Source organism: Mytilus trossulus, unplaced genomic scaffold (assembly GCF_036588685.1).
Source record: "Mytilus trossulus isolate FHL-02 unplaced genomic scaffold, PNRI_Mtr1.1.1.hap1 h1tg000981l__unscaffolded, whole genome shotgun sequence".
NCBI lineage: Eukaryota > Metazoa > Mollusca > Bivalvia > Mytilida > Mytilidae > Mytilus > Mytilus trossulus.
The window spans coordinates 1-63,607 of NW_026963583.1; the positions used below are offsets into that span (position 1 = coordinate 1).

At 34.6% G+C, this 63,607-nt stretch overlaps 1 protein-coding gene across 1 annotated transcript; it reads right to left on the reverse strand.

Annotated features, from left to right (window-relative positions):
• Positions 1–14,372: 14,372 nt before the first annotated feature.
• On the reverse strand, positions 14,373–40,060 carry LOC134703347 (midasin-like). The gene is made up of 16 exons (XM_063563467.1): positions 39,974–40,060; positions 39,154–39,279; positions 37,492–37,603; positions 34,831–35,031; positions 32,279–32,527; positions 30,998–31,246; positions 30,320–30,436; positions 29,847–29,906; positions 29,668–29,724; positions 29,111–29,200; positions 18,700–18,722; positions 18,062–18,116; positions 16,664–16,701; positions 16,313–16,408; positions 15,250–15,289; positions 14,373–14,716 (listed from the first exon to the last, which is right to left on the reverse strand). The coding sequence occupies exons 1-16, from the start codon at positions 40,058–40,060 to the stop codon at positions 14,373–14,375; spliced, it is 1,944 nt and encodes a 647-aa protein (XP_063419537.1).
• Positions 40,061–63,607: the final 23,547 nt, after the last annotated feature.

A 63,607-nucleotide genomic window follows, 5' to 3' on the forward strand; every position in this document is an offset into this window, starting at 1 on the left:
GGTTAGGGTCAAGATTGGGACATGGTAGTATACTTTGACGAGGGTTAGTGAGGTGCCCTTTCTCACTTCTGCGCATGTCTGCCCTTTTTTGTGACTGCGCATGCGTCAAAAATTTCAAAAAATATTTCTAAGTACAGAGTATGAAAAGTACCTTTGACTTCAATCTTCAAACAGATGTAGAATGGATTTGAAAAGAGATATTTTTATAAAGTTAACTGTTCCTAAAAGATGGAAAAGCAATCTAAAGGATGGAAACGTATTTGTATCACTAAAATGTACGGCCGCACTTTCCGACCTCAGTGAAGAAACGTTTGTGGGAGAGAAAAGCCTAACCCCGAGTTAACCCCAACTCCTAAACTACAACAGATAAAGACTTGCGGTCTTCACTACAAGCTTAATTGTCCAAAAGTACTACCCCTAACGGGACCGATTTTTTAACGGCAAGCCGATCGGAGCAAAGGATCATGTTGAAATATTAAAAAGATCGACTATGAAAAGTACCAAAAACCATAACCCGACCCCCCATCCCTCCAAAATTGTGATTTTTGAGAAGTTTGTGAAAAAACTTAATACGAAAATCCAATCGGTTACCCTCCTAGACATACCCTTTCCGAGATGGAGTGAGGCCTTCAAAACAACAATTTTAACACATTTGGGGTTTGGGTTAGGGTTAGTGTTTGGGTTAGGGTCAGTGTTAAGGTTAGGGTTAAGGTTAGGGTTAGGGTTAGGGTTAGGGTCAAGATTGGGACATGGTAGTATACTTTGACGAGGGTTAGTGAGGTGCCCTTTCTCACTTCTGCGCATGTCTGCCCTTTTTTGTGACTGCGCATGCGTCAAAAATTTCAAAAAATATTTCTAAGTACAGAGTATGAAAAGTACCTTTGACTTCAATCTTCAAACAGATGTAGAATGGATTTGAAAAGAGATATTTTTATAAAGTTAACTGTTCCTAAAAGATGGAAAAGCAATCTAAAGGATGGAAACGTATTTGTATCACTAAAATGTACGGCCGCACTTTCCGACCTCAGTGAAGAAACGTTTGTGGGAGAGAAAAGCCTAACCCCGAGTTAACCCCAACTCCTAAACTACAACAGATAAAGACTTGCGGTCTTCACTACAAGCTTAATTGTCCAAAAGTACTACCCTTATCGGGACCGATTTTTTAACGGCAAGCCGATCGGAGCAAAGGATCATGTTGAAATATTAAAAAGATCGACTATGAAAAGTACCAAAAACCATAACCCGACCCCCCATCCCTCCAAAATTGTGATTTTTGAGAAGTTTGTGAAAAAACTTAATACGAAAATCCAATCGGTTACCCTCCTAGACATACCCTTTCCGAGATGGAGTGAGGCCTTCAAAACAACAATTTTAACACATTTGGGGTTTGGGTTAGGGTTAGTGTTTGGGTTAGGGTCAGTGTTAAGGTTAGGGTTAAGGTTAGGGTTAGGGTTAGGGTTAGGGTCAAGATTGGGACATGGTAGTATACTTTGACGAGGGTTAGTGAGGTGCCCTTTCTCACTTCTGCGCATGTCTGCCCTTTTTTGTGACTGCGCATGCGTCAAAAATTTCAAAAAATATTTCTAAGTACAGAGTATGAAAAGTACCTTTGACTTCAATCTTCAAACAGATGTAGAATGGATTTGAAAAGAGATATTTTTATAAAGTTAACTGTTCCTAAAAGATGGAAAAGCAATCTAAAGGATGGAAACGTATTTGTATCACTAAAATGTACGGCCGCACTTTCCGACCTCAGTGAAGAAACGTTTGTGGGAGAGAAAAGCCTAACCCCGAGTTAACCCCAACTCCTAAACTACAACAGATAAAGACTTGCGGTCTTCACTACAAGCTTAATTGTCCAAAAGTACTACCCCTAACGGGACCGATTTTTTAACGGCAAGCCGATCGGAGCAAAGGATCATGTTGAAATATTAAAAAGATCGACTATGAAAAGTACCAAAAACCATAACCCGACCCCCCATCCCTCCAAAATTGTGATTTTTGAGAAGTTTGTGAAAAAACTTAATACGAAAATCCAATCGGTTACCCTCCTAGACATACCCTTTCCGAGATGGAGTGAGGCCTTCAAAACAACAATTTTAACACATTTGGGGTTTGGGTTAGGGTTAGTGTTTGGGTTAGGGTCAGTGTTAAGGTTAGGGTTAAGGTTAGGGTTAGGGTTAGGGTTAGGGTCAAGATTGGGACATGGTAGTATACTTTGACGAGGGTTAGTGAGGTGCCCTTTCTCACTTCTGCGCATGTCTGCCCTTTTTTGTGACTGCGCATGCGTCAAAAATTTCAAAAAATATTTCTAAGTACAGAGTATGAAAAGTACCTTTGACTTCAATCTTCAAACAGATGTAGAATGGATTTGAAAAGAGATATTTTTATAAAGTTAACTGTTCCTAAAAGATGGAAAAGCAATCTAAAGGATGGAAACGTATTTGTATCACTAAAATGTACGGCCGCACTTTCCGACCTCAGTGAAGAAACGTTTGTGGGAGAGAAAAGCCTAACCCCGAGTTAACCCCAACTCCTAAACTACAACAGATAAAGACTTGCGGTCTTCACTACAAGCTTAATTGTCCAAAAGTACTACCCCTAACGGGACCGATTTTTTAACGGCAAGCCGATCGGAGCAAAGGATCATGTTGAAATATTAAAAAGATCGACTATGAAAAGTACCAAAAACCATAACCCGACCCCCCATCCCTCCAAAATTGTGATTTTTGAGAAGTTTGTGAAAAAACTTAATACGAAAATCCAATCGGTTACCCTCCTAGACATACCCTTTCCGAGATGGAGTGAGGCCTTCAAAACAACAATTTTAACACATTTGGGGTTTGGGTTAGGGTTAGTGTTTGGGTTAGGGTCAGTGTTAAGGTTAGGGTTAAGGTTAGGGTTAGGGTTAGGGTTAGGGTCAAGATTGGGACATGGTAGTATACTTTGACGAGGGTTAGTGAGGTGCCCTTTCTCACTTCTGCGCATGTCTGCCCTTTTTTGTGACTGCGCATGCGTCAAAAATTTCAAAAAATATTTCTAAGTACAGAGTATGAAAAGTACCTTTGACTTCAATCTTCAAACAGATGTAGAATGGATTTGAAAAGAGATATTTTTATAAAGTTAACTGTTCCTAAAAGATGGAAAAGCAATCTAAAGGATGGAAACGTATTTGTATCACTAAAATGTACGGCCGCACTTTCCGACCTCAGTGAAGAAACGTTTGTGGGAGAGAAAAGCCTAACCCCGAGTTAACCCCAACTCCTAAACTACAACAGATAAAGACTTGCGGTCTTCACTACAAGCTTAATTGTCCAAAAGTACTACCCTTAACGGGACCGATTTTTTAACGGCAAGCCGATCGGAGCAAAGGATCATGTTGAAATATTAAAAAGATCGACTATGAAAAGTACCAAAAACCATAACCCGACCCCCCATCCCTCCAAAATTGTGATTTTTGAGAAGTTTGTGAAAAAACTTAATACGAAAATCCAATCGGTTACCCTCCTAGACATACCCTTTCCGAGATGGAGTGAGGCCTTCAAAACAACAATTTTAACACATTTGGGGTTTGGGTTAGGGTTAGTGTTTGGGTTAGGGTCAGTGTTAAGGTTAGGGTTAAGGTTAGGGTTAGGGTTAGGGTTAGGGTCAAGATTGGGACATGGTAGTATACTTTGACGAGGGTTAGTGAGGTGCCCTTTCTCACTTCTGCGCATGTCTGCCCTTTTTTGTGACTGCGCATGCGTCAAAAATTTCAAAAAATATTTCTAAGTACAGAGTATGAAAAGTACCTTTGACTTCAATCTTCAAACAGATGTAGAATGGATTTGAAAAGAGATATTTTTATAAAGTTAACTGTTCCTAAAAGATGGAAAAGCAATCTAAAGGATGGAAACGTATTTGTATCACTAAAATGTACGGCCGCACTTTCCGACCTCAGTGAAGAAACGTTTGTGGGAGAGAAAAGCCTAACCCCGAGTTAACCCCAACTCCTAAACTACAACAGATAAAGACTTGCGGTCTTCACTACAAGCTTAATTGTCCAAAAGTACTACCCCTAACGGGACCGATTTTTTAACGGCAAGCCGATCGGAGCAAAGGATCATGTTGAAATATTAAAAAGATCGACTATGAAAAGTACCAAAAACCATAACCCGACCCCCCATCCCTCCAAAATTGTGATTTTTGAGAAGTTTGTGAAAAAACTTAATACGAAAATCCAATCGGTTACCCTCCTAGACATACCCTTTCCGAGATGGAGTGAGGCCTTCAAAACAACAATTTTAACACATTTGGGGTTTGGGTTAGGGTTAGTGTTTGGGTTAGGGTCAGTGTTAAGGTTAGGGTTAAGGTTAGGGTTAGGGTTAGGGTTAGGGTCAAGATTGGGACATGGTAGTATACTTTGACGAGGGTTAGTGAGGTGCCCTTTCTCACTTCTGCGCATGTCTGCCCTTTTTTGTGACTGCGCATGCGTCAAAAATTTCAAAAAATATTTCTAAGTACAGAGTATGAAAAGTACCTTTGACTTCAATCTTCAAACAGATGTAGAATGGATTTGAAAAGAGATATTTTTATAAAGTTAACTGTTCCTAAAAGATGGAAAAGCAATCTAAAGGATGGAAACGTATTTGTATCACTAAAATGTACGGCCGCACTTTCCGACCTCAGTGAAGAAACGTTTGTGGGAGAGAAAAGCCTAACCCCGAGTTAACCCCAACTCCTAAACTACAACAGATAAAGACTTGCGGTCTTCACTACAAGCTTAATTGTCCAAAAGTACTACCCCTAACGGGACCGATTTTTTAACGGCAAGCCGATCGGAGCAAAGGATCATGTTGAAATATTAAAAAGATCGACTATGAAAAGTACCAAAAACCATAACCCGACCCCCCATCCCTCCAAAATTGTGATTTTTGAGAAGTTTGTGAAAAAACTTAATACGAAAATCCAATCGGTTACCCTCCTAGACATACCCTTTCCGAGATGGAGTGAGGCCTTCAAAACAACAATTTTAACACATTTGGGGTTTGGGTTAGGGTTAGTGTTTGGGTTAGGGTCAGTGTTAAGGTTAGGGTTAAGGTTAGGGTTAGGGTTAGGGTTAGGGTCAAGATTGGGACATGGTAGTATACTTTGACGAGGGTTAGTGAGGTGCCCTTTCTCACTTCTGCGCATGTCTGCCCTTTTTTGTGACTGCGCATGCGTCAAAAATTTCAAAAAATATTTCTAAGTACAGAGTATGAAAAGTACCTTTGACTTCAATCTTCAAACAGATGTAGAATGGATTTGAAAAGAGATATTTTTATAAAGTTAACTGTTCCTAAAAGATGGAAAAGCAATCTAAAGGATGGAAACGTATTTGTATCACTAAAATGTACGGCCGCACTTTCCGACCTCAGTGAAGAAACGTTTGTGGGAGAGAAAAGCCTAACCCCGAGTTAACCCCAACTCCTAAACTACAACAGATAAAGACTTGCGGTCTTCACTACAAGCTTAATTGTCCAAAAGTACTACCCCTAACGGGACCGATTTTTTAACGGCAAGCCGATCGGAGCAAAGGATCATGTTGAAATATTAAAAAGATCGACTATGAAAAGTACCAAAAACCATAACCCGACCCCCCATCCCTCCAAAATTGTGATTTTTGAGAAGTTTGTGAAAAAACTTAATACGAAAATCCAATCGGTTACCCTCCTAGACATACCCTTTCCGAGATGGAGTGAGGCCTTCAAAACAACAATTTTAACACATTTGGGGTTTGGGTTAGGGTTAGTGTTTGGGTTAGGGTCAGTGTTAAGGTTAGGGTTAAGGTTAGGGTTAGGGTTAGGGTTAGGGTCAAGATTGGGACATGGTAGTATACTTTGACGAGGGTTAGTGAGGTGCCCTTTCTCACTTCTGCGCATGTCTGCCCTTTTTTGTGACTGCGCATGCGTCAAAAATTTCAAAAAATATTTCTAAGTACAGAGTATGAAAAGTACCTTTGACTTCAATCTTCAAACAGATGTAGAATGGATTTGAAAAGAGATATTTTTATAAAGTTAACTGTTCCTAAAAGATGGAAAAGCAATCTAAAGGATGGAAACGTATTTGTATCACTAAAATGTACGGCCGCACTTTCCGACCTCAGTGAAGAAACGTTTGTGGGAGAGAAAAGCCTAACCCCGAGTTAACCCCAACTCCTAAACTACAACAGATAAAGACTTGCGGTCTTCACTACAAGCTTAATTGTCCAAAAGTACTACCCCTAACGGGACCGATTTTTTAACGGCAAGCCGATCGGAGCAAAGGATCATGTTGAAATATTAAAAAGATCGACTATGAAAAGTACCAAAAACCATAACCCGACCCCCCATCCCTCCAAAATTGTGATTTTTGAGAAGTTTGTGAAAAAACTTAATACGAAAATCCAATCGGTTACCCTCCTAGACATACCCTTTCCGAGATGGAGTGAGGCCTTCAAAACAACAATTTTAACACATTTGGGGTTTGGGTTAGGGTTAGTGTTTGGGTTAGGGTCAGTGTTAAGGTTAGGGTTAAGGTTAGGGTTAGGGTTAGGGTTAGGGTCAAGATTGGGACATGGTAGTATACTTTGACGAGGGTTAGTGAGGTGCCCTTTCTCACTTCTGCGCATGTCTGCCCTTTTTTGTGACTGCGCATGCGTCAAAAATTTCAAAAAATATTTCTAAGTACAGAGTATGAAAAGTACCTTTGACTTCAATCTTCAAACAGATGTAGAATGGATTTGAAAAGAGATATTTTTATAAAGTTAACTGTTCCTAAAAGATGGAAAAGCAATCTAAAGGATGGAAACGTATTTGTATCACTAAAATGTACGGCCGCACTTTCCGACCTCAGTGAAGAAACGTTTGTGGGAGAGAAAAGCCTAACCCCGAGTTAACCCCAACTCCTAAACTACAACAGATAAAGACTTGCGGTCTTCACTACAAGCTTAATTGTCCAAAAGTACTACCCCTAACGGGACCGATTTTTTAACGGCAAGCCGATCGGAGCAAAGGATCATGTTGAAATATTAAAAAGATCGACTATGAAAAGTACCAAAAACCATAACCCGACCCCCCATCCCTCCAAAATTGTGATTTTTGAGAAGTTTGTGAAAAAACTTAATACGAAAATCCAATCGGTTACCCTCCTAGACATACCCTTTCCGAGATGGAGTGAGGCCTTCAAAACAACAATTTTAACACATTTGGGGTTTGGGTTAGGGTTAGTGTTTGGGTTAGGGTCAGTGTTAAGGTTAGGGTTAAGGTTAGGGTTAGGGTTAGGGTTAGGGTCAAGATTGGGACATGGTAGTATACTTTGACGAGGGTTAGTGAGGTGCCCTTTCTCACTTCTGCGCATGTCTGCCCTTTTTTGTGACTGCGCATGCGTCAAAAATTTCAAAAAATATTTCTAAGTACAGAGTATGAAAAGTACCTTTGACTTCAATCTTCAAACAGATGTAGAATGGATTTGAAAAGAGATATTTTTATAAAGTTAACTGTTCCTAAAAGATGGAAAAGCAATCTAAAGGATGGAAACGTATTTGTATCACTAAAATGTACGGCCGCACTTTCCGACCTCACTGATATTGGAAAGATTTTTTTTTTTTTTTTTTTTTTTTAACTATTTTGATTTCCTCTTTGCAAGTAAGCCACACATTTTAAATTTCACACACCTAATTCTGAGAGTGAGAAACGATGAAAAATTCTTTTGGACCATGTGAAATAGCCGGCGTATTTCGTCTTTCGTCGATTTTGTTCAAACACGTTTCATGTTGTTACTCAAAAACCCTACTAGTTATACAAGTTTTATATGCGCCAAAATTTTTCGCATTTTTTCAGCTTTCAAATGAAATATAGTTCCAGGCTCTAGGTAGTAAAATGACAAAGATTTCGTTATTCTTGTGAAAAATTTGGAAATCTTTCTAAAAAAAATGCACATTTTGGAAGCCAACTTTTTTGTTTCAAAAAGTAAGTCTCTGATCTGAGACTATCTTAAAAGAACTAGAAAAAACGAGTCTAAATTACTCAGATGTTTTTCCGATTGCATTAGAAATGGTAAAGATACGAGCCTGAGAAAATGACAAAATTGCTACTTTCCAAATAGACAGCAAAAACGGAAATTTCATATGACAGACCACGCATAATATTCATCGCATATCAGCTTTTCAGGGCTTTCCAAAACGTCAAAGATCTTTCAAATCGGTTAAAAAATGCCATAGTTTCACTGTTCAAAGTAGGAATGCAATTTATCAATGAGAGGGGTTGGGTTTTGGGTTTGACTTTGGGGTTTGGGTTAGGTTTGACGTTAGGGATTGGGTTTGAGGTTGAGTTACGGTAAGGTTTAGGTTTGGGTTTGGGTTAGGGCTTGGGGTTTTCGTTGGGGGTTGATTTTGGGTCAGGGTTAGATTTAGGGTCTAGGTTAGGGTAAAGGTATGGGTATGAGTTTGATTTAGAGTTATTGAAGTTGACTTTTGCCAGGGTTTACCAAATGATATGCACATCAATTCTGTACATAAGTGCCCTTTTCTGTGACTGCGCATGTGTGAAAATTTCTAAAAAAATATTTTTGAAGTTCAATTGTATAATTGATTCGATATAACCAATCGTTAAAAATTGTGCTATATATGACAATAACTTGAGTAGTTTCTGTATTTTATGCTGATTAAGAACATTCATGGTCATCGTATTTTTAATGAATAGATGGAGCACGTGGTTGTGTTGTACCATGGCTTAGAAAGATAAAACTAATGGTTGGCTTCCTCCACATTAAAACATAGAGCCACTCATGTACTGTTTTATGCACAGGTAGGAATTAGACATTTGGTTCAAACTGGAGATATCAGAGGCGATAGTTTTCTTGAATTGTTTAAGGAGATCAATTTTTATTATTGGAAGCTCAAAAGATCTTTGCTCCAAGCTGTAAATTGATGCGTAGTGTTGAATCTCTTTTTTGTCATACTGTCGGCCAAAAATACAACAAGCTGTCAGGTAATACGTGTTATCTTAAGATTAAATAATGGCAGTCTCCTGTTACATACACTTAATAGTTCGTGCTGTCCCTATAGTAACTAGACATTTAGGTGAGAGAAACATACAATAAGTTCTCCTTCTGGTTGTGTAATATTGATATTCGTGTTTTTTAAGATTTTTACTAATTTACTGCTGATTTAGTTTGGTATGTTTGTTGTAGAATTTTTCCCCCTTTTAACAGCAAGTGCCGTATCTATAAATACATTATAAAAGGTTTTGATTTACAATTCTATTTGACAAAACATATTCCTACTGTGTATTGAAGAGCTCTTTCAAAAATAACATACTTCTCATTTATTAACAGTTGAAACTGGACGCTACCAAAACAGTGAGGTGTCCCGTCGTATATGTACAATTTGCCGTCAGTGTATTGAAGACGAATTCCATTTCATTTTAGTGTGTCCGAAACATAAGGAACTTAGAGTAAAATTTATAAAGAAATACTACTAGTCCAGACCAAGTGTGTTTAAATTTATTGAACTTTTAAGTTTAAAGAACCTCATACAGTTAACCAATTTAGAAAAATAGATTTGTTATGCATTTAAAATCAGAGACATTATTACATGAACATTCTCTGTCTGTTTCAAAGAGACAACAACTCGACCATAAAAAAACAACAGCAGCGACACCAACAGGTCTTAAATGTTACGAGAAAATCCCGCACCCGGACGCGTCCTTCAGCTGGCCCCTTAACAAAAATGTTATTTTTTTTACTACGAAAATTTGTATTTACACCGATGAACTGTAAAGTTCAAGGTAATAAAGAATTTGAATAGATAAAATACACATGATAATAGAGTGCACCCCAATCTGTTAGTAAAGACGCGCCTAACAAAATAACAGATGACCTAATTACAATGACATACAATGGTATGTGTATATAGAAATTAACCCTTAGAAATTAGAATAGAAAGTACAATTATGCGTTTACTTTTCTACATTGGTTAGAGGTATAGGGATAGGGTTGAGATCTCACAAACATGTTTAACCCCGCAGCATTTTTGCGCCTGTCCCAAGTCAGGAGCCTCTGGCCTTTGTTAGTCTTGTATTATTTTAATTTTAGTTTCTTGTGTTCAATTTGGAAATTAGTATGGCGTTCATTATCACTGAACTAGTATATATTTGTTTAGGGGCCAGCTGAAGGACGCTTCCGGGTGCGGGAATTTTTCGCTACATTGAAGACCTGTTAATGACCTTCTGCTGTTGTTTTTTTATTTGGTTGGGTTGTTGTCTCTTTGACACATTCCCCATTTCCATTCTCAATTTTAAGGTTAACCAATCATTTACAGCATAACACTATCTTACTTATATACAACATAGTATTACTATATACAACGTATGCAGACATAAGACGAGATAATAATTATTACCAATCCACGATTGCATAAAAACTATTGCATTTTGTTTTTAGTATAAATTGAATTAAGAAAGTAGCTTTACATCAAGCTTTTAAAATAAAAAAAAACATGGTGTTGTGTTTAAAGTGTATGTGCTATTTCATGAGATATAAGTGAGAGAAAAACGTGTATAAAATATAACTTGAAAATGCTATGGTAGGTTTAAAATTTTATAAATTTCAGGAACATGAATAAACAGCCTGAAAAGTAAAAACACGATCCATTCCATTAAGTGGACATGACACGGTTCAGTTTTCTCTTAAAACTTTCAAAACTTCTGTCCGGTACTTTCCTATCACGACATAAATTGCAGTATATTTCAAAAAGTTCTTTCAACGTATTTTGTCTGTATTTCTTCATTTTGAAAACATGCAAAATTTCTAGTTCAGGGGCCGTCCAAAAAGTTTGTACAGCCATAGGAAGATGCGTTGTTTGTGTGTTTTCTACATCTTGACATTGCGTGTCCTCTTTACAATCCTCAACGACATCTTGTATATGGTTAACATCTTCACTTTCTTCAATTGGCTTTGGATTTTCCACTTCTGGTTTTTCTGCAGTTGTAGCTATAGCGGTATCCTTTGGCAACTGGAAAGGTATGCTTTTATGTAGGCGGCGAATTTTGAGTGTCCCAACGAAAGACAAATTTATTTTTCCAAGTATGTCTAACATTTGCATTGTAAATTGATTTACAGGAAGTGTCGCCAGCATTGGTTCTATATTTTGAAAGTTTACAAACCACTGCTGCTGAATCAATGCTACGCAAGAAATAAATGTCAGTGTGTCAAGAAGTTGTCTAGCATTTAGTTTTTTCTTCCTTTTGTTAAGCTTATCCCTTACAGGTATAATCCAAGGGAATGATGTTCCTCTCAAATAGATGAATTTTCGAGCATATACCAGTTGTCGCATCTCAAGTTGTTGTATATTGGCCGTGGTTAACCTTTCTGCTTCATCTTTATCGCTGCCATCAGGTGAACACAGCTCAACAAATTTATTCGGGATTAACTTGAAAGTCTTGTTACCAGCTGTATCCCAGGTTTGAATAACCGGAAAACGCACTAGCTGGTTTTCAATAATACCTGGAAGTTAAATGATATGAGTTTAATAAATGTCAATGCACAAGTGATAGTGTGAAATTTGAGATAATATAAAGTAAATTTAGTAGACAAATAACGATCGTTTTATAATTACGTCTATTCGATTTTGATCAAGAATTATTAAATGTTTAAGGTAGAAAATGTTTAAAGTCCAGCAAACAGACTATACAAAGACTATTCTAGTATAACCGACACACAAATGTCTATATGTACACATGTTTCAATGATGAAATTTGCCCTGCGTCTACCATATCATACACTAATGTATGTCCCTCGCTGCCTTCTTGTTTAAAATAAAAAGGTATATACTTTGATTCTAAAACTTTTTGTGGCACACGGTATCAAGACATACCATTTACATATTGTGTCTCCAAAAAAATAGAAAGATTTGTTTGAAAATGTCTAATGTTTCTTTTTTGTCTATTGGCAAGTTATTCGGTTTTAGCGTTGGCCATTTAAATGAATAATTAGTACCCGAATATATAGAGAGAACTATGTCTCCAAAAAAAATTGTGTAAAGACAAGTGCAATAAATAATTAATTTATACATACCTGATAGTAGGACATCTTGTAGCTGTAGGTCTGCTAGGATCAGAAACTCTATCATGCGAGTACACACTTTGGAAGCTCGTGGTGAAACCATTGCCATAAGACTCATGGCTACATCTTCCCGGGACATTTTTCCTATGCTAACTCCTTTGTAGGGTGAATTAGGTTGACCTTGTAGATGATGCAAAAAGTCAACACAGCTACCAGGAAGTACACTCTGACTGATAAACGAATCTTCAAGAAACCTTTTTATAAACTGTTTTCCCAGCAGTTCACCCGTACTGTCAAGAAAATTGTGAATACCGTAGAAAGTTTCTACTTTCGAAATTGCTGTACTGGACTTGAACCAAATTTTAAGTAGTGGTGGCCTGGCTCTGTAAATCCAAGGCTCCAATGCAAGAAATCCAAATTGTCCTGTTCTGCAGTTCATAAGACGTACCGCACCTGGACCTATTTCCACTGCCAATTTGCTCGATACAGGTGAGGCAGGTTTTCCCCATAACATCTTCTCAAGACATAGCTCTGAAAAGAAATATAAACTTTTACATTTTCCACTCAGCCCTTCTGACATTAACATACATTGATTGAGACTCAATGAAGCAGCATTTCTCAAGTATTGACCTCTTACACTATTGTTATTATGTAAGACTGTTTTCATGATATACACAACTTCAATCGAAAAATATGTCATTTTGTTAGTGCGAAACATCCCTGAGTGTTTTCACATACAACTTGTCATCTTACCTGTATACAACATCAGACATGATCTGAAGAAATATTATAAATAATAGAGTGATCCATATAAGACAAACAAAGATGAGTATCCATTATGAATTCTGTTATGGATTGATGCAAACAATTCTTATTAGTTGTCTTGTGTCTTGTTCGACCGTTTAAATGGAGATAGAGTTCTGTTTGTATATTTTAATTTGGACATATACTTTTTTTTCATTACAAAAACAAAAATAATTTACACAGGTGTAAATTCAACTATAAATTTGGTGCATTGAATAAGAACTGGACAATATAAATAGAAACATGGTACCTACACTTGCCATTCGATTATATTTTTGGTAGATGAATCCAGGTCTTGAGTCATACATATTATCATTTCGCAGATCCTAATGAATCTATTGTAGTATGTGCCAATAGAGTTATACATAGTATCTTAAACGCATTTCATATCACAACCAAGTTTCATTTCTTTGAAGACATTGGTGTCTTTTACATCAGATAATATACACATAATGATAATATTATACCTACCTAAAGAATATGCTTCCCATGTAGCAGTACTATCTCCTGTCAATCGATATTCATCATACAAATTACGAAGTCTTTCTATCATTTGTGTGCCAACTGATCTCAAAGAAGACAAAATCGAGTCATCAGCATTTACATATGGTACCAATAAATCGTATTTTTGTAACAGTCTTTCTATATTTGGTAACGAAACGTACATATGTGGAGTTATAACATGGGGTACTGGAGGCACTTCAACTACAAACTCCATCCTACATCGAAGATCTCGAAGGAGATTAACATTTTGGTCGAAAGAGAAGATGTACGGTTCAATCGCCCTCTCGAGAGCCTCACGTGTTGCTTTGTTGATAACATCTCCACATACAATTATTCCAGACACAGGATGGTAGACATTGAGGTGTGGACGACGATGTGGAATATCCCCATAAAACTGAACAAACTGAACCTGATTGGGGATTGTGCATACGTTAAGCACATCAGCCGAAACGTCAATGTTTCTGCCGTCAATATTAGACTGGAAATTCATGATGTTTGAAAATGAGCAGCAGGAATACAATGTACCTCTGTCTCCAGTCACTTGCTGAAGTCCATGCCTGGCCCACAATAACTGCAAATCATTACTTGAAATTGTTACACCAACATGTACTGTCGTCTTTCTTATCATATTGAAACCGGTAAGAGAAATATCATGTTTTGTTCGTTCACCAAATCTGAATGCAAATATTATGGGAATGAGACCATCTGGTAATGTTACCTCGTCAACTGCAACCTGTAGCAACTTCAGAACATCCATACATTCGTCCGGCATAATTGTCCAATGCTTTACACTGTGCAAATCAACCTTAATACAAGTGTTTCGAGCCCTACCAGCCAGTGCAGCACCAGCTGCTTTACATTTCAGAGTTGTTCCGACTGATTTAATATAATCGAAAGTCACTTTTGTCATATTTAAAAATCGTATTTGTTGAAAAACTGTGCCGGGGAGCGGTACAACACCCAGCCATATATGCCACGGGCCTTCAATAGATATTTCTGTGCCCTTACACTGTGCTAAGACACTCAGTGTTTTTTTCGGAATAGTGACGAAGATCTAAATGTTTCTTCAACTTTGGATAAATATTTTCCAAACTATTAAAATCATTTCTTAGTATTGAGATATGTGTCAACGGAAATGTTATTCCTGCAAAGCTTGTTAACTCGACTACTATTCCATCGATATCTGGCTGGAAATTCATTGAAGGAATGTCGCACTGGGGCAGTTTTGTCGCTCTTACAACTATTTCGGCGTTTCTATTCAATAAATGTGACACCTCCTGATTCGCTTTTTGCCATTCCGACATGAAGTTGTCAGTATTTTCCACGGCACACTGATATAAGATTGACTCTACAAGGAAAAAAAGTATAAGCTGTTATTAATAAAAAAAAACGCCAACCAAACTGTCCTTTTTCTATAACCAATGAAAACACCTGCACTTTTACTTGCAGAACACAGAGATAATTCAAGTGACCACTAAAATACAACTTGTGAATTATGTCATGTGAAATAATGCAGGAAAAGTCTGGCTAAATACAGATTGTTGTTATAATATTAAAGTGCAATTTTGAATGATCACCATTTCAAAAGAAACATTTCAATACTATTAAATCATTAAGGAGGTGACAGGAGGATCTATTAAAACCTGTGTAACTTGTGAATCTAAGCAGGTAAAATTTAAGATGGAAGTGCACCGATGTGTTATACCAATCTATACATCAGCTCGCAAATCTCTAGTAAAAGTTGTAGAATGGACTTCTGTTATCAGTACCATAATTATCATCGAAATATTTTGTTTGTCTCCGATTTATTTGAACAGGATGAAATATTGAAATCAACGATTTTACTAAAAAGAAGTTTTACTGCAATAATCATAAGTTTACCTGTATTACTGGGCTCATTTTCATCTGGTTCATCTGGTGTCTGAAAATCAAGAAAAAAAGTTGAATAATTTCTGTTATTTAGACGTTTGTTCAGATGACGAGGAAACACTCTATACGAGGTTTTTGACAACATTATCTCTACACACACGGACACTACTTTGTCCTTTGCGAGTGAATACAGTTACTGTGACTAGTTGTGTAGATTAACAACTTGCATACATGATTAACAAGTCTCATACATTATTATTCTCGCGTAGAGATTTACAAATGAGGATGCTTCGATTTGAGCGAATTATACAGTTTTTTAATGCCAGTACAATTGTACACAATGTATTTGATACAACACCGTGACGGGTCAGTTAAAAACACGAGAAGAAACATTAACACGTGTTACTATAATGCTATGGATACATGCAAAAAGCTAAATCACAAAAATACTGAACTCCGAGGAAAATTTAAAACTAAAAGTGCCTGATCAAATGGCAAAATGAAACGACAAAAACACATCAAACGAAAGGACAACAACTGGCATACTCCTGACTTTGTACAGGCATTTCCAAATGTAGAAAATGGTTGAATGAACCAGGTTTTATAGCGCTTAAACTTTCACTTGTATGACAGTTGCATAAAATTCCCTTATTCTTACATCCATGCGTGAACAAAATAGACATAATTGGTTAAATAGTCAAAATATGGTCACAGCACTGTGTTACAATCTCAAAACAAACAATCATTTACAAAAAAGCACAAACAGCATCTATAAAAAAAAAACACATTCATGTTTTCGCGTGTTTTGCGTCAAAAAATGAAACGGCACATAGGAAGAAATTTTGTCGTTCAATGCATGTTCAAAACAATTATAGTTCCGGATAGGGAATTGTGGTACGCAGAGATAAACAATCCAAAATGATGTTTGAATTAATTTCAGAAACATACCGAGTTTATAAATTATCTAGAAGTTATTTTAAGCGGTAGCCATATTTATCGCCCCGATATAGCCGTCTTGTACGAATGTGACGTTCAGAAACCATCAATCAGAAACATAAACAAAAATCATGTTTACCTCTACTATCCTCTGTTCTTCTACTTCTGGCTCATGTTCATCTTCGGACATGTTATCAATCAATTTTACGACTAAAGTTGATATCATGTCTTTAACCTATGAATGTAAAGTATGCATAACTTTATATGTGTGTGAAATTGTTAACCAGGTATGTATTTAGATAAGGAATATTAATTATTGCTTTCAGTTCATTGCTAATGTTTGCCTATTCGTTTATTTCACCTTGTATAATTGTCCAAAATGGTAAACTACAGAGTCTAAAATGAAGTAAACGAAGTACTTTTCTGTGGAATAACAGTATTAAATGAATATTTGCTATATAGATTTAACCAAGAAGACTTTTCTACTTACATGTCCATGTATCCTTCTCATCTTATCAATTTCTAGTTCTAAAACAAAGTTCAATTGATTTTAGGGATATCTTTGCTTTCTGTTGATTATATGTATTTTATGTTTAATTTATCAAAGAAACAACAACCCAACATCAATGTGCGCAACAACCCAAGTCAACAAAATACAAATATATATATATATTATTTAGCATTCGTCTTTACATGTTTGCCACATGATCACCCACCAAATGTAAAGTCAAGGTAATTAAATACCTTGACCGCATGTAGTAGTCAGCACCTCTGGCAATGCAAAGTAGGCGCATGGTCATAACAAAAGTTGTAAGTCATGTCTATGACTTAAACATCACATTTGTTTTGTCAACATTCAATCTATCTAGGCCTGGATAAGTTTTTTAATAAACTAAGTCAGTCAGAAAATTCAAATTATACGAGTGTCTATGAATACAACTTTAACACGCTAATTAATACTTTAAAATAGTTCCAGCATCCGATTCCAAGTGGATAGATGCACACGACCGATGAAGTTAGGTTGACGACAAGCGAAATATTAGGTATATCTATTTAAAATTAAATAGAACTTTTTAGATGAAAATTGATGAATTAAATTGCTGACAAATAAACATAAATTGATAATAAACAATAATATAACATCGTCAAATGCTTAAAACATATTTATGATGTCCATTTTCAGATTCGCCTTCGGTATTTTTAGATAGTTGATGTGATCTAGTAGTCCAGGGAGCTGATCATGATGCTTACCAATGGAGTACCTGGTGTATCAATGGTGTCAGTTCAAATCCCGTTGAAGAACCCTGTTGGGATTAATTTTTTGACCTATATATACAACTTCCAAAAACATTGAAACTAGCGTAATATACTTTATTTTTCCATATTTTGTTTTCATGTATACACAATACAGTATTAAACTGTATACAAAGAGAATAAAATAGTCGTATATACATGCAGGAGGTTTGACATGCTTTACACCCGATTGAACACATAATTTTTCTCCAAAATGTCTTGCACCAAGTCAGGAGTATGACTGTTGTTATCAGACGTTTTGACACTATGTATGTTGCCGTTTGCACATCTGGTAGTTTAGTGTTGCTGTTGGTCCATTGATTTCATCTTGTAATTGATTTGTTTCCATCGTTTTTATTTGTTTACCCGAATTTGTGTTCGCTTAATCGAATTGTGACCTTTGAACATCGGTGTACAAATGTTGGTTTTATTAACATTTCCTTATTTTAAATATTGGAATAATTGTTTTCAATAAAAAGGGAATATATAAAAAAGAAGATGTGGTATGATTGCCAATGAGACAACTATCCACAAAAGACCAAAATGACACAGATGTCTACATGCAGAAAAAAATTTCGTTTCATATCTTTCTTACCTCCATTCAGCATACTGGCATATAATGGTGAAATCATTTGTATTTTTTTCAACAGCTGAAAAATAAAGAGGTGCATCACTTTGTTTTCATCGATTATTTTTTGTCATTTTGTATTTGTTTTTATAACGTAAGTATTTCTGGATTATGCATGTATTTATATATGATGTTCACAACTTTTATGTCCACATTGATGATGTGAGTGATGAATATTTCTTTTGCAATTATTACATTAATTTTACATGTTATGACATATATTACATATTTAAAACCATAACACATTTATTTCATCAGGTATATGATAACTGTTCAAAATTGCAATATTCCCAAATCAAATAATAGCGCTAGAATACCTTATCAATTCTTTGCTTTTTTTTCTGAAAGAGTTAATTAAAAAATGAATAAGAAATGTCAGTGTATGTCCATAATTCGATATATTTTACTCAACATTATTTCAAAATGTCTGTAATTCTATTTTCATCATTTCAAATAGAGAGTTATTAAAGAAAAGAAAGTCATATCATCATGTGAAACATTTTTATTCACGATGCATAGGTTCGATATATCAAGATGCAATGTAGAATTATTAGGTTTGTATTAAGTTTAAGCCATCTCTTTGATTATAAAGATATGAAACTTACTTCCTGTGACGTTTCCATTGACACTGAAAATATAAACGATGAAATACAACACAAATCAAGTATAGAAAATGTAATATAAAGTAAAAAAAAAACCACAATTATAATTTAAATAGAAAAGTCTGCTTCAAATGGAAATGCAATAAATGTGCTTCGCCGAGCACATCTGGATAAGACCGCAGAGTTCATTCTGAACAATTGGGACACAAATTAACACAATATTCAAGCGCGATACAGGTCTGAATTTGGATTGTTATTATATATTTGACACATAATAAGTTTTTGACACAGAGTAAATGTAGTAAATAACTTGGAATGTGATATTTGATCTGAATTTATAGTCAATTGAAGTTGTTGTGCAATACACTGTCTTGTTGCGCAATACCTAGTAAATCTGTGTTCAGACATATAGTTATTACAAAGAATTAGCAAAATGAATTGTGGCTTCCATTTGTTTTTTAAATTGATAATTATTAAATCTTGATGAAACAAAACTCCCCGAAAAATTACTTGAAGATTGCTCTTTTTGTACAATGTGGTATAATTTAAGAGACATCCATTCACTTTTGTTTGAAAACTAGTAAAATGCTTGTTTTTGGCCCCTAATTTCTGATCAGTTTTGGAAATTATCTACCTAAAAACCCTCTTCTTGTGGAATGGAACCTTGCAATACAACTTCAGAGCAATCAAAATACTTATACACGAGTTATTGTCATGAAACTAGAAGACAGATTTATCATGCCAATTATTGGCCCCTTATTCGTAAATAGTTAGGACATTTATCAAAAACCAATCCCAACCTTCCTTTCGTTGTAATGCACAGTTTGTTTTAATTTCATAGAGATCAATACAATTTAACTGAAGTTAATGTCCGGGAACCAAATGTCCTGTGACGACGACGATGATGACGTCATAGAAATATGCCAGCTCAATTATGTTGCGGTCGTATAAAAACTCAACCACATTAAACAAAAGAAAACAGATGTGGTATGCTTGACTTGGTACCGGCGTTGCCTTGTGGGTAAAATGGTGGATTAAACCTTGTTGTAAAGCTAGCTAACACTCTCCCTCATACGGCAATCAAACATAATTTCTCTATTTGACACAAAAGTGTGAGCAAAAGAACAGAAACATTCATGTTTAGTGAGTTTATAATTCGCGGCCGAAAGAAGCTTTGATAGGCGTTTCAGAATTTGTCTGATGAAAGTGAATGAGCAGAACAAAAGGTGTTAATTATTAAAGTAACAATGAAATTCTGCATGGATAACAGAAACTTGGCGTCAGTAGAACTTCGAGATCTTGATTTTTTTTTCTATTATCTTTTAGGGCAAACCAGTAATTCATAGTTGAATGATTTAAAATAAACTCGATTGGACTTGATATGTTTCAAAATCTATGGAATTCCAAATATTTGTGTCCTAGAAATCAAAGTCCTACTGAAACTGACTGTCCATGTCCTTGACCTAATACACACAAGCACAATTGCTATGGTAAGGCGTAAAATAAATACCTTCTTTTTGCTGTCCTATTACCAGTTGATACACCTCTTCCATCTAAAGAAAACAATTCGATAATATTTATTGAACTGCATAAAAAATGACACATGTATAGACACACTTTTTAAAATGGGTGCTAAATAAACGACTGTTAACACTTATGCAGTAGGGTTTATTTTGATGAAAAGACTTTATACTGTGTTTTCAAAGTGAAATAAGACCTGCCTATCATAACAAAATTATTATTAATTACTATTATATACGGTGTTATCTTCCTTCGCTAATTGCATATCACCCTGATATCACTCCGAAATTCTCATATGACTAACTTGAAACATGAGGAGAACTTATCAGCATGTCTGAGGATAGATTATCAGTGACGTCACAATATGTGAGATGAAATTATCAAGCTTTACATTCGTTGAGCGTGAACACTGCTCAATGGGAAGGGAACGATACCCTACAAATAGTGTGGTAACCAGATGATCGCATGTTCTGCCTTAAATACCAGCCACTCGACAAATTATAATATTCGTTGCTCATTCAATACACTCATCTCCCTTTAATGTTCACATTAGGGTTCATGGTATATATTTCAAGATGTCAATTTGTAGAAAACATGGTAATCTATACTTTAATAGTAAATATTGCAACCAACCTTGTTTCCTATCATATGCACATACGAAGCTTCCCCTGGTTCTATGGTAAAAAAGAAAGAAAAGAATAAATATATAATTCATATAAATATTATACGTCAATCATGTCAATTTATATAAAGTAAATCATCGTATATGTTTAAGTAAAGTGAGTCATTCATTGCTGCATACGATATTAGTTCAGTAACTTGTTTCAAAGATTTTAGCATTTACTTGTCCATTATGCCAAATTGTACCCACTGAAATAATTTTGAGCAGCTTAGTCTCATGCAACCTTCTCAAATGAAAAACCTTTCACACAATGTTTAAATAAACAACACTTATTATTATGTGGGTAAATAGGAAAATCAAGCAATTGAATGGACAAAATCCTTTGACAAGGATTAAAACAAAACACTTGAATAGACGAATGGGTACATATGCATTTACATTGATTCAAGAGTAACGGTTAAATCCAATGCAAACTGGCGCGATTTGTTTAGACGAATACATACCCCACAATTTAATTGCCTCTTCAATCAGGTCCTGTACCTCTTCTACTTACAAAAAAGATCCAATATTTGTTGTCAGGTGATCAATGATTGGGAATGTTAAGATGAATAAAGTGTTATCTAAATTTCATCTTACAGAAAATATTTTACTCGCATTATCCAAGTTTCGTGATAGATCCTTACTTGAATTACTGCTTTTGCTTTAACATTCTATTTCATATTGTCATAAGGACACACTTATTTCTGCAATATCACAGAATATATGCTGAGGGGATTTTGGAATGAAATATTGTCAAGTTCCCCACAAATAACACGCCGTGGTAGTGGTACCACCTGTCATTTTCATTTATATTAATGTTATAAAAAAGAAGATGTGGTATGATTGCCAACGGGACAACTGTTCCCAAGAGACCCAAACAGAAGGTTTTAAATTGTGCATATGCTTTCAGTGCCTTATGTCATCGAATCACTTAAACGAAACATTTTAATATTTGAAGCTGGTACAACTTTGTCCTGTGCAAAAAGTGTGTTGGAAAGATAAAATGGCAAGCCATTGCTAATATAAAAATAGTAGATAGCCTTCCATCAGCGATTACTTTTGGAAATTAAGAAAATAATTGCTGTGTTCTGATACGTTACCTTATAAAATATGATGTTCATTTATTGACAAAACTTGTAGATTCTACATAAGAAAAAAAAGACAAGTAGTATTATTACAGAATATTTATAAATTGACTGCGTGAATTATGTCCAGTATATAAATGGGTTATTGTCTCTGATTTTCATGAGTATTCTGTTATTTTGCAGGGCGCAGCTTTATTCGACCGCAGAGGTCGAACCGTGAACAGTTAGGCAAGTATGGACACAACATTCAAGCTTGATACAGCTCTAAATTTAGATTGCGATTAAATAGTTGACACATCAATGGTTTCTGACACAGAACAAATGTGGTCTAATGAACATATTTTTTTTCGCTTTTGAGCAATACACCTTGCTGTTTAATATTATTCCCGTTAGAAAGAGTTTGCAACAACAACTACCGGGTACTCATTTTAATACATCATAGAATATTGAAAAATGAAATGACATACAGTCATGCTTAAAATTAATATTAATTAAAAGTAACTTCCCCATTTCCATTATCAATTTTATCTAACATGTCTAAATATAAATTTACAGCTAATCATCTCAAGACAATCATCAATTCTTATTACATTATTTTCGAGCAGTGTAAGTGAGGTAATCAAACATATTTATAACAATATTCTTGAGATGGAATTGCCTTACCTCCGTTACACTGCTTTTACATTATCTAAATTGTCCTTTAACCAAAAAAAAACTTGTTTCCCCCATTTTTGCCCCTAGTACCTACTTGATTTTAAGTCTTAACCTCAAATAACAATCCCTTGGTAGTATGGACACTTGTGGTATAATTTCAGAGAGATTTATACACTAAAACACAAGTTATTGACTGGAAACTACAAACATTTAACAAACCGTTAGGACCATCACCTCAAAAACACCTTCTACCTGTGGTAAAAATGACATGGTTGTAAAATTACGATACAATTGAAATTCTGCTACACTAGTTGATTTCAAGAAAAAAGAAAAAATGCTGGTTTTTGGGCACCTTTTGGACCCCTTATTCCAAAACGGATGGTACCATCATCCCCAAAATAAAATCCCAACCTTCCTTTTGTTGTATTGAACCTTTTATTTAATTTCATAGAGATCCATTCACTTAAACTATAGTTATTGTCTGGACACCAAATGTGTGTTCGGACGAATCAGATGACGACACCTTACCATTATACGATTTTTTTGTTTGCGGGTATATAAAACCCAGACAATATGTATTATTTTCAAAATCAACTTTGCTGTAGTAAAAATTCAGCATGCGTAGTAACAGATCAAAAAGAATAGTTCTATCAGTCAGAAAACAAAACCTGCCCCTCCCAAAAATATCAAACATTTAACAAAGAATTTCCGTTCATGTATAAGACGTAGATACATTTTCAACTATGTAAAAAAAGGAAGTTGCAGTAAATTAGATCTGAACCCTGCGTACACGTTACAACTCAAGATCGCAAAACCCCAAACCAAATATAAAAGCATTAGTTTTCATGTGAAACAAGAACATATTTACGAAAAACTATCCTTGTCGTAAAATGGTTGAATTTAAAAATATCTACAAACAGGAAGTTAGTGCATAATAGATCTAAAATGCTTTATGTAAAATCATGAAATTCGCAAGATTTAAAAACTCTAATCTATTTTTTGAAAGAAAAAAATAATAATAGTAGAAATTCTGTTTTCCATACATTCTTCTGCATAGGCATTTCTGATGTGCATTAGGTAAATTTCTTATGTTGATAATTTCTTTTAACAAAAAGGTAATGACTGTGATAAAACAAAATATATACGTAGAAGGTATATATCACAATGACAACCTCTTTTATTGCAAATTATTTGTGTTTCCCCAAATAAATAAAACATTAATTCAAATAATTCATTATTAAAGTGTTCGATGAAAGCAATTGTAGTCTTAGAGTAGTAAAATTTACTGACCTGATATCAATAAGACTTTGTAACGACTGATTCTCCTCCTACTTTCTATCGTTTTCAATGATCGACCTCCCTACTATTTGTGACGTTTGACACTCTTCCTCCTTCCTTTCATGACGTAACGGGAAGGAAGGAGGAATGTATCCTATCAAGAGGAAGGATAAAGGTGTGTGGTACCAAGAGGGAGGAGGAAGGTCTGCAGAGAGCATCGGAAGGAGGAAAATGTGTTGTGATATGAGGCTGGAGGAAGGTATGTGGTAACAGGAGGAAGATGGAAAAAGGAAGGAGGAAGGTGCGTTTTAATGAAAAGGAAGGAGGAAGGTGCATTTAAATGAAAAGGAAGGAGGAAGGTGCGTTTTAAATGAAAAGAAAGGAGGAAGGTGCGTTTTAAATGAAAAGGAAGGAGGAAGGTGTGTTTAAGAAAAAAAGAAGAGGGAAGGTGTGTTTTAGGGAAAGGAGGGAAGGAGGTTTTCGGTAACAAAAGGAAGGAGGAAGGTATATGTGGATGCATGTTTGTGTGTAGGGTTCCAAGGGAAAGAAGGATGGTGTGCGGAAAGAGGCGGAAGAAGGAAGTTGTGTTTAGATTAGGGGAAAGAGGATGGTATGTGGGATATAACAAGAGGAAGGAGGAAGGTATTCGGTAACAAAAGGGGGTGGTTTGAGTGTGTGTGTGTGGGGGGGGAGGGGTCAGAATATAAACTGCAATACTTCAACATATAAAGACATGCGGTCTTCAACCTAATCATGCTTGTCCAAAAATACTGGTCCGTTGGGTCGATTTTTTAAATTTCAACTGATCGGAGCACAGGATCATGTTGGGATGTGAAAAAAAGATTGACCTTGAAAAGACTGAAGCCCAATCCAGACATTCCCCTCAACTTTCAAACTATAAAAGATAAAGACTTGCGGTCCTCACCACAGGCTTGCTCGTGAAAAGTACAAAACCTAATGGGTTCGATTTTGTAATTTCAAGACTATCAGATCATAGGATCATACTGCGATTTTGAAGAGATCGACTTTGGAAAGTACCAAAAACCCTAATCTGATCATCATCCCTTCAAAACTGTATTTTGTAAGACGTTTGTAAAAACACTTAATACTAAAATACAATCGGTACCCTCTTGACTAACGCATTCAAAGATAAAGAGTATAACGATCTTAACGAATTTGGGGTTTGGAATAGGGTTAAGGTTTGGGTTTGGGTTTAGGTTAGGGTTAGGGTTTGGGTTAGGTCTATAGACACATTTGGGGTATAGACATATATGGACGGATATATTATTGTTGGAGGTTGAGGTTTGGGTTAGGCAGAACTTCTCTTTTCCGGTTAGGGTTAGGGTAAGGGTTAGGGTCCAACATTATGTCTAACCCTAAACCTAACCCTAACCCTAAGTACAGTGCGCCTTTGACTTCAATGTTCAAACAGGTGTAGAATGGATTTAAATAGATATAGTTTCTTACCATCAACTGTTCCGAAAAGCTAAAAAGGTTATCTAGAGGATGGGACTTGTTAAAGTTACTGAAGTGAACAGCCGCTTTTTCCGACCTCACTGAAGAAGCGTTTGCGTGAGAGTGAAACCTAAACCCGACATTTACTCCAACTCCAAAACTGACTCTAATCCTAATCCTAATCTAACCCTATTTCTAACATTACCCCTAACCTTAACCCCAACCCTATTCGTTTGGGAGAACATGTGACAACAATACCAAAACAGGATATGGACGTGCATTACTGCAGAAGTTGTTCTATAGCAGTTCGTTAACAATTTCCTTTCAAAGAAGTCAATAAAACGTTGGCAAAGAATTACCTTGCATGTCATACAACGCAAAATCACCAAACTCATAACGAAATATAAAATAATTCGTTTTCAAGGGAACCAAGAAAATATTTACGTAAAACCTTCCTTGTGGAATTTTAAAATTTCGGCGAACAAGAAGTTGATGCATATCAGATCTTAAAAAAATCGTGTAAAATATGTAAAATCTTCAAATGTGAAAAAGTATTGTCGTGAGGCATTTCTTAAAGACCTTGAAAAATAGAGGGGTAGGCATGTGACTGTATAAACTAACGTTTTGTGTCAACAGGCCAAGGTGTATTAAAAATCGGGTTCGTTTAAAGATATGTCCAAACTAAGCTATAAAAAATGTGTAAAAAACCTGCCGTGGGTAATTTTTATAGACTTTGATAGATATGGGGAAGGCATGCTGGACTTTTAGACATCAGTTTGGACCCCTTATAAAGACTAATCGAGTTAACCCATCTGGATCTTCTTGACCTTTAGGACCTTAGACCTTTACCTATCATTTGCAGCCAGTGTATATTTACATTATAATATGCAATTTATCAGTCATTGCTCTTCATTTTTGAGGAGATATGAAAACAATACCAAAACAAAGTCTAGACATGCGACACTGCATACAGATGGTCTGAAGCAATTGGTTTTCAAAGAAGTCAATAAATGCTTGACAACATTAAATTGACTTTGGTATCCCCAATATTAATGGAAGAATGTACATATAAAAACTGACCTTCTCACAGTGTATGAAAACCTCTTTTTGATATCTTTTTGAAATTTTCCTGTATATATGTGACAATTATCGTGCGGAAGCATCAATCGTCGTCCCGAGAAAGCAGATCGGTCAGCTTTTCGGGACGACAATGATCACCCGGGTGCTAAATATGTGATCTCAAGTAACTGATGTGTTGAAAGTGTTTACCAAACCTTATTACTTTTAATTGACTGTGTTACCCCCAATATCAATGGACGAAAGGATTTATACATACAATCGTTAAGACGACAATTTGTCTGTGTACAATAAAAAAAAGTAGTTTCTGAATAAGACACGCAATGTCAGTTGTCCCTCTAGTGGTGGAAGAAAACACTAAATTGACTTTGTTTCCACCAATATTAATGGACGAAAGTAAATATAAAAGCTGACCTTCTCACAGTGTATGAAAAGCCTCTTCTTGATATCCTTTTGAAATGTTACTTTATATATGTGACGATTTTAGTGCGAAAGCATCAATCGTCGTCCCAAATATCAATAAAACTATACAGTAAGAGCTAGATACAACTTCCTGTAAAAAGCCTGTATATATCTACTGTACATATCTTTTGACAAAGAACTTACGGTTTCAAAATAGTAAGCCTTAACCTTTTAACTTTTTGAGTGTTTATCATAATTGAGTTTTTAATAATTTGCTGTTAGTTTTGATTATACGTGCACCATTATTCGTATATTTGTGATTTATTGTAATGTTTTGAAAAAAATGAAGAAATATGTCCAAGTGCATTTTTATATTGAGAAAAAGAAAGAAAAGTGTCTGTATCGAAAACGAAAATAATAAAATGTATAATTTATATATTCGTGTCTTTGTTTGTAATACAATATTCCTTGAGAAAGACCTTAACGGGTCGAAATATTAGGCTGTATTTATATATTTACCTTATAGTAAACATCGCCTCCTTTCTTTTTGTGATAGGGGTAACGCATTGGCAAAAGGGGAAGCTGTGCATTGATAGGTGAATGAAGGATGATTTTACGTCAGAAAATGCAAGAGAAAGAGTGTCAAATGTCATACATTGAAGAAGGAAGGTCCGCAGAATAAAAACGATAAAAAGGACAGCGATATTGAAACCCGACCGTGCCAAACCTTCCTGGGTAGTCAAGGTTCGTTAAAAAAGACCTTGTTGGATATTAAATTGAAAGTAACTCTTACAGAAGAGAAACACATTTAGGTGTTTTTTAGAGAATGTGTGGTTCGTTCGTCAATGCATTGCATCATGTAGTAATCTACCATTGGCAGATAAGGTAAAGTATATTTTAAAGTGTTCTTGACCCGGAATTAATTGAGAATCAAACTCCTAGTATATTAATATCTATATTATTTATTAAAAGATATATATATTGAACTATATTTTGTCATCATCTGTTTTAAGGTAAAACACATTGTCCTATGTGTCATTGTATAACACCAAAAGTGCGGCATCGCAAACAAAAGCAAAACAGTATGTACTACAATATGCTTTAACAAAACTGTTTTATTTTCACTATGGTCTTGCCGGAGAGTCAAATCTTCGCTCAACATTTTGGACTTATCACACTTCTCCTCTCTTTCTTTTCCGCTGCCCTAAAAATATATATAAATTGTGACAAGTGTAGTACATAATTACACATTGCATAACATTTATCAATAATGTAGTCTAAAAAAGCAAAATAGTTTTGACAAATATATTCTATATTTAAGTATGAAACATACTGTTTTAAGTGACTTTATCTTTCAGTTCTTTTACGAAAAAGTGTTACACATGTAGAACACAATAACACTTCCATAACATTTATAAATAACGTATTCAATTGAAATGCATTTAAAAAAATAAAATTGAAGCAAATGTTTACTCTGACACATATACTTCTATATTTTAGCATAAAACATACTTTTTCAAGTTCTTTACTTTATCTTTTAGTTGCTGTAATGAAAATTCGTCCTCCATCCATATGTAAAGTGCTCACCAGCCATTTTTAAGTTTTGTATTACAAAATCGGCTGACGACCAGGTTGGATTGGAATTGTTATTGTACTTTATAATGTATTTTGATTGTTCATCTTTGAAATGTCCTGAAATTAGATTGAAATGGTAGTCAAGATCATGTATGATATCAATTGTACGCAAGTCAAATTAATATATACAGAAATCACTTCCGCGACATAAAGTATCTACGCCTTATTTTCAGCCTAGTTGTGCGTATTTATATTGGCGTTTTATCTGCTTTCAAATAAACTATTTGAATTAACACGACCTGATTATAACCGGAATTGTTTTGTAGATAAATTGATTTGGTCAATGAGTACATGTAGTAGTGTCAACTCCTATCTAATGATGAAGTACATGTTATGAGCCGTGTATATAACAAATTTCAAATGCACAGTTAAGTGAACGCACACAATTAAGTGAGCGCCTGACAGATTAGGTAACTGGTAATAGGTATTTGTGGTATTAGTGAAGTATAGCAAATTTGTATTATGTAGACAAAATAAGCGCCTTATGTGGTATAATTTCTAATCAACTCCATTATTCTATATTAGTAACATATAAAATTGATTTCTTTGATTCGTCTTTTTTACATCATGCTCTCTATCAACTAAATTGAAACTTGTCATTTTAGCAGTATAGATGGCTGGTTGTTTTCGTATGTAATATAAATACCTTTAGGTTTAAGCTTTGACTTCGATGAACTGGGTTGAGATGGTGTTCTGCCTTGGGTAAACCATTTCTCGCCTTTTACAATCATAGTGTCTGGCAAAAAATAATGATAATTCATTAACTAAGATTTGTTCTTACCTTGTATTACACTAACGTAAATATTCGCTAACGATTGTGATCCTTGTGCGACATTTTCATTCATATTAGATCGTGTTTACAAAGTTATAGGTTTCATTGTTCATTTTTGTCGTATTTTGAAAACAAATTTAAAGAACAAATAAATAACGGCTTATGATATTCATACCAACAATCCTTTACAGTTTTTATTGTTTTCTGTCATAAGATTGTTCTGTATGGCAATTTCAAGGTACAGTACAATTGTTTTTAAATGTCTTAAGTTAAACATGTTTTGCAATGATCCCTCCAATACAATCATGTGTTTTATGTTTAATCAAACATTTGTAATTCTAAAGTCATCATTACCTTAATTTCCCTTCAGTAAATTTGGAAGTCTTTGGTAATAGTAAGTTGTTAACGGAGAAAAATATTAGATTACAAACCTTTCTTTACAGATTTTTTCTTTTCTGTTTTGCAAAGGTTGGGATTGGTCTGCGGAACTACAAAAAAGAAATAATTTTGTTTACTATTTCATTTTTAAAAATACCATAAGATATTGACAGAATGAAGAAATGAGTTGCTTTTAGAACTTGTACAAAATGCTCTTGTTTGTTTTACTTACCATTTTGTTTGGATGTTTTAGACTGTTCCTTTTCCTGACATTTCTGTAATTTGTGTAACTCTGTAAAAAAAGATTTAAAAGTAGTTATCGGAAATCGTCATTTGCAAATCAATGATCAGTTATCAAAGTTGCTCAATTTATTGCAGTACTTGTAATTTAGAATCTCTTAAATCAATAAATCATGAAAATGTTATGCAGTAACCTTTAATCCTCACTATTGCACAATATCATTTCATTATGCATGTTTCCATTTTCTAAACTTTTATATTGTGACCATATAATCGTATATATTGTTTGAACATTTTTGAGCTTTTAAAATTATACTTACTTTGCAGTTCTTCAATCACCTGTGTCAAGCTTTTTCCTGAAAAAAAATCAGAAAATGTTTGTTTTTCCTTGTTGCTATCTACCATGTCTACCCATCACATACAATTCAAAACACAGTTCATGCACGTACAAAGTAGATTACTTACTTTTTGGCTTCCCTTTGGCTGGAAGTATTGGCTCTGGTGGACTGTTCTGTTTTGGAGGTAAGGTATGCTTGGTAGAAGATGTCACATTTATTGGTTCCACACACAGCATTTCAATCACTGTTGAAAGTAAAGTTTAATAGTTTAATAACATATATAACTTAAAAGTTAAGGTGAAAAGTATAATAAGGAATTACATTTGATATACACACCATTCTCTCGAACCTGCTCTTCTAAACATACTCTGTCTGAAATAAAAAGAACGAATATTGACAAACTTATTGTGAATTCGATTTGGTCGTTTATGTAACAATTTGATTTTAAAATCTCTGAAAACACGTTAACCCTCCGCATGTTTATGTATGATTCAAGTCAGGAGCCTCTGCTTTTTGCTAGTCTTGAATTTTTTTGTTTACTTTGTTAATCTTTATGTTTCGGAGTTTTATGTGACGCCCTCTTTCACTGAACCATGGCATATTTTTGTTTAATAGGCCAGCTTGCTGCCCAGTGCTGTATTTTCCCGCTTTTGGGAAGTCCCGTTGTTGGCCTTGGGCTGTTATTTGCTATGTGGTCGGGTTGTTGACTCTTTGATACATACGCTGTTTCCATTCTCAATTTGCTTGGACATAACGATGGAGTTGAGCAATGAAAGGTAGATAAATATAACACTATATATTTTACCTGCTCCACCTGTCTGTTTCTGTTCTTTTTTCATTTCTACTTCATCATTATCAATCTTATCCTCCTTAGCCTCCTCATCATGACCATCCATATGATCACTGCTATCTTCGTCATCATCATCATTCCCACTGTGTTCGTGTGTAGTGTTTCCTTGGTAATGCATGTATTGACTATCTTCATCCTCATCTGATGTTGTGTCATCCCTCTGTGTGCTGTCTGTTTGCCCGCTACTCTCAGTTTTAGAATTTGCTGATTGAAAACATCAGCAATATTATCACACACCAAAACATCTTCGATATCAACAACATAAGCAATTAACAAATTATATAATTTATTAATTTCTATAACAACAGTGAATTTCTGAGCAATAGCCTGTTGAGTTGTACATTCTCTATACAACTTTATATCGACATTTTTATCACAGGTCTATTCCCAGCCAAACGTTAAGAAATTAATTTAGTATTAATAAAACATAAGGGCCTTGGATGGCATTTTTTCTCATCAACTCCATAGCACTATAATAGTAATATATAAAGTTGATGTTTGTGATTATTCTGTTTACGTCATGCCCGCTACCTTGTATTGCACTAACATACAAATCCGCCAACAATTGTGATCCTTGTGCGAAATTTCCATTCATATTGGATCGTATTTAGAAACTTAGTTGTTTCATTGTTCATTTTTTGTCGTATTTTAGAAATCTTTAAGGAACAAATAAATAACGGCTAGTTATATCAAAAACAACAATCTTGTTCAGTTTTACTTTTTTTCTGTCTTGAGATTGTTCTGTATTGCAATTCGAAAGCTTTTTAACAGAACAACTGTTTTTAAACGTCTTAAATTAAACATGTTTTGCCACGATTCCTTCAACCAAATCATGTGTTATTGTTTAATCAAATGTTTTGTAATTCTATATTCATAATTACCTTTATTTCTCTTTAGTAAACTTGAAAGTCTTTATTAATAGTAAGTATCAGTAGTTGCCGTGGAAAATATAAAATTACAAACCTCAATTTACTGATTTGTTCTATATGTTTCGGAGTTGAATGTGACGCCCTTTTTCACTGAGTTAGGACAAATTTTTGTTTAAAGGGTTAGGCTGCCTCTTAGTGTTGTATTTTCTCACTTCGGGGAAGTCCAATAGTTTGCCTTCGGCTGTTCTACTCTTTGGTCGGTTTGTTGACCCATTGATGCATACGCCCTTTTCATTATCAATTTGCTTGGAAATAACGATAGAGTTAAGCAATGAAAGATAGATAAATATAATACAATCTATTTTACCTGCTACACCTGTCTGTTTCTGTTCTTTTTCTATTTCTACAGCATCGGTATCAATAATATCATCCTTAGGTTCCTCATCATGACCATCCATATGATCACTGCTATCATCGTCATCATCATCATCCTCACTGTGTTCGTGTTTAGTGTTTCTTAGGTACCGCATATATTGACTATCTTCATCCTCATCTGATGTTGTGTCATTCCTCTGTGTGCTGTCTGTTTGCCCGCTGCTTTCATTTTCAGTATTTGCTGTTTAAAAACATCAACAATATCAAACACGAAAACAGCTTCGATATCAACAACATAAGCAATCAACAAATTATATTATTATTTTCTATAACAACAGTGAACTTATGAGCAATAGCCTGTTGCGTTGTAGGTTCCCTATATAATATTTGTTATTGACATTTTTATTACAGGTCTATTCCAAGCCAAGCGTTAAGAAATGAATATAGTTGTGACTGTATTAAGCGATACAAAAAGACAATTATTTACCGTTTATAAGATATGTCATCATTGCTCTCAAATCCATGTTCCCTTTTGTTACTTCTGCTTTCAATTCATTCGCTTTAAAGTTTATAAATAATGCTTTCAATTCCATGTTCACATTTCTTATTTCCGCCTTCTATTCATCTCTCTGAAAGTAATAAAACTGTGTTTTATTTTTTTATTTCATTGTTTTTTAATTAAATGATATGTATCTTGTTCAAGTGGTAATGCGCATTTCATAACTAAAATAAAACTGGAATTAAAAGTTGCATACCTACATTAAAAGATTCATTTGTATCTGCCTGTAAATGATCCAACTGTCTTATATTTTGTCATTTTATCTTATGTTATATTGTCATGATTAAATTATAGTTTTGCTTTTGCGTCCACAATATCAAATGAGTACATAATACTGAATAGTTCTTATTATTTTTACAGATTTTATTCCCTCCTTTGACTTACCATTTGATGCATTTGTATTTTTATCCAATTATCCATTTCTGAAGAAAAAAAACAAGGAATATAAGTGTAAAAAATAATGTCATAGATACGATTATTTGAACATGAAACATGTTATACATGTCATAGTTAAAATTCAACTTTACAATTGGATTGGAGGTTGTGCAAATTATTGATAAAGAAAATATATGTATACAAGTCTATGAAAACTAATAGGCAGACAAACAGACAAATGTGGTATTTGCAAATCATTTAATTGTTTTAAGGTTTTGATAATTAAACACTCCAAATCGTTTTGGAGAGAGAAAGCAATAAGAGTACAAATTCTAATTTTCTTAAAATATTCTGCATATGCATTGTTAAAGTGTATTAAGTAAATCACATGCGTTGAAAATGTCTTTTAAGAAAATGCAATCCGTATTTGATTTTTGCATAGTAAACAATTATTTTAATGAAAAAAATACATTCCGGTTATTAAATATAGGGGATAAAATGTCTACATCGGAATGAACACTTCTGTCATAGCATTTTGTTTCGTGTTTCCCAAAAGAAATAAAGCATAAATTCAAACCTTCATTATTTAAGTGTTCAATGATAACAATAGTAGGCACACAAGTAGTAGTACAGTAGCAGATCAATTTATTTGTATACCACTAATCATTAAGTATAAAGTACGCGTAGAGAAAACAAATACCGAACGTGCGAGGGCTTGACCGCCAGTCAGTGTCGTACACTCATCTTCAGTTGACAGTTGAAGCGATAATATTCACATAAGAAGAAATATGTAGCAACAAGAGAAAGAAGGATGTTTTATTAATCAGATTTTCTTTGTCTTAATTGTTCAATAAAATAGTAGTCATACGAGTAATGCATATTAACTAACCTAATATTGTATAAGACTTTGTGCCGATTGTATATCTCCTTCGTGCTATAGTTTTAAACGATGGACTGTCCTCCTTTCTTTATGACGTTTTACATTATTTTCTTTTAAAATGTATACATGCAGTTCGATGAAATATACCATAAAGTATTAAAGCACAGTTAATATTAGATTAAAGGTAATAAGAAGGGGTATATGCAAAATAATTGTATTTTTTTTAATTTAAAATCGTTATGGAACCGCTGAAAATATATCTTTTATAGCAGAACTTTGGTGTTTTACCAAAAACAAAAAAAAACACATCGATTCTTCATTTATAAATTGTTCAAGAGAATGGTAGACATACGAGTAGTAACTATCAACTAACCTGATATTTGGTAAGACTTCGTGCTGATTGTAAATACATCTTCGTGCTATAGTTTTAAACGATTGACCTTCCTCCTTCCATTTATGACGTATTACATTGTTCCTCCTTCCTTTTTTGACGTAAAGGGAAGGACAAAGGGAGATGTCGAAGGTCAATAGAAAGGAGGATGGTGTTTGGTAACACAATGAAGGATGAGGTAGGACCAAGGCATGCGGTAACAAGCGGAGGGAGGAATCAATACACAAACCTTCCTCCTTCCTATTTCATTGAAATCACACCTTCCTCCTTTCTCTTACCACAACACATCTTCCATATTTACACCCGGTAACAAGAGGAAGGATGCAGAAAGAGGAATACCTTCACCCTTCCTTTTTCTTTTAAAACACACCTGCCTCCTTCCCTTTTCCTTCTTCCTCTTGTAACCACACACCTTCCTCCTTCCTCTAATCACAACACATCTTCTTCCCTCCGCTGCTCGCCGCAAACCTTCCGCCTTCCTCCTGGCGCCACATGACTTTATATCCTTCCTCTTGAGATGATACATTCCTCCTTCCTTCCCTTTACGTCAGAAAAAGAATGAGGAAGAATGTCAAACGTCATAAACGGAATGAGGAAGATCAATCGGTACTATCCCGTATTGATATCAGGTCAGTAACTTTTACCTACTCGTATGACTATTATTGTTTTCATTGAACTCTTCAATAATGAATTATTTGAATAAATGTTTTATTAATTTGGGGAAACAAACATAGTTGCAATAACACAGTGTGATGTATGCTTTTTCGAATCCTTACATGTATTATTGGTCTGTATTCTTTTTTTGATAAAATGAGCTGTTGACTATCAATAATCATATAGTCATTGCCTTTTTGTTAAAATACGTTATCAACATAAGTAATTAACCTAATGTAAATAAGCAAAGCATATACAGAAGAGTGTATGGAATCAGAATTTCTACTATTATTTTTTTTTCTCTCAAACACACGATTAGAGTCTTTAAATTTTGCAAATTCGGATCTGGCAAAGATTGATGATTTTACATAAAGTCTTTTTTTTAGATCTGATAACTTCCTACATGTCGATATCTGAAATTTAAGTTTTTTTTACCCGCGGTAACAAGAGGAAGAATGCGGAATGAGGAATCATTCTGTCTTTTTCTTTTAAATCACATCTGCTTCCTTCTCTTTAACTTCTTCCTCTTGTAACCACATACCTTCCTCCTTCCATTTATCACAACACATCCATTTCCTTCCGCTTCTCGCCGCAGACCTTCAGACTTTCTCTTTGTGCCACACACCTTTATCCTTCCCCTAGGTATTTGACATTCTTCCTTCCTTCCTTCACGTCAGAAAGGAAGGAGGAAGAATGTCAAACGGCATCAATGGAAGGAGGAAGGTCGATCATATAAAAAGAGAGAGGTCAGTAAGTTTTTACTACTCTTATGACTACCATTGTTTTCAATGAACTCTTTAATAATGAATAATTTGAATGAAACATTTATTTATTTTGGGAAACACAAATGATTTGCAATAAAAGAGGTTTTCATTGTGATATATACATTTCGTATCCTTATGCGTATAATCTAACAGTATTCTCTTTTTTCTATAAAATGAGTTGTTGACTATAAATAATCACATAGTCATTACCTTTTTGTTGAAAGACGTTATCAATATAAGTAATTAAACTTATGGGTTAGGGTTAGGGTTAGGGTTAGGGTTAGGGTTAGGGTTAGGGTTAGGGTTAGGGTTAGGGTTAGGGTCAGGGTTAGGGTTAGGGTTAGGGTTAGGGTTAGGGTTAGGGTTAGGGTTAGGGTCAAGATTGGGACATGGTAGTGTACTTTGACGAGGGTTAGTGAAGTGCCCTTTCTCACTTCTGCGCATGTCTGCCCTTTTTTGTGATTGCGCATGCGTCAGAAATTTCAAAAAATATTTCTAAGTAAAGAGTATGAAAAGTGCCTTTGACTTCAATCTTCAAACAGATGTAGAATGGATTTGAAATGAGATATTTTTATAAAGTTAACTGTTCCTAAAAGAGGGAAAAGCAATCTAAAGGATGAAAACGTATTGGTATCACTAAAATGTACGGCCGCACTTTCCGACCTCACTGAAGAAACGTTTGTGGGAGAGGAAAGGCGAACCCCGAGTTAACCCCACCTCCTAAACTACAACAGATAAAGACTTGCGGTCTTCACTACAAGCTTAATTGTCCAAAAGTACTGGCCATACCGGGGTCAATTTTTTAACGGCAGGCCAATCGAAGCATAGGATCATGTTGAAATACTAAAAAGATCGACTATGAAAAGTACCAAAAACCATAACCCGACCCCCCCATCCCTCCAAAATTGTGATTTTTTAGAAGTTTGTGAAAAAACTTAATACGAAAATCCAATCGGTTACCCTCCTAGACTTACCCTTTCCGAGATGGAGTGAGGCCTCCAAAACAACAATTTTTACACATTTGGGGTTTGGGTTAGGGTTAGTGTTTGGGTTAGGGTCAGGGTTAAGGTTAGGGTTAAGGTTAGGGTTAGGGTTAGGGTAAGGGTCAAGATTGGGACATGGTAGTGTACTTTGACGAGGGTTAGTGAGGTGGCCTTTCTCACTTCTGCGCATGTCTGCTCTTTTTTGTGATTGCGCATGCGTCAGAAATTTCAAAAAATATTTCTAAGTACAGAGTATGAAAAGTGCCTTTGACCTCAATCTTCAAACAGATGTAGAATGAATTTGAAATGAGATATTTTTATAAAGTTAACTGTTCCTAAAAGATGGAAAAGCAATCTAAAGGATGAAAACGTATTGGTATCACTAAAATGTACGGCCGCACTTTTCGACCTCACTGAAGAAACGTTTGTGGGAGAGGAAAGGCGAACCCCGAGTTAACCCAAACTCCTAAACTACAACAGATAAAGACTTGCGGTCTTCACTACAAGCTTAAAGCCTCTTCCATATTTACACCCGATAACAAGAGGAAGGATGCAGAAAGAGGAATACCTTCACCCTTCCTTTTTCTTCTAAAACACACCTGCCTCCTTCCCTTTTCTTTCTTCCTCTTGTAACCACACATTGTCCTCCTTCCTCTTATCACAACACATCTTCTTCCCTCCGCTGCTCGCCGCAAACCTCCCGCCTTCCCCCTGGTGCCACATGACTTTATATACTTCCTCTTGATATGATACCTTCCTCCTTCCTTCCCTTTACGTCAGAAAAAGAATGAGGAAGAATGTCAAACGTCATAAACGGAATGAGGAAGATCAACCGGTACTAACCCGTATTGATATCAGGTCAGTAACTTTTTACTACTCTTATGACTATTATTGTTTTCATTGAACTCTTCAATAATGAATTATTTGAATAAATGTTTTATTGAATTTGGGGAAACAAAAATAGTTGCAATAACAGAGGTTTTCAGTGTTATGTATGCATTTTCGAATCCTTACATGTATTATTGGTCTGTATTCTTTTTTTGATAAAATGAGCTGTTGACTATCAATAATCATATACTCATTGCCTTTTTGTTAAAATACGTTATCAACATAAGTAATTAACCTAATATAAATGAGCAAAGAATATACAGAAGAGTGTATGGAATCAGAATTTCTACTTTAATTTTTTTTCTCTCAAACACACGATTAGAGTCTTTAAATTTTGCAAATTCGGATCTGGCAAAGATTGATGATTTTACATAATGTCTTTTTTTAGATCTGATAAGCAACAACTTCCTGCATGTCGATTTCTGAAATTTAAGGTTTTTTTACCCGCGGTAACAAGAGGAAGAATGCGGAATGAGGAATCATCCTTTCTTTTTCTTTTAAATTACATCTGCTTCCTTCTCTTTAACTTCTTCCTCTTGTAACCACATACCTTCCTCCTTTCATTTGTCACAACACATCCATTTCCTTCCGCTTCTCGCCGCAGACCTTCAGACTTTCTCTTTGTGCCACACACCTTTATCCTTCCTCTTGATATTTAACATTCTTCCTTCCTTCCTTCACGTCAGAAAAGGAAGGAGGAAGAATGTCAAACGTCATATTTGGAAGGAGGAAGGTCGATCATATAAAAAGAGAGAGGAAGTTCAAATGGTACGAAGTCTTATCAATATCAGGTCAGTAAGTTTTTACTACTCTTATGACTACCATTGTTTTCATTGAACTCTTTAATAATGAAATATTTGAATGAATCATTTATTTATTTTGGGAAACACAAATGATTTGCAATAAAAGAGGTTTTCATAGTGATATATACATTTTCGTATCCTTATACGTATAAAATAACAGTATTCTCTTTTTCCATAAAATGAGTTGTTGACTATGAATAATCACATAGTCACTATTACCTTTTTTGTTGAAAGACGTTATTAATATAAGTAATTAACCTTATGTATATCAGCAATGCCTATGCAGAAGAGTGTATGAAATCAGAATTTCTACTGTTATTATTTTCTTTCGAAAACATAAAAAGAGTTTTAAAATCTTGCAAATTTGGATCTGGCAAAGATTCATGATTTCAAAGGATGCATTTTTAGATCTAATATGCATCAACTTCTTGTTTATCGATTTTTTAAAGTTCAGACTTATTTACACACGGTCTCAAGAGGAAGGATGCGGAAGGAGGATTCATCCTTCCTTTTTCTTTTACAACACACCCGCCTTCTTCCCTTTACCTTCGTCCTCTTATTAACACTTACCTTTCTCCTTCCTCTTATCAAAACACATCCTTCTCCTTCCGCTTCACGCAGCAGACTTTCTGCCTTCCTCTTGGTGCCACACACCTTTATCTGTCCTCTTGATAGGATACATTCCTCTTTTCTTCTCTTTTCGTCAGAAAAGAAAGTAGGAAGAATGTCAAACGTCATGAATGGAAGTAGCAAGGTCGATCATTTAAAACGATAGAAGAAGATCAATCGGTACTAATTCTTATTGATAACAGGTCAGTAAATTTTACTACTCATATGACTTCTATTGTTTTCATTAAACTCCTTAACAATGAACTATTCGAATAAATGTTTTATTTATTTCGGAAAACAAAAATAGTTTGCAATACAAGAGCTTTTCATTGTGCTGTATACATTTTCGTATCCTTTTACGTATTATTGGAATGTATTATTTTTCTTCTATGAAATGATGTTTAACTATCAATAATCACGTAGTCATTGCCTTTTTGTTAAAATACGTTATCGACATAGGTAATTAACATAATGTAAATCAGCAAAGCCTATGCAGAAGAGTGTATGGAATCAGAATTTATACTATTTTTGTTTTCTCTCGACAACATCATTAGAGTTTTTTAATCTTGCAATTTTGGATCTGGCAAAGATTTATGATTTCACATAAAGCATTTTTAAGATCTGATAAGCATCAACTTCCTGTATGTCGATTTTTTAAATTTAAGACTTAGTACACGCATTAACAGGAGGAAGCCTGCGAAAGGAGGAATCATCCTTCCTTTTTCTTTTAAAACACAACTTCCCCCTTTCCCTTTTACTTCTTCTTCTTGTAACCACATACCTTCCTCCTGCCGCTTATCACATCACATTCATCTCCTTCCGCTTCTCGATGCAGACCTTCAGCCTTTCTCTTTGCGCCACACTCCATTATCCTTACGCTTGATAGGATAGATTCCTCCTTCCTTCCTTCACGTCAGGAAAGGAAGGAGGAAGAATGTCAAACGTCATAAATGGAAGGATGAAGGTCGATCATATAAAAAGAGAGAGGAAGTTCAAATGGTACGAAGTTTTATCAATATCAGGTCAGTAAGTTTGTACTACTATTATGACTACCATTGTTTTCATTGAACTCTTTAATAATGAATTATTTGAATGAATCATTTATTTATTTTGGGAAACACAAATGATTTGCAATAAAGGAGGTTTTCATTGTGATATATACATTTTCGTATCCTTATACGTATAATTTAACTGTATTCTTTTTTTTATAAAACGAGTTGTTGACTAAAAATGATCACTTAGTCATTGCCTTTTTGTTAAAATACGTTATCGACATAAGTAATTAACCTAATGTAAATCAGCAAAACCTATGCAGAAGAGTGTATGGAATCAGAATTTATACTATTTTTTTTCCTCTCGACAACATCATTAGAGTTTTTTAATCTAGCAAATTTGGATCTGGCAAAGATTTATGATTTCACATAAAGCATTTTTAAGATTTGATAAGCATCAACTTCCTGTATGTCGATTTCTTAAATTTAAGACTTTTTACACGCAGTAACAGGAGGAAGCCTGCGAAAGGAGGAATCATCCTTCCTTTTTCTTTTAAAACACAACTGCCTCCTTCCCTTTTACTTCTTCTTCTTGTAACCACATACCTTCCTCCTGCCGCTTATCACATCACATCCATCTCCTTCCGCTTCTCGCTGCCGACCTTCAGCCTTTCTCTTTGCGCTACACTCCATTATCCTTCCTCTTGATAGGATAGATTCCTCCTTCCTTCCTTCACGTCAGAAAAGGAAGGAGGAAGAATGTCAAACGTCATAAATAGAAGGAGGAAGGTCGATCATATAAAACGAGAGAGGAAGTTCAAATGGTACGAAGTCTTATCAATATCAGGTCAGTAAGTTTGTACTACTATTATGACTACCATTGTTTTCATTGAACTCTTTAATAATGAATTATTTGAATGAATCATTTATTTATTTTGGGAAACACAAATGATTTGCAATAAAGGAGGTTTTCATTGTGATATATACATTTTCGTATCCTTATACGTATAATTTAACTGTATTCTTTTTTTTATAAAACGAGTTGTTGACTAAAAATGATCACTTAGTCATTGCCTTTTTGTTAAAATACGTTATCGACATAAGTAATTAACCTAATGTAAATCAGCAAAACCTATGCAGAAGAGTGTATGGAATCAGAATTTATACTATTTTTTTTCCTCTCGACAACATCATTAGAGTTTTTTAATCTAGCAAATTTGGATCTGGCAAAGATTTATGATTTCACATAAAGCATTTTTAAGATTTGATAAGCATCAACTTCCTGTATGTCGATTTCTTAAATTTAAGACTTTTTACACGCAGTAACAGGAGGAAGCCTGCGAAAGGAGGAATCATCCTTCCTTTTTCTTTTAAAACACAACTGCCTCCTTCCCTTTTACTTCTTCTTCTTGTAACCACATACCTTCCTCCTGCCGCTTATCACATCACATCCATCTCCTTCCGCTTCTCGCTGCCGACCTTCAGCCTTTCTCTTTGCGCTACACTCCATTATCCTTCCTCTTGATAGGATAGATTCCTCCTTCCTTCCTTCACGTCAGAAAAGGAAGGAGGAAGAATGTCAAACGTCATAAATAGAAGGAGGAAGGTCGATCATATAAAACGAGAGAGGAAGTTCAAATGGTACGAAGTCTTATCAATATCAGGTCAGTAAGTTTGTACTACTATTATGACTACCATTGTTTTCATTGAACTCTTTAATAATGAATTATTTGAATGAATCATTTATTTATTTTGGGAAACACAAATGATTTGCAATAAAGGAGGTTTTCATTGTGATATATACATTTTCGTATCCTTATACGTATAATTTAACTGTATTCTTTTTTTATAAAATGAGTTGTTGACTATATATGATCACTTAGTCATTACATTTTTGTTAAAATACGCTATCAACATAAGTTATTAACTCAATGTACACCCACAATGCCTATGCAGACGAGTGTATGCAATCAGAATTTCTACTACTATTATTTGTTTTCTCTCGAAAACATGATTACAGATTTTAAATCTTGCAAATTAGAATCTGGAAAAGATTGATGATTTCACATATAGCATTTTTTAGATCTCATGTGCATCAACTTTCTGAGTGTCGATTATTTGAATTTAAGACTTTTTTTTACACACGGTTATAAGAGGAAGGATGCGAAAGGAGGAATCATCCTTCCTTTTCTTTTACAACACACCTGCCTTCTCCCCTTTCCTTTCTTCCTCTTGTTAACACTTACCTTTCTCCTTCCTCTTATCACAACACATCCTTCTCCTTCCGCTTCACGACGCAGATCTTCCTCCGTCCTTTTGGTGCCACATATCTTTATCTTTCCTCTTGAGAGGATACATTCCTCCTTCATTCCCTTGACGTCAGAAAAGGAACAGGAAGAATGTAATAAATGGAAGGAGGAAGGTCGATCATTTTAAACGATAGAGGAAGATCAATCAGTACTAATCCTTACTAATATCAGGTCAGTTACTTTTTACTACTCTTATGACTACCATTGTTTTCATTGAACTCTTCAATAATGATTTATTTGAATATATGTTTTATTGATTTTTTTTATTATCAATAATCACATAGTCATCATTTCCTTTTTTGTTAAAAAACGTTACCAATATAAGTAATTAACCTAATGTACATCAGCAATGCCTGTGCAGAAGAGTGTATAGAATCAAAATTTCTAATATTTTTTTTCTCTCTCGAAAACATGATTAAAGTTTATAAATCTTGCAAATTTGAATTTCCAATGCCCTGTGCTAAAAAATACCCTAAACATAGATCAAACAGCTCTCTAAAACTTTAATCTTCAGTGTCTTATCATCTCTGTTTCAACTTAAAAAATGCTAAAATAATCAAACTTGTTTGGACTATTTTTATTGACACTCTAAAGTTCTTAGCTTAAGTTTATATGATGGTCTTTAATATGTCTTACAAGGATAGTTGGTAAAATTTACTAGTTGGATTTTTGATTTGCATTTTTTTAAAAGCATGTTCAATACAGGGAACAATTTGTTCTTAAGGTGAAAACTGCAGTTTACAAAACAATGGGGAAATTAAGTGTTGAATTGCGCTCATTTTATCTTCACACTGGAAAAGCACTTTGTTTATAAAGCAATTGTCAGAAATAGTGCTTTATTAATGTTTTTGTTTGTACATGCCATACCGATATGGAATTATGCAAACTACTGTTCCAATCTTTCCATGAGTGATTTCCATCACTTTGATGTAGATCTGTTATGCATCAACTTCCTGTTAGGCAATATTTTACAACTCAACCAATGTATACACAAGGACAGTTTTACATAAATATTTTGTTGGTTCCCTTCAACACGAATGATTGCTTTATATTTAGTTTGGTTGTTGTCACATGTTCTCAAAAATAATTACACTACAAGGTATTTACATTTCGTTAACATGTACTTTTAATGCCACTAAATATACAGTGCTGGTAAACATATTATCGATTAGTACATATAGCTTTTCAGAACAAATAATTATGTGCATATGTTCACAAAGGTTGCAGTATTAAAAGTTTCAGTTAGTTTTAAGTATTAAAAATGTCAGTCATTTATCAATACTGAAATTGTCTGTCATGTTTTAGTATTAAGCATTTCTCTCATTTTCAGTATCAACGTTTTTTTCTTATTTTTCACTTCCTTAAATCATTTTGTCATTTTTCAGTCCTATAAACACTTTTTTTTTCATTTTTCAGTAGAATAATTATCAGATAGTTTTCAAGAATAAGTCAAACGTATGTGAAACAGTAAAATATACTTTATCGTGACGCTATCAGTAAATCTTGCGTCCGGAGGTGTAGGTTAAGGTGATGAGAAGGACGCTGACAGAAGTTTGACAACTATCCTTGTTGTTTCTTATTCTGACAAACATATTCAAACACATATGAATCAATGAAATTTATCAAGCAAACCAAACAATCGCTTTATTGTGGTTTTAATCTTGCTGACGACAATTTCACAATCCTAACATGGTGATGAAATCTACAAACTGAGAACTGTCAACGGATTAAGGAAACTGCAAATGTTAAGTAAAGAATTACGACTTAAACATGTTAAAACAAGGAATTTAACATTGCATGGTGATCATGAATTTGAATCTGGTGTTCAAACTAAGAACATGTTTAGTTCAATACATACTGTTTCACTGAAACAAATGTAAGTGGAGTGTCTGATACTATATTTATTTTTGTAACCCTAATCGTAGCATATTATTTATCAAACTACACTTCCTTTTTCAGAACATGGAATCTTGGATTAATGCTAAATTTGATGAGTTGGTAGGTATATTTATATATAACTTGACCTATTATTAATAATTACATAGACATAACTATATGAATTGAGTTACACTGTTATGAATTTAAGTGAACATTATTTGGCTATTCACGTCAATATATTAATTCAGTTTGGGATAAGTATTCCAATATGAATTGTTGTTTTATTTTTCTCTAATTTGGTACTATTTTCAAATATCCTGAGCGGTGTGAGAAAAATATTTCTCCTCACTAGTGAAAAATCTGTTCTCGACAACTGATTAGTCGAAATTTGATTATGACGTCAAAATGTTTTTCTGAATTTTCCTAATGTGACGTCATGAAAAAAGGCGACAATGCCTGATGACGTCGCATATAAAGAACACAGGTTTCTGAAAATATTTGAAAAAGAACGATAAAAAGCATTCGAGAAACAAATTCCGACACTATAACTCGTGTATTTTGATATTTCTCCACTATCGACGGTTAAATTTTGTTTTTTTAAAGAGCTCGGCAAGCTTCGTGCTTTATATAATAAAAATTAACTGTCTCGAGGGGAGAAATATCGTAATACACTTGTTGCAGTGTAAGAATCTATATATAGCTAATTCTATTTGATTTCTTTTAGGGCCAAGATCTGAAGAATGAAATAAGAGAACAACATAGAGGTAGAATTGTTTGTATTATTGTAACATATCCTTGATCTGAACATATTTTATTGATTAAATTCAGGTTAAGTAATGTGCACACATTGGTATTTACATAATATTACAAGTTTCAGTACTATTAGTTAGTGATTACCTTCACAATATAAAAACTGCACCATAAGAAGGTTGCACAAAATTTCCAATATTGTATGTGTCTGTCTTAACAGTTGTGCAATACATATACAAGGTTCCTTTTATAACCAAAATATGCCAAATGAAAATATAAAGGCCCTACAACGAGATAGCATTACTTACGTAGTAACATCAGTCTTTAAAATTAAAACTTTATGCAAATATTTATATTACTAGAACTTCATATAACAGCTTAAACGTGACTTATGATTGATCTGTTCATCCATCCATCTTTTTACATTTCTAATCACAAAAATCCTTTCTGTAGTCTTATTCAGATTTGTTATCAAAACGTCTGTCGCATCATACAGACCGAAACGAAAAGAGCTGATATTTCGGTATTAATATAAAGAACGACAGTTATATGGTGCTATTAATTTTGGCGGCATTTTCAAAAAAAAGAAGTTACTTATGTCATTTATCTAAATGAGTTGTGTAAAATTTTGAATGTTGCATGGTTTGGTATAAAATTGCACTTTTGATTCATCTTGTTACATGGAGTTGGATAAACCTAAGAGTACTAGTAATACCTTCCACATTTCTTTCAGCAACAGTTACAGACCTGAAAATGTTTGTTGAAAGTAAGTTAATTAACATTTAATAATTCTAAAACCAGAGAAATATTATGTGACCTTGATGTGAGTTTTAATAATTCTTTTTCTTGCCTTTTATCCAAAACAACAAATATGTAATGTATCTACCCCAAGAGCTTGCATATTTAGCTTGCATATTTAATGACAAAAATATAAAGAAATCTAAATGCAAAAGGTCATAATACTTTCAATGTTATATATTTATGAATTGATCGCCACTGAGTAAAACATATGTTAAATGAGTAAAGGAAAAAATACGATTTTACAATACTTAGGGACACTGAACTAAAACCGATCTTATTTATACCATTATTTACAATGAGCAAACTATTAGTATATTTCAAACGAAACCGAAACAAGCGAAACTAAGCTGATTAAATGATATGTCAAAACTTACAAATAGATAATCAAAGTTTAAAATACTCGACGGGATTTAATGCATATTTAAACTTGTTTATTCTAGGAAAACTAACCAAACAGCAGGAAGCAGAAGAAAGAGGTAATAACTGTTTTTTAATAATCTGTGATTGTATCTGTTTTCAAATCAAGGCTTATAGATGTTTCTCTCAATTGTAAAAAATCTACGTAAATTAATGATGATTAAGAAAAATATGTTCAACAAGTATAAGATCGATCATACTAGAGGAATAATTCAACTCTCTGTTATAGATGAATTATCAATGTATAAATACATAGAAGAAAGTGAATATGTCAAGAACTGTTAATAAACTGTTAACACCAATTTATTAGCAGCAGATTCATTGTGCTACAAGTGCATAGTTTCTATGAACAAACTACCAGACGTTTTGGAACATAATGTACTATATGTATACACTCCTTTATTTTCTTCATCGGAACATAAAGAGGAGATTTCAGGTAGGAAATTTTAAACAAAATGTAAAATAGTTAATGTATCTTCTTTCATATAACAACTAATTTTACAGAGAAAGAATATCTGCAAATAAAGGAGTATGCTCCACAACTGTTATTTTGGGCTTAATTTAAAAACAAGGGGAATATAAGTATGCCACTGGTGTTAAAGAAAAGGCAAAATAAATGCCTTTAATATATCCAAAAGTTAATTGACAATTTTCTGTACGTCCTGTAGTCTGTACGTTATGAAACACTTTACGTATTTAAACATACTCATTATGTCACCCGATCGACAATGTCGGGTGACATATTGCTTTTCCTCTGTTTCTTTTTCTGTATTATTATTATTATTATTATACTTCCACCTATTTTGTCCGGCATGTTTTTTGGAGTGAAATGGAACCAATCTTAATGATAGTCCACTATAAGGTGGAACACAAAATTTCGGATTGCTGTAGGGTCTAAGACCATAAAAAATGGCTGCCGTTTCCATGGAAACGGAACAATTGTGAAAAATTCCAGTTTTGGGTTTTGGTGAATATTTTTGAGATGCTTAAACTTGGAATCATAATATTTTAATACAATGTAGGTGCCGGCCATATACTGGTTTTGGATGATTTTTGCAATCATTGGAACTACTATGTTGCCATGGAAACTGCACCAAAAATTTCAAAAATATGAAAATGCTCCAATTGCTTTGAAACTTTAACATAACGATGAGCAACTTTGATAGATAAGGAATTTGGCGTTGGAATTTCCAAAATGGCTGCCGTTACCATGGAAACAATGCAAAAAGGTCAAAATGCTCCAAAAACGTCTGGGTTTGGTGAATAACTTTGTTATCTTTGAACTTAAAATCATAAGATTTCTATGCAATGTAGTTGTCCACTATATACAGGTTTTGTATGATTTTGACAATCATTGGAACTACTATGTTACCATGGATACAGGATCAAAAATTTCAAAAATTGTAAAATGGTCCAAAATTGATGAAACTTAATATGATTGTTGACTGGCAAGTCTGCATGAGACTTTTGGAGTTGGAATTTCCAAAATGGCCACCGTTGCCATGGAAACTGCAGAAATGTCAAATATTTTCAAAATCCTCCAAACTTAATGAAACTTGATATTATGGTTAACTGGCAGGTAAAGATGAGACTTTTGGAGTTGAAATTTTCAAAATGGCTGCCGTTGCCACGGAAACAGCAGAATTTGAAATTATTCAAAATGCTCTGAATGTACTGAAAATTTACAGAAACATGTATTGCCATGCATATATGTGCATTCACTGTTTAACAATTTGAAATGGCTGCCGCTTAGTGGCAATGGGGGGAAGGGTGACATCCGCTATTGCTTGCAATGGCAATTCTAGTTTGATATTACTGTTTGTTTTCCTTTTGTATCTGATGTGTTTCTCTCTGTTTAAGTTTGTTACTCGGATTTGTTTTCACTTGATGGAATTATGACTCTAGAACAGCTGTATTCTTCTGTTGCATTTAATTTGTACAGTTTTGCAAGGTGTTTACCTGCAACAGAGTCACGCACACTTATTTGCATTCAAAATATTTGAATATCTGACGTGACCAACTACATTGCAAACAATGAATAGAATTAAAAAAATAGATAATGATCATGCATATACCGTTTGAATGGTTTTACACTAGTAATTTTGGGGCCCTTTATAGCTTGTTGTTCGGTGTGAGCCAAGGCTCCGTGTTGAAGACCGTACTTTAACCTATAATGGTTTAATTTTCAAATTGTTATTTGGATGGAGAGTTGTCTCATTGGCACTCACACCACATCTTCCTATTTCTATATACAAATCATTAATTTTCAAGTATTTGACATTCGAAGCAATTACCTTTCTTGTACTTTGAAATTGCATTTTTTTTTCATTTTTAATTCCGTACTTCTGTCGTCTTTCATATTACTGCTATTATTTATTCTTTCGTATTGAACTGTAACGATTAATGTCGGTTACAAACAGTATTCTGAATGCAAAAATGCAAAAATAAAATACAGTGAGCTCAACGAAACTTTATTTTTCTAAGAGTTGACATTGGAGGAGAATGACTTTTCTGGTACCTTCAAATGGCATGTTTTCCAAGTGTTTTTTTGTACTGTGGGCTTTTATATAACAACTGTAATTAATTTTGTCGTTTCGAACTGTAACAGTTTCATGTCGTAAACAACCCATATAGTAAATGCAAAATTATTCATTGGTAGATGGAGAAGAGAAGACAGCAGGGAATATGGATGGTAAGAACTCAAGAAGTCAAGTAGTTATGCTTCCATTTTATCATCATTGGCATCGGTGATGTTTTGATTTTTAATTTTTACCAAGTTGAAAAGTAAAATGACAAGCACGGCAATGTGTTACATAGACATCTGAGAAAGAATTCAACTCATTTGTTATAAATCGGATTTTTTTTGTATCAATGCTGAAATGCAAAAAAATAAGAGGAATCTGTCGTGAACTGTTGATACATTGTTTCATGTACCAATTTACTTGCATCAGATAAAAGTGTACAAGAAGTACTATGAATTCATTGTACAAATTTTTCGGAGTTTTCAACATAATGGTTCCGCAATGATACAATTTTGTTTTCTTTCGAAAAGAAAGAGCCGAAACTGCCAGGTAAGATATGGTAACCAAAATGCGAGGTAGTAAATGCATCTTCATTTTCAATATTTCAATATTTAGATGAAGAATAATATAAAAACTATTACTTGCGATTAAAGGAGTATGTCTGATAAGGGTGGTTTTGGACATAGCCGAAATGGATAATTATAATATTAGTCATTTAAGTAAAAGCAAAATTATTAACTTAAATATTTCCAAAAGAAATAGATCAACTGATTCTGTATAGATGTATATCAATAAAGAGAGAAAATCAAATTGGTTGTCAAATTTCATTATCTATTGCCTCACATCTCATAGATGACAAAGAGTTACATTTGCACATCATAGCTTTTTAGTAACGAAAGGTCGAATCCTCAACACATCAAACGAGTGGATAACAACTGGCATATTCCTGACTTGGTACAGGCATTTTTGTAAATATGTAAGATACATTTCTTTTTTACAAAATTTTACATAATATATATGTTTTTTTTTCTTTTCTTTTCATCAGGAAGTTCCGTTCCTGGTAAGTTATATTCAGATTTGTATTTAAATGTCCATTCACTATTCAAAGCTTTTTCATTTTTCTACTTCAGATTTTAAAAATGAGGCAACCACTTATATTGAATATCATTTAATGCTGTCTAAAATACAATATGAAATTTTAAGATGAGCCACCTATAACATAAAATATACAATGGGTAACAGCTTTACATAGTTTCGATTGCTACATTTATTTTTCTAAGCATTATGCGTTTCATATATTAGTGGTTAGGATAAGTTTAATTTCCTATGTTTTTCGATATCTATATCATCTCAAAACTGACATAAGTGGTTGTCTATGTCTTGATTGCAATTTGCATGTTTACTAGCCGACTTTTTTTATTTAATTATTTTATGTTGAGGGTTCATTGGTGGCTTTGGACAGTTTTGTGCTTTTTTGTCTTTGACACATTCACCCATTGTATTAAGTGAAATACTTTCAGATGTTGCAGAAAATGAGAGTCGGCTGATGCATTACATGCTTAGTAAGTATAAAACATGTAAATAAATGCAAACTTGTACTTTCCTTTTTTGATGTGCAGATCCAAGCTTTGTTTTAAACTACACCAGTATCGAACCAACACATCGGGAAATGCATTTGGGAAACCTTGTCTACTGAAGCAAACTTGCTATCAAAAGTCCTAAATAGCAGAAAAAAATCCATCAAATGCAACCTACAAATTATTTTAGATTAACTTCTTTTTTATACACTAATAAATAATGTATGTTATTCTTTCATTTCTACGTAACATACACTGTTACACTTAAACTTTGTTATTTTTTTTTCAGAATAAAAGTTTATTTTACCTGTGTCCTGTATGTTGCATTCCTTCATTACATGTTATATCCACATTTTTATACATTTTAGGCCAATTTTCACCAGCAAGGTCTATTCCAGGTAAGTTGTATTCAGATTGTATTCAAAGCTCATGCACTTTTTTCAATCTATGACTTTAGAGTGTAAATACTGAAGCAAACACATTATTGTAATAACATTTATTGCGGTTTAAATTACACTATGAAATTTTAATATGAGCAACCTGTAACATATGGTATCTAATTGGAAACAACGTTACACATATATTTATTGCTATTTTTTCTCTGCTTAGCTTTCTTATATTCATATTTCAGGGTTTGAGTCGGTAGCTTCCGGTTCCGGACTACAGAAAAGAAAAAGTAGTAAGTTGTTCCATATATTGTAATAGATACCGAACTGCACAGTGCAGTAAATCTTTCGGTGGTAAAGGGGAATGAATAAGGAAGTTTTGAATTGTGATGCAAAATTGCATTTTTGTGTGGTAACGTTAGAAATAAGAATTTTGAGAGAATATTTCACCGTTTTTAGAGTGTTACTTAATTACTGAAACGGTAATTATTTTCAGTACAGAAAACGTTACCTGATACAAATATCTTCGTAAACGTTACTAAAACAAATTCTTGTGTTCGGTTTTTTTTCGTTTGATACATTACATCTGACATCTGCAATGTTCAATATTTCAGGTCACGTTAAACACCAGACATCTGGTAAGTCTTTTTTTAAATTGTTTTAAAGGATCAAATTAAAGTTTGATGTAAACAAAACAAAATAATTGACAGTTATATTCTATCAAAAAACATTAGTACAGATGTATTAGAAGATAATTTGAATAAAGTTTATCTGTTGTCTGACTTCCATGCATACCCATATATGCATGTGAAAAAAAACCATTTAAATCAGATAACATTTATGTCTATCCCTTATGATTAATTGTTAACAGAGTGGATAATTGCACATGAATACAACGAAAAACTGATGCCTGAACTTGTGTACTTTTTACGTGCTTTCTAATTTTTTGACTTCACAATGTAAAAATGAAGCGAACATATAATCTGATTACATTTAATGCTGTCTAAAATACACAATGCAATGTTCATATGAACCACCTATTACATATCGTATCAAATTGGTTATAACTTAGTACAATTTTGATTGCTACTTGTTCTCTGATAAAGCATTCTATTTTTTAAATTATAGGGTCAGGTCTCCTAACTACAGCCTCTAAAGTGCTGAAACGAAAAAGTAGTAAGTTTATCCATATCGCGTTATTAACACATATGCAACTGCAATGTACATATCCCATTGCTAGAAAATTTAATTGAAAAAGGTAGTATTGAGTGTGAATACCAATTTGCATGGCTGTTTGCTAACACAAAAATTGGAATTTATTGGACAATATTCGGCCAATATATATACATGTACTTAATAACTGAGAAAAATAATAATGTTCAAGTTGAGACTTTATTATTTGATACACATATACTTTCTGAATGTATCATGCACCAATCTAAATATATTTTCCTAGTGTACAGAATCCATTGTTTCAAATTTTATATCTGACATGCAAGTTCTTATATATTTTAGGCCAAGGAGAACGAGAGCAAACAACTGGTGAGTTTGTTTTTCCAATTGGTTATGAAAGCTCAAATTAAAGTGTAGTTTGAAAAACGTAGAAAATTGACATAACTATTTTATCAGAATCATTTGTAATAATGTTTATAAACATCAGTCGATCAATTCAAGATTCATATAGAAGTAAGTTTTTAATTTTAATGTAATTTGACATTGGTGTGTGCTAACAGTTAATAGAAGATTGATTGTAGAATATTAAGCAGCTATACGAGGAGTAGTGTTACCAAACTACTGATAAAATATGACTTTTTGAACGAAAAGGCTACATAAAGTGATAAACATAAACTTTCGGGGTGTAATATGTATCAATCAAAATAATTTCATTGTTTTCGGAAATTCTGGTTTGATTTTTTATATCTGACATCTAAATTATTGTACATTACAGGTCAAGATGAAATTCAGCCATCTGGTAAGTTTTCCCTGATATTATTTAAAGCTGTATTTACTTAATTACATAGTTATTAAAAAAAGTAGCCAACATTGACATACTATTCTATCAAAATTATTGTAAATGATGTATAAAAAGATCAATAGATCAATTCAAATATGGAAAATTGATGTTAATGCATCTTGAGATTGATGTGTGCTAAATACAAGTGTAAATGTTTTTTTGTTCCGACGTTGGAAAGTTCCTGTCAGAAAGGACTAACTAGCCGAACATGTCTTCCTCTGGTTAAAAAGTTCCATCGGAACAAAGTGACTTGTTGAAAAGTTCTAACGGAACAAATAAACAAGTTAGAAAGTTCCTTTTTGCCAAACTGGTTAAAATGGGAACTAAAAAACTAGCCCAAAAGTTTCAACGGAACTTATCAACCAGTCAGAAAGTTCCTTTTGGAGAATTGATGCCAAGTAAAAGCGCAGCATATTATATTTGAACCTTTCAAAGGGAAACCAAGATACTGATAACAAAAGTCAAAAGGAAATCATCAACTAGCCCCAAGTTGCTCTTTTGGAAAATACGTCAAAACCAGAACAAACAAACTAACCTAAAAGTTCTAACGGAACTTATCAATTAGTCACAATGTTCCATTTGGAGAATTGATGCAAAGACCATCATGAGGAGGGGTATTGTTCCCTCTCTTGAGGGTACTATGTTTACTAAATTTGCGTGACAATGCAACTTATTCAGTTTTAGCTAAGCTATGAAATACAACTTAAATTTTGGTGGCGAGGTTTGTTTTCCCCCCTCAGTACATCACAGTTAAAATACATTTGCATGCGTTAGATACTCTTGTAAATTAATGATTTGCTCTTATATCTACTGATACTTATTCTTCTCCCTTTTTCTGTAAAAATGACGAAATAAGGTATATTCGGAAAGATAAACCAGTTGTTCTGTTCTGCAAGAACTTTTCAACTAGCTAGATTGTTCCGAGACTTTTCAACTAGCTACTTTTTTCCGGAACTTTTTGACAGCACTCGGAATAAAACAACTAGTTAGAAAATTCCATCGGAACGAAATAACTAATTTAACAGTTCCTCCGGAACAAAGAAACTGACGGAATATACTGGTTGTTACTAACTGTCAAAATATGATTTACAGATGAATATTCCACGGTTATACTCTTGTAAGTAAAATACTGAAAAACTTTCCTTGTGCTTTGATTTTTTCGTGTAATCCATCTGACATCTGCATTTTTGTATATTTCAGGAAAAGTTAAACTACAAGCATTACGATTTTTTTCAGATTGTATTAAAAGGTCAAATTTAAGTGTGTTGTTAACAAAACAGCAAACAATGACAGTTCCATTCTATCAGCATAACAAAAGTATGTTGTCTTATATTTAACAGTCGATTTTCATATCAGCCATTTACCACGTATTGCGTGGAATTTGTTACAATTTTATATTAGTTTGATTTCTTCTTTTTTCATGACATAGAATTCTATTTGTTATATTATAGAGTCAGATGTTCTTACTGCAGTCTCCAAAGTACTGAAAAGAAAAAGCAGTAAGTTTATCTATATGTTGGTATAACCACATATGCAACTGCAAAATAAATTCCATCGCTTGTAAATTTGAATGAGAATGGCAGTGTTGAATGTGAATGCCAATTTGAATGGCTGTATCTAAAAGTAAACTTAGAATTTATGGGATAATATTCTACCGTTATTTTGGTGTAACTTAATTACTGAGATTTTTTTAGTTGAAGTAGAGACTACGTTAACTGATACACATATACTTTATAAATGTACCATGTATCAATTGTTTTTGAAATGTTTTGTTTCATTCATTGTATCTGACATGCAAGTTCTTGTAACTTTTAGGTCAAGGTGAACGACAGCCTTCTGGTGAGTTATTTTTCCAATGGTCTTAAAGCTAAAACGAATTACCCCAGAGATACAGGTGTAGTTTAACGGGCTTGAACTTTCTTACAGTAATTCTGCGGTTCCAAATTTTCTAGATATGTTTTTTCTGTACTGTGCAATAATCAGGTTGTAAGGTTTGTACGTTTTTGTTCAGCATCATCTCATGCAAACATTGAACATGTTGAAGGTACGGACTGAAAACACTATTCCTTGTAAACAAATAAATTCCAAAGTTAAACATTTCATAACTGTATGTTATCTATCCATTTTTCTTTTTTTTCGAGAACAGAAGAATTTTTTTCCACAGGGTCTAAAAATATTCTCAATGATTTGAATAAAATATTGTTATTTATATAACTTCATCTTTAATTTCCGGAAAATCCATCTTTTCGTATCGGAAATTATTTAATAGTCTCACATTTTGTAAATTGTAACACACGTTCATTGAGAATAGCAGTTCCACATGATGTCAAAAAAATTATTACGGTGAAAATAAAACCTTTTCTTATGCATTTTATTTCAGTTTGTTTCAACAAAGAACAGACTAAATTCGTGGGGTCCTTCGCTGCCTTGTTGAATTGGACAGCAAACGAAACTGCCTTGAGAACAATGATGTCCAAAGGGGTTCAACGAGGAGTCTTCAAGGAGGAGGAATTCACCTTGTCCCAACTAAGGGACAAGGTGAAAAACATGAGAAAGTCAGTATACTGTAATACTGTACTATATTTTGAATGTAGTCTTCTTTATACTTGGTCCAAATGTTCAGTGTTCGACATCTGTGGTAGTTTAAATTCTATTCCATTTGGGCATTTCAGTTTATTACATTTAAGTTTAAAATTGGCATACACTAGTTCATGACAAAAACATTTCTAGATTTTACGATTTATTCTTTTTTTTTTTTAAGACATACAAACGTTTTATTTCTAAATATTTCCTGTGTACAATTACCTTAGTCGTCCAGGATCAGGCTAAGGGTCCCTGTGTACAAAAAGAAACCATCTATCCAGGGGAAATAGAAGGCAATAAAAAAGAGTTATCCACTTTTAACCTTGGAATACATTTAGCGTAAAAAATATAATATCCATATAATGTTAGAAGCATCTAACAGTTCTACACTTTAATTTCAAAATAGTAAGTAAATAATTATAAGTTACCCACATAAAAGATGTGCATTTACTACAATAACCATGATAGGCTAATACTTTTTTTATCATTTGTTTTTGATACAATTATTATTCTAATACTATAAACCATAAAAAATGTACTTTGACTCAAGCTGTATAAAAAATGTCTAAATTTTCATTATTACAGACTCCAATTTTGTCTTATCAATGATATCAACGCCTTTCAAAAGAAGAACAAATTTTAGATTATATTTCAAGTTTTGTTTCCAGATTTTATAAATATCTTGTGGTGTTTAAGGCGTTTTGTTATATTTTATTGAATTCCTAATTTTCCATAGTGTCCATTTAAAATATATGATTATTATGTTTCAAAATTATCATATTTTGGTTGTTCCCTGTTTATACCCAATAGAACCTCATGTTCACCAAAAGAATTACTTATTCCTATTTTTGACTTAATAAGTATTTCTTGGAGGTTTTTTAAAATTAACTGTGATGTACTACAACTGAAAAATAAGTGTTGTAGGGTTTCTATATTATTGTTATTTTGACAAATGTGGCATTTTCCATTTGATATCTTCATTTTTTTTAATCTTTCTTCAGTATATAAAATATTGTGCAAGGATTTCCATTGGAATTCTTTTACTTTATTCTCAATTTTCAAAAATTTTAGTCCCGACCACATATTTTCCCAAGGTAAATTTGTTCCATATATTTCCTCCCACTTAATTTGACATTTTGGAGATAAATCTTTATTTAAAACCGTACGAATATAATTGAGTTTTAACTTTGATGGTTTGATTTTTGGGTTGTTTAAATTAATGATCTCAATCTTTAATTTACTTTCATGATGCAAATTCTGGTTTCCGCAAGATTTCAAAATTTGCACGAAATCTTTAGGAATTGCCTGTTTAATTTTTGAAAATTCGGAAATACAATTCCTTCGATCAATCAACTTCTTATAAATTTCATTGCAGCTGATGAAATCTGTAGTTTCTAAATTCCAAATGTCCTGGATAGTTGTGAAACCGCTTTTTAAAAAAAGAAGAGTAGAACAATGATTTATTTTTGAAACGAATAGAAGAGTTTCCAAATAACCTCGTATTTAAAATAGCACTTTTATATGGAGGTATTTCAACATTTTGAATAAATCCTGCCCACGTATTTATAATTTTCTGATAAATTTGTGGTAGTTGGTTCATTTCTAAACCGTTTAAACTTGAACATTTACATACAAAAAAATTGTCATTATATTTTTCGTCAAATTTCCGAAGCCAATACTTACCGATCGCATTCCAGCTTTCCAATGGCTCATGAATTAAACGATTTACTAGTTTTGGTTTGTTTGCTTTTTATAAACGTATCTATACTTACCATTCCCATCCCCCCTTTTATTTCGTCCAAACAACAGACATTTCTATCTACCTGGTTCACTTTACCGTCCCATATAAAGTTCCAAATTATATGATTTAGCTCTTTAGTATATGTATCCGGAATTCCTCGTATTTCGATCTCGTAAGAACAAAGAGAAAGTATTATATGTTTTACTATAAGTGTTTTACCTTTAAATGTAAGCTTCCTACTTTTCCATACATGTACACAGTTTTTAATCTTTTCTATTATTTTTCTCCAAATATCATTGTCATCTATTTCATAACCATGGCACACCCCTAAAGTTTTAACATTGCCTGTGATCCATTTGATTTTATCAAATTTAAATCGTTTTCTTTTAGAAGCCCTTAATAGTAAGCCTTTTGTTTTGTCATAGTTTATTTTAGAACCCGAAGCTTTTTCGTATAAGGACAAAACTTTAAAAGTATTTTCTACAGATTTTTCATTTTTATTAAATACCTGGGTGTCATCTGCAAACATACATAATTTGGTTTCTATAAAGTTCCCTCCCCCTCCTGGTAATTTTAATCCTTCTATTTTAATGTCACCCCTTATTGCACATGCCATGGGTTCAGCTTGTATGATTAGGGTTAGGGTTAGGGTTAGGGTTAGGGTTAGGGTTAGGGTTAGGGTTAGGGTTAGGGTTAGGGTTAGGGTTAGGGTTAGGGTTAGGGTTAGGGTTAGGGTTAGGGTTAGGGTTAGGGTTAGGGTTAGGGTTAGGGTTAGGGTTAGGGTTAGGGTTAGGGTTAGGGTTAGGGTTAGGGTTAGGGTTAGGGTTTAGGGTTAGGGTTAGGGTTAGGGTTAGGGTTAGGGTTAGGGTTAGGGTTAGGGTTAGGGTTAGGGTTAGGGTTAGGGTTAGGGTTAGGGTTAGGGTTAGGGTTAGGGTTAGGGTTAGGGTTAGGGTTAGGGTTAGGGTTAGGGTTAGGGTTAGGGTTAGGGTTAGGGTTAGGGTTAGGGTTAGGGTTAGGGTTAGGGTTAGGGTTAGGGTTAGGGTTAGGGTTAGGGTTAGGGTTAGGGTTAGGGTTAGGGTTAGGGTTAGGGTTAGGGTTAGGGTTAGGGTTAGGGTTAGGGTAGTATACTTTGACGAGGGTTAGTGAGGTGCCCTTTCTCTCTTCTGCGCATGTCTGCCCTTTTTTGTGACTGCGCATGCGTCAGAAATTTCAAAAAATATTTCTAAGTCCAGAGTATGAAAAGTGCCTTTGACTTCAATCTTCAAACAGATGTAGAATGGATTTGAATAGAGATATTTTTATAAAGTTAACTGTTCCTAAAAGATAGAGAAGCAATCTAGAGAATGAAAACGTATTGGTATCACTGAAATGTACGGCCGCACCCTCCGACCTCACTGAAGAAACGTTTGTGGGAGAGTAAAGCCTAACCCCAAGTTAACACCAACTCCTAAACTACAACAGATAAAGACTTGCGGTCTTCACTACAAGCTTAATTGTCGAAAAGTACTACCCCTAACGGGGCCGATTTTTTAACGGCAAGCCGATCGCAGCAGAGGATCATGTTGAAATATTGAAAAGATAGACTTTGAAAAGTACCAAAAACCATAACCCGACCCCCCATCCCTCCAAAATTGTGATTTTTGAGAAGTTTGTGAAAAAACTTAATACGAAAATCCAATCGGTTACCCTCCTAGACTTACCCTTTCCGAGATGGAGTAAGGCCTCCAAAACAACAATTTTAACACATTTGGGGTTTGGGTTAGGGTTAGTGTTTGGGTTAGGGTCAGGGTTAAGGTTAGTGTTAAGGTTAGGGTTTGGGTTAGGGTTAGGGTTTGGGTTAGGGTTAGTGTTTGGGTTAGGGTCAGGGTTAAGGTTAGTGTTAAGGTTAGGGTTTGGGTTAGGGTTAGGGTTAGGGTTAGGGTTTGGGTTAGGGTCAGGGTTAAGGTTAGTGTTTGGGTTAGGGTTAGGGTTAGGGTTAGGGTTAGGGTTAGGGTCAGGGTCAGGGTTAGGGTCAGGGTTTGGGACATGGTAGTATACTTTGACGAGGGTTAGTGAGGTGCCCTTTCTCTCTTCTGCGCATGTCTGCCCTTTTTTGTGACTGCGCATGCGTCAGAAATTTCAAAAAATATTTCTAAGTCCAGAGTATGAAAAGTGCCTTTGACTTCAATCTTCAAACAGATGTAGAATGGATTTGAATAGAGATATTTTTATAAAGTTAACTGTTCCTAAAAGATAGAGAAGCAATCTAGAGAATGAAAACGTATTGGTATCACTGAAATGTACGGCCGCACCCTCCGACCTCACTGAAGAAACGTTTGTGGGAGAGTAAAGCCTAACCCCAAGTTAACACCAACTCCTAAACTACAACAGATAAAGACTTGCGGTCTTCACTACAAGCTTAATTGTCGAAAAGTACTACCCCTAACGGGGCCGATTTTTTAACGGCAAGCCGATCGCAGCAGAGGATCATGTTGAAATATTGAAAAGATAGACTTTGAAAAGTACCAAAAACCATAACCCGACCCCCCATCCCTCCAAAATTGTGATTTTTGAGAAGTTTGTGAAAAAACTTAATACGAAAATCCAATCGGTTACCCTCCTAGACTTACCCTTTCCGAGATGGAGTAAGGCCTCCAAAACAACAATTTTAACACATTTGGGGTTTGGGTTAGGGTTAGTGTTTGGGTTAGGGTCAGGGTTAAGGTTAGTGTTAAGGTTAGGGTTTGGGTTAGGGTTAGGGTTTGGGTTAGGGTTAGTGTTTGGGTTAGGGTCAGGGTTAAGGTTAGTGTTAAGGTTAGGGTTTGGGTTAGGGTTAGGGTTAGGGTTAGGGTTTGGGTTAGGGTCAGGGTTAAGGTTAGTGTTTGGGTTAGGGTTAGGGTTAGGGTTAGGGTTAGGGTTAGGGTCAGGGTCAGGGTTAGGGTCAGGGTTTGGGACATGGTAGTATACTTTGACGAGGGTTAGTGAGGTGCCCTTTCTCTCTTCTGCGCATGTCTGCCCTTTTTTGTGACTGCGCATGCGTCAGAAATTTCAAAAAATATTTCTAAGTCCAGAGTATGAAAAGTGCCTTTGACTTCAATCTTCAAACAGATGTAGAATGGATTTGAATAGAGATATTTTTATAAAGTTAACTGTTCCTAAAAGATAGAGAAGCAATCTAGAGAATGAAAACGTATTGGTATCACTGAAATGTACGGCCGCACCCTCCGACCTCACTGAAGAAACGTTTGTGGGAGAGTAAAGCCTAACCCCAAGTTAACACCAACTCCTAAACTACAACAGATAAAGACTTGCGGTCTTCACTACAAGCTTAATTGTCGAAAAGTACTACCCCTAACGGGGCCGATTTTTTAACGGCAAGCCGATCGCAGCAGAGGATCATGTTGAAATATTGAAAAGATAGACTTTGAAAAGTACCAAAAACCATAACCCGACCCCCCATCCCTCCAAAATTGTGATTTTTGAGAAGTTTGTGAAAAAACTTAATACGAAAATCCAATCGGTTACCCTCCTAGACTTACCCTTTCCGAGATGGAGTAAGGCCTCCAAAACAACAATTTTAACACATTTGGGGTTTGGGTTAGGGTTAGTGTTTGGGTTAGGGTCAGGGTTAAGGTTAGTGTTAAGGTTAGGGTTTGGGTTAGGGTTAGGGTTTGGGTTAGGGTTAGTGTTTGGGTTAGGGTCAGGGTTAAGGTTAGTGTTAAGGTTAGGGTTTGGGTTAGGGTTAGGGTTAGGGTTAGGGTTTGGGTTAGGGTCAGGGTTAAGGTTAGTGTTTGGGTTAGGGTTAGGGTTAGGGTTAGGGTTAGGGTTAGGGTCAGGGTCAGGGTTAGGGTCAGGGTTTGGGACATGGTAGTATACTTTGACGAGGGTTAGTGAGGTGCCCTTTCTCTCTTCTGCGCATGTCTGCCCTTTTTTGTGACTGCGCATGCGTCAGAAATTTCAAAAAATATTTCTAAGTCCAGAGTATGAAAAGTGCCTTTGACTTCAATCTTCAAACAGATGTAGAATGGATTTGAATAGAGATATTTTTATAAAGTTAACTGTTCCTAAAAGATAGAGAAGCAATCTAGAGAATGAAAACGTATTGGTATCACTGAAATGTACGGCCGCACCCTCCGACCTCACTGAAGAAACGTTTGTGGGAGAGTAAAGCCTAACCCCAAGTTAACACCAACTCCTAAACTACAACAGATAAAGACTTGCGGTCTTCACTACAAGCTTAATTGTCGAAAAGTACTACCCCTAACGGGGCCGATTTTTTAACGGCAAGCCGATCGCAGCAGAGGATCATGTTGAAATATTGAAAAGATAGACTTTGAAAAGTACCAAAAACCATAACCCGACCCCCCATCCCTCCAAAATTGTGATTTTTGAGAAGTTTGTGAAAAAACTTAATACGAAAATCCAATCGGTTACCCTCCTAGACTTACCCTTTCCGAGATGGAGTAAGGCCTCCAAAACAACAATTTTAACACATTTGGGGTTTGGGTTAGGGTTAGTGTTTGGGTTAGGGTCAGGGTTAAGGTTAGTGTTAAGGTTAGGGTTTGGGTTAGGGTTAGGGTTTGGGTTAGGGTTAGTGTTTGGGTTAGGGTCAGGGTTAAGGTTAGTGTTAAGGTTAGGGTTTGGGTTAGGGTTAGGGTTAGGGTTAGGGTTTGGGTTAGGGTCAGGGTTAAGGTTAGTGTTTGGGTTAGGGTTAGGGTTAGGGTTAGGGTTAGGGTTAGGGTCAGGGTCAGGGTTAGGGTCAGGGTTTGGGACATGGTAGTATACTTTGACGAGGGTTAGTGAGGTGCCCTTTCTCTCTTCTGCGCATGTCTGCCCTTTTTTGTGACTGCGCATGCGTCAGAAATTTCAAAAAATATTTCTAAGTCCAGAGTATGAAAAGTGCCTTTGACTTCAATCTTCAAACAGATGTAGAATGGATTTGAATAGAGATATTTTTATAAAGTTAACTGTTCCTAAAAGATAGAGAAGCAATCTAGAGAATGAAAACGTATTGGTATCACTGAAATGTACGGCCGCACCCTCCGACCTCACTGAAGAAACGTTTGTGGGAGAGTAAAGCCTAACCCCAAGTTAACACCAACTCCTAAACTACAACAGATAAAGACTTGCGGTCTTCACTACAAGCTTAATTGTCGAAAAGTACTACCCCTAACGGGGCCGATTTTTTAACGGCAAGCCGATCGCAGCAGAGGATCATGTTGAAATATTGAAAAGATAGACTTTGAAAAGTACCAAAAACCATAACCCGACCCCCCATCCCTCCAAAATTGTGATTTTTGAGAAGTTTGTGAAAAAACTTAATACGAAAATCCAATCGGTTACCCTCCTAGACTTACCCTTTCCGAGATGGAGTAAGGCCTCCAAAACAACAATTTTAACACATTTGGGGTTTGGGTTAGGGTTAGTGTTTGGGTTAGGGTCAGGGTTAAGGTTAGTGTTAAGGTTAGGGTTTGGGTTAGGGTTAGGGTTTGGGTTAGGGTTAGTGTTTGGGTTAGGGTCAGGGTTAAGGTTAGTGTTAAGGTTAGGGTTTGGGTTAGGGTTAGGGTTAGGGTTAGGGTTTGGGTTAGGGTCAGGGTTAAGGTTAGTGTTTGGGTTAGGGTTAGGGTTAGGGTTAGGGTTAGGGTTAGGGTCAGGGTCAGGGTTAGGGTCAGGGTTTGGGACATGGTAGTATACTTTGACGAGGGTTAGTGAGGTGCCCTTTCTCTCTTCTGCGCATGTCTGCCCTTTTTTGTGACTGCGCATGCGTCAGAAATTTCAAAAAATATTTCTAAGTCCAGAGTATGAAAAGTGCCTTTGACTTCAATCTTCAAACAGATGTAGAATGGATTTGAATAGAGATATTTTTATAAAGTTAACTGTTCCTAAAAGATAGAGAAGCAATCTAGAGAATGAAAACGTATTGGTATCACTGAAATGTACGGCCGCACCCTCCGACCTCACTGAAGAAACGTTTGTGGGAGAGTAAAGCCTAACCCCAAGTTAACACCAACTCCTAAACTACAACAGATAAAGACTTGCGGTCTTCACTACAAGCTTAATTGTCGAAAAGTACTACCCCTAACGGGGCCGATTTTTTAACGGCAAGCCGATCGCAGCAGAGGATCATGTTGAAATATTGAAAAGATAGACTTTGAAAAGTACCAAAAACCATAACCCGACCCCCCATCCCTCCAAAATTGTGATTTTTGAGAAGTTTGTGAAAAAACTTAATACGAAAATCCAATCGGTTACCCTCCTAGACTTACCCTTTCCGAGATGGAGTAAGGCCTCCAAAACAACAATTTTAACACATTTGGGGTTTGGGTTAGGGTTAGTGTTTGGGTTAGGGTCAGGGTTAAGGTTAGTGTTAAGGTTAGGGTTTGGGTTAGGGTTAGGGTTTGGGTTAGGGTTAGTGTTTGGGTTAGGGTCAGGGTTAAGGTTAGTGTTAAGGTTAGGGTTTGGGTTA

Bases quoted from the DNA above. Each gene is read 5' to 3' on its own strand.
- LOC134703347 (XM_063563467.1), bottom strand. From the start codon at position 40,060: ATGGAGTGTGGCGCAAAGAGAAAGGCTGAAGGTCTGCATCGAGAAGCG. The intron at 29,907-30,319 runs GTAAGTAATCTA...CTTTTTTTACAG, and splicing joins AGCCAAAGGGAAGCCAAAAA to AGTTACACAAATTACAGAAA. The intron at 14,717-15,249 runs GTAAACTTATGA...TTTTCCTTGTAG, and splicing joins AAATGAGCCCAGTAATACAG to AGTCAATCTTATATCAGTGT.